At 42.8% G+C, this 72089-nt stretch overlaps 1 protein-coding gene across 1 annotated transcript; it reads left to right on the top strand.

Moving 5' to 3' along the window:
- Nucleotides 1–51622: 51622 nt before the first annotated feature.
- SLC10A2 (solute carrier family 10 member 2) lies at nucleotides 51623–71807 on the top strand. The gene is made up of 6 exons (XM_061133022.1): nucleotides 51623–52163; nucleotides 60175–60293; nucleotides 64952–65040; nucleotides 66414–66589; nucleotides 68923–69080; nucleotides 71569–71807. The coding sequence occupies exons 1-6, from the start codon at nucleotides 51787–51789 to the stop codon at nucleotides 71721–71723; spliced, it is 1074 nt and encodes a 357-aa protein (XP_060989005.1). The 5' UTR covers nucleotides 51623–51786; the 3' UTR covers nucleotides 71724–71807.
- Nucleotides 71808–72089: the final 282 nt, after the last annotated feature.

Raw genomic sequence — 72089 nt, 5'->3', positions numbered from 1 at the left:
TCTGACTATATTGGCAAAGTATTATGATGAGTAAACAAAAGAATCATAGAATTTGAATTAAAAAAAAAGTGGGACGAGAGTAGTGTCTATGCTTAGATTTGAGAAAGGCTCGTATCATTTGGTTTTAAAAAGGAGAGGGGAGAGCTAAGTTGTCTATTCAATTGCTCATATGGAGGAAATTAAGCAGCTAATTATTCAACAATTCATATCTCTCATTGCAGAACGTGATCATTGATTTTGTTTCTTTTGAAAAACAAATAAATGAATTTGTTGTCATTATATATAGCATTCAGTTATACAGCAGAATAAAATTTAAAAGGAAAAATATGCAGAGGATCTGCTTAAGAACAGTCAAGCTAAACTATAGCCCCAAAACAGATTTTCAAATATATATAACTTAAATAATTGACTCAATTTTTATTCTCTGTGCCTGAGCAGACATAGGCAAGAAAATCGTTCTACTCACTTCAGTTAAGTAAAATCAAAGGTACAATTGGTGGGTTTGCATTTCATCAAGCCCATTACCCTGTCGCTTCCTTATTTGAGAGTTTAACACTGAGATTCTTCATTTTCACAAGTTCACCATTCTTTGGGAATCTAAAGGGAATAACTTCAAAATTTGCTTACCTAGTCCCAGTAAAGGCAAGATTGCTTTGGGGAAAATGTTTCTTAGAATAGAAACTCCATTATTTCCATCTATTGTCAAGATCACCTTTCACTACAGAGACAAATTCCCAATCTAATTAATCATTACTCCAACTTTCCTAAAAATTAGAAGAATTCTGCTATTTCTCGTGTATTTGCAAAACTTGAGCACATATCCAGCTGATTCAATGAAATTGTTTCTGCTGTCTTCTATTCTCTGTAATGAACTGTTTACCTTAGCCTCAGGGTTGAGTCAATCAAAATATTGTGAATCACTCACTGTCTAAATAATTTGATTAATCACTTTAAATTTTAAAATTCAATTCAAAGTAAAATGCTTTCCTTATTTTTCTTCCACCACGTGCAGTCTTCTAATTTACCTTATCTGTTGTAAATCAAGAAATCTGTGGTGCATCTTAATCCATAATATTTTGTTCAGGTCTTCATGTCAAAAGATGCTCTGAAACCATTACCATGTCTTAAGCTTTCTTTGTCCAAACTGAGTGTAAAATCTTTATGATCTCTTACATAAGTCACTCTTTTTATTCCCTAACAGATTTCTTATTCATCTTGAGCACTCTGTTGGTTTCAATCTTTTTGTAAATTCTGAGATACTTTCTGTAATACATGAAGTCATCTAGTATTTCTACACTAGTGTACACTATATCACGTGTACCAAATTCCGTGGGGTCCAGTAGGAGATTAGGAGGTGAAAAGCTTGAATAACTACCCAAATGGCACAGAAGATCACTTCTTGGTCCTCTTTCTGCTCTTGCTCTAACCATTGCCACATCACAAACATTTGATTTCTGTCCAATGATAATAAATGATTTGATAATGCACTGGAATTTGACCATTCTCCTGCCACAGTTGTATACAATTTCAACATCCTTTAGCAGCGTTAGATATTGGTCCCTATGTCTGTATTTTTGCTTTCAATACACAATTTTTCTGATTTATCAAAACCACTGTGCAATAACTAATGCCGCACACTAAAATCTCAGTGGTTTGCTTCCACTTAAGGACTCATGTGATGAATCTAGCTTGAGAAAGAATTTCTGTTCATCTTCAACCCTAGTCCTTTTAGGTAATAATTTCATTCTTGAGACATATTGTGCTCAGAACCCATGTGACAGCTATGGACCTTGAGGAAGTGAAATTGGAGGCCCATCAAGAGGCAATTTCACGTCCTTGAGACAGCAGGTTTCATCACCTCACCTGCCTCTTGGTTTTGCCAACTTTGATTATAATTCTTCAAGATGGAAAGAGGAAAAATTTAGACAACCGGGGAAGCCAAAATATAATTAAAACAGACTAGAGAGTGGATGAAGCACGGGGACTCTGAAAAAGTATCAGTGGCATCAAATGGGCTTTCTTAGGGCTCTGATACTTTCAAAACACATCTGTGAACTTGGACTCTGCTCAATACGCTCCTCCCCTGAGCAGTACTAGTACATCCAACTATAATTCAGAATGGATGATGAATTCAGCTTGAGGATAATGAAACGGAAAAAAGAGTAACGGTGGCTGAAGCAAGAAATACCGGGTTTATTTCTCCTGTAGACAAGGTGGGATGGCCCCACCGTGACTAGGATCTCAGCCATTCCTACCAGATGGCAGTGACCTTGCTGACCAAGATGGCGGCATCTGCCCTAGCGTCATGTCCAGAAGGAAGGAGCCAGAAGGGAAGAGGAAAGGGCAAGAGTGCACGTTCCCTCCCTCTAAGGATGCTTCCTGGAAGGTGCTCACACTACATCTGCTCAGGTTTTGCTCACATCACTTTAAACTGAGCCACTCAGTCTTAAAGTGTCTGACTCTTTGTGACCCTGTGGACTATACAGCTCACCAGGCTCCTCTCTCCAGGAAATTCTCCAGGCAAGAATACTGGAGTGGGTCGCCATTTCCTTCTCCAGGGGATCTTCCCAACCCAGGGATCAAACCTGGATCGCCAGCATTGCAGGCAGACTCTACCATCTGAGCCATCAGGTATACACCATGTTAGGTAGAATTGAACGATGTGGCCGTACCAGCAGTGAAAGAAATTGAGGAATTTCATTTTTGTGCTGGGAAATTATGTACCAGAGAACTAATTGTTAAATAGTGATTGGAATACTTTGATGACACATGAAATCTGACCACCTCTTCTACCGAGACCAGCTTTCCCTCAGTAGGATGTGATGGATGATTTGGCCCTAAGGAATGGTTATAACAAAACCATGATTGTAGATGAGATACCGTTGAGCATGATATCTAAATTTATTGTAGGTATCTTAAGTACGCCTTCAGGTAAATCAGACAAAATGACCTATGCATAACATTTCACAAAGGAGAATAAAATGTGTATCAAAGTTCACGAAAACTGATTACTTCTATTTAAGCAATGTTTTGATAAACACATAAAAATGTTCCTCTCTTCCCTAACTGCACTTTAGCATCACTTGGGGATTTGGTCTTGTTGCAGTTGCTGTTGTTTCCTTCCTTATTGTCTGGTGATTTCTATGCCGAGCACACACCTGAGACCAATTAATCCAGGATCTGGAGGGTACAGAGTAAGGAAGTGGGACCAGGTCTCTGGATGTTTTAAAAGCACCTTCTCAAGCATAGAAGTCCATCTATAGGAACTGCTAATGGAGCCTTAGAATGTAAGCATTAAACAGTGCGGCATTTATGCTTTTAACTGCACTCAAGAGAAAAGCGCAATTAAGAAAATCTGTGATGTGATTGATCTCTCTGTATATCGGACTTTATTTTACACTAAATAAAGTAAGTCACTGAGGTCAATTAAAAACGTCTCTGATGACTTTCCTTTAAAACCCAACATTTCTTTTTCTTCCAGGTTAATGATATAAAGCAATCCTAATGATATAATATGCAATAACAAAATAGTTTGGGGCTTCCCTGGTGGTTCAACGGTAAAGAACCCACCAGCCAATGCAGGAGATGCAAGAGAAATGGGTTCAATCCCTGGGTTGGGAAGATCCCTGCAGAAGGAAATGGCAACCCATTCCAGTATTCTTGCCTGGGAAGTCCCATGGACAGAAGAGCCTGGCAGACTACAATCCACGGGGTCATGAAAGAGTCGGACACAACAAGTAAACAAAAATGAAATACTTTTTACATGCAGGAAAAGGGAAGACTTAAGTGCTCAACATGATAGAAAATATAAGATTTAATTGAGATCCTTTAATGTCTTCACACAAACTTTCAGTTCTACCTATTGGTACCAGGGGCCTGGGCATCCCAGAGAGAACCCACTGCCCTTTTAGCCAGGAGGCTTTTGGTAGTTCTAGCATTCCAAAGGAAAGGGGACAGGCTTAGGAAAATAAAACCTTTCCCTTGAAAATTAATGTAAAGCCAATCTCTATAACCAGTATGAAAAAAACAAACAAACTTATATTCTAAGCCCAGATCTGCCCTGACTACCATCAAGACTTCTGTTAATAATCACTCACTCTCCTCAAAGTGAGGTATCCTCCTTCGTCATCTACGTGGGCATTTGACCAGCAGTATCCAGATCCCCTCTGGCTCCAGAATCCTAAGTGTTCTCCCCAGCAGCCTTCCTAGCTGGACAGAAAAGTACTAAATCAGGTTTCCTGTCCAAATCACTGCATCTGTCCTCCCCTGACCACAGGTCATGTGAGAATAACCACAATGGCTAGAGGGAAAATCCTCAATTTGAGCCTCTCCCAGGTTCCCCTGACGATTTAAGTACATTAAGCCCAGGGAATGTGGTTACAGTGCACTCAGCAGTTACACACATAATACAGAAAACACCTGGCGTGACTTCTTCTCTCCGAAATCTCTAGGGAGGACCACAGCTTAAAGCTCTGAGACTTTCCAAGAGGTGTTTAGCCGTCACGGGATGCAAAACTTTCCAATGGTCCAGAGAACAAAACCGACTTCGGAATGGGTAGAAGTGCTGAGGCTCTAAGAGAATAAATCTCATAAACATCCAGATACCAAGGATGAACGTGGAAACAAGGCCTAGAAAGCTGGAGACATGTGGATATGAGAAACCTGAACTGTGTCTCAGTTTCCAGAATGAAGAGCCATGGACTTCGTTTGCACACTGCAACACACAGACTTGAGGATGGGGTGAAGATACATGAGGGGTTTTGTACACAGCTGCATGCCACTCGTTAAGGACTCTGACCAAGAAATGACAAGGTTAATGGGGAAAACACTGAGAGTCCAGAGCAGCGTCCATCAGAAATTAGAACACCAGACTACTCAAAGGCAGGGCCGGATGAAAGGAGGATCGGTTATGAGACTTAAGAGAATTAAGATAGATATCTTTGTGGATAGTACATCAAATATTCTTCCAGTTGCATGCCACAGAGTCCCAGGTTCGTTTAGGGCAGTGATACATCCTGCTAGAAGTTCTCAGTCTCACCGCCTCCCTTGTATGATGAGCAAGGGGTGCATGGTCAGGGAACAGGGTCATGAGATAGCTCTGGCCCAAGTGATGCCGACATTAAACCCTGGAGATGCCAATCTCTCCCAAATCAGAACATACAAAAGCCCCTGAAGGAGGAAGGCTATTGACTCTTCTTCTTCCCCCAGCCTGGAGCATGACTACATCACTGGAGCTACAGCCTCCATTTTGCAACTATGCGACAAAAAGACACAAACTGGAAGGCAAGGGTGGGAGGATGAATAATGGAGGGAGGCTGGGATATGGGACATCACAGAACCTCCGGACCACCCTGGACTTTGAGCTATAAGAGGAAGTAAAGCACTACTTGACTAAGGTGAATTACAGGCAGACTATAACATTCAATAATCCAAACAGCTCATTAATTACAGTTTAATAAGACTTCATGGCTTCACAATAGTAAAGAATCGGAAAGCAAGAAAAACCTGTACAATAGAGCACATCCTGCTTTTCCAACATCTGCTCGTAGGAACCAATCAAGTGTCTCTTGTTGACAGTGTAATCTCTCTTGAGATTTTAAAAAAAACTAAAGTCTTCCAAGAGCCAGATGAACTCAGAGCTTTAAGACACACGTGAAGGAATTCTCAGCCTACCCTTATTGAAAAGCAGGGTGTTTCTGCCATTTCTAGAAACAAAGCGGGAAAGATAGAAAGGGACCAAAATAGAATCATGCCAGGGCCCTGACATTTGTGCTGATATGAAAACTACCAACTGCTGCTTATAAATGACGAGAGGCCCGCGGGAGACGAGCACCTCTGTCTGTGTGGCTGATTAGTCTGAAAGGCAGCAGGAAGGCTCAGCGGCTACAGATAACGCTTGAAGAATTTCAGATTCGCTGAAGAGAGACAAAGAGGAAAATGCTATTTTTCTGGTTTGTGAGGAGGGATTGAGACCCGAACACTTGGCTGCTGGGAGAAATAAACTCCCTCGGGGCTGCGCTGTACGCGCTGCTCGGAGCAAGTGGCATCTGCCTGCTGCACGGACTGGCCAGACACGTCAGCGTGTGCATAAGCCTGGGGATGCCCTGAAATCTAGTCCGTCTACTAACTGGATGTGGGCTGAAGTGCAAAACAGAAAAGACCCGCTCAGCCCCGGAGTGATCATTTTTTGGGAAAACCTGAATTTTCAGAGCCACTTTCTTGTAGAAACACAGCCTGCAATGCTTCCAAACACACCTCCACCAAGGAGCGTGTCCACACAATCCTTCTTTCCTTCCTGGGAGATGGCCCCTCAGAGACGCCTGTTGTCATGAACCCTGGTCAAGAGCCATCCCACCCAGTGGGACCCAGAGCTGACCCCCGCCTCACCACTGTGGCTTAGGATGGAGCAGCCGTACAATGTACAGACTTGCCATTTCTTTATAAAGAATCTTTTCAAAACCATGTTGATATTTAATAAAATTAGGAATTTTGATTGCTTGTGAAGCTGAATTTGTCTCTTTGCTTTCGCTGTGTGACTGTCAGTCCAGGTGGCTGTCAGACACTCTGCTCAGACACCACCGTGGCTTTTGTACCGTGAGTGCAAATGTCAACACAGGCAGGCTTGTTGCCAGTGATAAAATTTGACCTTTCAAGTGAAAAACAGAAATCTCAAAAACGTGCACTGTCAATAGGAGCTTGCCAACACTTAAAGATTTTTCTGATGAACTTAGTTGTAATATTAGCAAATAGGATTTCTTGTGTTAGTCACTCAGTTGTGTCTGACTCTTTGCAGTCCCCATGGACTGCAGCCTGCCAGGCTTCTCTGTCCATGGAATTCTCTAGGCAAGAATTCTGGAGTGGACTGCCATCTCCTTTTCCAAGGATTTCTTGATATTGTACTAGAAAATGTGACAGTTGGAAGGTCTTCATAACTCTGCAAGTCATTTTTTTCGAATGATCAAAGAATGGTATTATAAAGTAACATGAGGCTAAAAGATCTATTCAAAGTGCACGACCACAGGATTTTATGGTTGCTGCTGTTCAGTCACTAAGTCTTTGTGACTCCTTGGACTGCAACACGCCAGGCTTCTCGGTCCTTCTGCTATCTCCCAGAATTGGCTCAAACTCATGTCCATTGAGTCAGTGATGCCATCCAACCAACTCATCCTCTGTTGTCCGCTTCTCCAGAACCTTGTGTTTTTATATTCCACACTACAGTTAACCTGTAAAAAACACCAGTCTTTTAAATGTTAAATTTTAGTGTGATATCAAAGAAATACATCCACAATTATCTATATAAAGGCTATTAAAACATTTCTTTATTTTTCAACTACATGTCTATGTGAGACTGGATATTCTTGATATATTTCAACCAATCTGCATGTTGCAACAGATTGAACACAGGCTCAGATATAAGACTCAGCTGTCTTCTATCAAATCAGACATTAAAGAGATCTGTAAAACTGTGAAATAATGTCATTTTTCTCACAAAAATTTTGCTTTAGGAAATATGGTTATTTTTTGTCAGAATGTTAATCATATTAATGAGTTTATGATGGACAGTTTTAATGAATCAATAAATGAATATGTTCAAATTTTGTCAGTTTTAATCCCCAAAGCAGTCAATATCAGTAGATATAACCCACAAAAACAAAAGGCTTTGGGATCCTCAAGAAATGTTAAGAGTGGAGGGCATGGCAACCCACTCCAGTACTCTTGCCTAGAGAATCCCATGGACAGAGGAGCCACAGGTGAGCACAGAGGCAGACACGTCTGAAGGGACTTAGCACACACGTACAAAGGACCCAGGTGAAAAACTTTGACAACCACTGACTTAAGTCAAAAAAATGACAAGTACTTGAAAAAGTAGTATTTGGAAAGATGGGCCTTTTGTGCGTTCCAGAATTCTTCCAGATATGCATAGTGCTAGGCAAAAAAAGATAGCCCCAAAGATGTCCAAATCTTACTTTCCAGAACCTGGGAATATGTTAGCTTATGAGGTAAAATGAATCAAGATGCTACTGGCTGACTTTGACAAAGGGAGATTATCCAGGTGAAAGAGAGAGGTGGAAGGGCAGTGTCAGGGCGAGGCAGGGTAAGAAAAACTCCACTGACCAAGGCTGGGTTTGAGGATTGGAAAGGGCCAGAAGCTAAGGAAGGCTGCAGCCCCTAGAAGCTTCAAAACCAGAGAGAACAGATCTCTCCCCGGAACCCCAGCAAGGAACACAGCCCTGCCAACACCTGGATTTTAACCCAGCAGCACCCATGACCAACTTCCGGCGTCCAGAACAGTCAGAGAATTAATATGTGTTGTTTTAAGCCACTTCCAGAGTCAAGTTTTACCTGAGTCCTGTAATCCTGAAAAACGGCCAACTTTAAAAAGTCACCCTGCCATTCTGAGTTTGGAGAAATGAGCCACCACAAAGACCCCTACGGCTGACACACAACTCATGGATGCCCTGTTTACCTAACGCAAGGCCCCGCCACCAAAATCCCCTCTCTTTGCCTCCTTGGCCACACAGCCAAACAGGACAAAAGGCATGCCACAAGAATATTGCTTAAGTTTCTCTCCCTCCTGACCCCTGAATTTTGACCCACCCACTGCCAGAACCTGCCTAAAACTAGGGTGACCTCAAGGAGGAACACCCTTAGATCCACTATCCTATCTTGCCACCCTCCTCACTCATCCCGCTTTCCATATCTGGTTCTTTCTAGCCCTGCACACTCCTCCTTCTTTATATGAGAAGGCTTTGTTCTGCCTGATCTCAGAGACTTCCCTGCATTGCAACAGTCGCTTAATCCCCCTTGAAATAACCTTTTCAAATCAAGGGCCTCCTTACAAAGTTGAGGTTTTTTATTTGACCCCATTAAGTATCTGGAGTTTTCCAGGTGGCTCAGTGGTAAAGAATCTGCCTGCCAATGCAGGAGACACAGGTTGTTTTTTTTTTTTTTTTTTTCATTTATTTTTATTAGTTGGAGGTTAATTACTTTATAATATTGTAGTGGTTTTTGTCATACATTGACATGAATCAGCCATGGATTTACACATATTCCCCATCCCGATCCCCCCTCCCACCTCCCTCTCTACCCGATCCCTCTGGGTCTTCCCAGTGCACCAGGCCTGAGCACTTGTCTCAAAACTGGAAATAGAACTGCCATATGACCCAGCAATACCACTTCTGGGCATACACACTGAGGAAGCCAGATCTGAAAGAGACACATGCACCCCAATGTTCATCACAGCACTGTTTATAATAGCCAGGACATGGAAGCAACCTAGATGCCCATCAGCAGACGAATGGATAAGGAAGCTGTGGTACATATACACCATGGAATATTACTCAGTCATTAAAAAGAATTCATTTGAATCAGTTCTAATGAGATGGATGAAACTGGAGCCCATTATACAGAGTGAAGTAAGCCAGAAAGATAAAGACCAATACAGTATACTAACGCATATATATGGAATTTAGAAAGATGGTAACGATAATCCTATATGCAAAACAGAAAAAGAGACACAGATGTACAGAACAGAATTTTGGACTCTGTGGGAGAAGGCGAGGGTGGGATGTTTTGAGAGACACAGGTTTGATCCCTGAGTTAGGAAGAGCCCTTAAGGTAGGAAATGACAATCCATTTCAGTACTCTTGCCTGGGAAAGCCCACAGACAGAGGAGCTGGCTACAGTCCATGGGGTCACAAAAGAGTCGGACACGACTTAGCAACTAAACAACAAAAACTAAATATCTAGTCAGCAGCAATCAGGAATTAATATGGTAGATTAACTGGAAAGTGATGAAGTTTAACCCCTTTCTGTTCCTGTTCTAAATAAATATTTTTAAGCCACAGGGACAATAAAAAAAAAAAAAATCTGTCTCACCCAACTAATAGCGTGTTACTACCCAAAGTCATCCTGGGAGAATGGACAAGGCAGTATCAGCGGATAAGAGCATCATTTGCCCGTCATCTGTAACTTCTATCACAACGCTAGTGCGGCAGTGCTCAGAGCAAAAGTGGACTATTTGGGATTGAAGGGGGTCACCAAAGTGAGGATCTCTGATGGCTCATATCAATGATTCCTCCATCCTTACTTGCAGGTGGCATAGCAGGAAGTCTGAAAGAACCATCTTAAAGCCCTCAGTGGCCCAGAACCCAGATCATCACTGCAGGAGACCCCTAGAGAGCCCAAACAAGAGTGCGCTGGACCTGTTAGAATCCTCTTTTCTAATACAAGTCTGTATGTGGGAACTCTTACTTCATTTAAAAGTCAAAAAGTAAAACTTGTGGAATGAATACAAATCGCACCATTCCCCAGGGTGAAAAAGTGGAAAAAGAATCTTCTCTCAATCATAATATTTGAAACCCTTGAGGAGTGCCCCCCGCCCCAAACCTTATGACATGCAGTATTCTCAAGGATGTTGTTCCAACAGAAAATGACTTTGTTCTCCTGTTTGCAATATTCTGAGCATTAGGAGGTGTGATAGCTGACATCTGGGAGTCGCAAAATGAAACCCTTTAGTTCGTAAGAAAGAAATCCTTATCTCCTTAAAGTCAACCCGATGAAACAGATGTTTGAATGATCTTAAATGCTATTGTAATATCTTAATTTCTCTTTTTTTTAACTTGAAGATTTAAAAATGAAGATGCAAAGGGCTCACCGAGTGAAAACTCAGCAGCCTAGCTTGTGAAGGAGTCAGAAGCACATGGACACTTACACACACACACACACACATACATATACACACATGCACACACATGCTTCCATCATGGCAGATCACCCCAGCACAGCCTGCTGGTCAACCCTCCGTATCTAAATCCAAAGGTTGTAAACTTCATCTGCCCAGAACACTCGTGGCCATCTGACAAATCATTGCTGGGTCAGACAACCACCACGCTTCCACCTCAGCCATCCCCAGCTTTTCCACATGGTAGATAGATTCTGAGACTTCTGGCTTATCATTCTATAAAATGCAGAGCAAGCAATTTAATATATCTTGTAAAATAAAAGGGAGTGACTTGGGAGCTCTCCCCACAGCTGCACTCCTAGCCACATTTTATTACTATTCTGTCCCTTTCTCTTGGAGCCCAGCAACCTGGTTTGCATTTCCCCTGCAGCTTGAAATCTACAGGAGGCCTTTCCCAGCTGAGCGACCCACAGCAGGGGCGATGGACCTTCTCCAAGGAGCACCCAGGAGGGCCCAGGTGCTGTTTCCAACCAGCCACCTGACACAACTGAGAACCGTCCGCATGCGGGGTTGGGGGTTGTGGGGGAGAGTTAGAAAAAGCAAAAGAGAAGTAAAAGAAAGCAGGTTGAGCCTAAAATGAATTCGACAATGTACGCGGACAATCTCCATCTCTGGCTCACCTTTGATTTCTAAATACACGAAGCCTTCTGAACCTGAGGTCCCTGAGTGGCTCTGGGGGAGAGATGGTTTCCTGTTACTGGATGCAAAATTGTTGGGGGTTGGTGAGGAGGTGAAAACCATTTAAATCAGATTTTCAATAAAAGGTGACAACCCACCTTCAGTTGAGCCACTCAGTCGTGTCCGAATCTGCGACCCCGTGTCCGAATCTGCGACCCCATGGACTGCAGCACGCCAGGCTTCCCTGTCCATCACCAACTCCCAGAGTTTGCTCAGACTCATCTCCATCAAGTTGGTGATGCCATCCAAACATCTCATCCTCTGTCATTCCCTTCTCCTCCTGCCTTTACCTCTTGCCTTGAGAACCCCATGAAAACCCATGTTAGTAAGGTTTAAAATTCAACTGAGTCAGCAATATCCTCTTTAAACTCTCTGGCACAGCTATTAAAAATCCTATCTCTCATCTCTGTGTTTTAACTTCATATATAACCAGAAAAAAGTTTCTGGTTATTTTTTATTTTTTTCCTGTGTTCAAGAAAGAAAAGTGGAAGAAATGGAGAAGCAAAGAAGGAGGGAAAAAACAAAAACTGGAATATAAGACAAATTAACCAGCTAGATCAAGATGAAAAGTAAAGGACAGAGAAAAAAAGAATCAAATAAGAAATCACTGCTCTCCAGGAATTCGAGAGTGGGCAGTATCACTTATTCCGATGCTCCCTTTTAACAAGTGAAAACATTAAGTAATTTATTAAAGACCAAACAGCTAAACTCTGGCCTGAGCAAGGCACCATGCATTTTAAAACAAGCAGCAAGATCACTGACCAGGCTGAAAGCGAAAAGAAAGTGCAGTCGCTCAGTCGTGTCCAACTCTCTGCGACCGCATGGAATGTAGCCTGCCAGGCTCCTCCGTCCATGGGATTTTCCAGGCAAGAATACTGAAATGGGTTGCCATTCCCTTCTCCAGGGGATCTTTCTGACTCAGGGGTTGAAGTTGGGTCTCCTGCTTTGTAGGCAGACGCTTTACCGTCTGTGCCACCAGGGAAATCCAAGGTGAAGACTTGGATGAGAGGGTCATAAATTGTTACACAAAAACATCACCTGCTGGGTCTCCAACAGACTCCTTCTAGAACGTACTTCACTCTGGGTTCTCTTTCAAAGATGTTATGAGGGCACAAAAGTGTATAGTGACAACTGGACTGACATCAAACAAATTCAAGTGAAGATTTCTTTTTCAATTTTTACTTGGTGATATTTGGTTTTACCATTCTTCTTTCTACCTCTCACTGTGCCCAAGGAATTGAGAGAACTGGATTCAAGAAACATGCTTGCATTTCCTTAAAGTTGATTCTGTTGTTTCACACCCCTCTCTGGCACCTGCGTGCATGTTACTGTTTAAAAATACATTGTTCGATGGACATGTGGACACAGGGAAGGAAGGGGAGGGTGAGACAAATTGGGAGAATAGAACTGACATATATACACTCACGTATCGAAAATAAATAGCTAGTGGGAAACTGCTGTATAGCACAGGGAAGTCCGCTCCACGCTCTGTGATGACCCAGAGGGGTGGGTTGGGGAGGGGTAGGAGGCCTAGGAGAGAGGGGATATATGTATACCTACAGCTGATTCACTTGGCTCTTCAGCAGAAAATAACACAACATTGTAAAGCAAACATCTCCTCCTGTCATTCCCTTCTCCTCCTGCCTTTACCTCTTGCCGTGCGAACGCCATGAAAACCCCATGAAAGCTGGAGTAATTATACTCCAATTAAAATATACATCGAACTGAAAAGCATTAAAAATAAAATTTTTAATTAAAAAAAATTTTAAATAAAACTATGTGTTCAAGAACACTCAATGACCTGAGCAGAATAGGAGGGGTGTCAGGGCCATGGTTCGAGGCTCCTCAGGTCCTTCACCCCACATACTCAATGTCTCCACGCTAGTCTTTGCCAAGGTCACTGGGAACATTGGCCAACCAAGTGTCCTAACACCCTGCCCCTCTCTCCTCCCTGCCTTTAGTCCCTCTCTCCTCCTCTGCCCATCTGGTGAGCACCTGCTTGTGGCCTCTTTCTCCCTGACCCCACCATTGGAAGAATGGCCCCCTCTTTCCCACGACCCCACAGTAAGGCTGTTGAAGGTAAGAGCCACATCTTAACTCATCTCAGAAGGCCCGGCAGTTGGCAGAAGGTCTGGCCTGTAGAAGGAAGTCTCTGACTGTGCAATTGTTGAACTAAAGTTTAATGGATCTAGAATTTATTCATCTGACAAGCATATTTTTATCTTCTACTGTGTACTCTGTCTGAGCTCTGAGGAAGAGATATAAGGCTGAACAAGAAAAGATACATGCAGCCCAATGTTCATTGCAACATCGCTTACAATAGCCAAGACATGGATGCAACTTAAACGTCCATCAATAGATAACTGGACAGAGATGTTGTATATACAAAGAATGGAATATTACTCAGCCATAAAAAGGAACAAAATACAGCCATTTGGAGCAACGCGGATGAACCTAGAGTTTATCATACTAACTGAAGTCAGTCAGAAAAGAAAGACAAACATCACATAATATCACTAATACGTGGAATCTAATTTTTAAAAATGATACAAATGAACTTATTTCCAAAACAGAAATAGACTCACAGACTCTGAAAACAAACTTATTATGTTACCAAAGGGGAAACACAGCTGGAGGAATAAATTAGAAGGTTGAGATTAATGAACAATACTACTGTACATAAGATAGATAGCCAACAGGGACCTATTGTATAGCACAGAGAACCCTACTCAATATTCTGTAACAACCTATATGGGTAAAGAATCAGAAAAGAATGAATAGATGTATATGTATAGCTGAGTCACTTTTCTGTATACCTGAAACTAATACAACATTGTAAATCCACTATACTCTAACAAAATTTTTTTAAAGAAGCTGAATAAGCCACCGTTTCTGTTACAAAGACCTTTTAGTCTAATGAAAATGAATGCGAATCTGGCAATACTATGGGAGAAAAAAACTATCTTAAGTTTATTCCCTCTGATAATAGTTCTGAGACATCATGTTCACGGATGAATATTCCACCATTAATTTCTGAGGAATTCACTTCAGTGTATATCACATCCATGCCTAATGAAGGTTTAATAGTTTGATATTTTTAAAGTTAAATTCAAGTTAACAAAGGCCTGGAGGTTTTAGGGTTGGGTTGGGGAAGTATAAGAGAAAAAGGAAGAAAATTAAACATGAGAACAAGAAAAATAAAAAAGATAATCAAATGTTACAGTAGGAGATTTCATTCAATTTCTTTGTCTCAAAGTAAAGGCTTAGGGAGAATTTCCCTTTACTCTTTAGAAAATCTGCAGCCAGCCCAGGAGACCAGGCACGTACTCCGTTCCTACCTCAAGACTTCATTTATAGCATTCTCCTATTTTTAAAAATGGATTTCTGTGAAATGTTTCATAACTTGGATTGGTTTCTCTCGGGCCTGTCTCTGCACAGTAACTGCATAAAAAAAGACATTAATAACTTCTCTGTTAATGGGTTTTTCAGAGTCTCCGAAGACTCACCTTGTACATCATCACTTCCTCCCACTTAGACCCCCAGCTAAATCTCCATTGCCCTTGTAAGACATCTTCAGGACATGTTGCTTAAGTTAAAGATGGTCCTTAGGAGAAATAACTTCTCATACCACGCACAACACAGGTTCACGCTCTGGCAGAGCTGAAGGGCCATCGTTTCGCGTGTCATTTTGCATTTGTCCCGTGAAATGTTCCACTCCGAGAGGGCTGACCCTGTCTTGTAAATGAAGAATGCCAGTGACAGAGGCAGGCTGTATCCCAGACCTGAGAGGTGACTTTGAACCGGCTCCTTCACCTTCTTGTCCTTTGCCTGGCACTTGTGACAACTCCCAAGGAACAGTTTCATCACGAGGGCTGTGGAGTTTCCAGGACATCTTTGCAGTTTTGAAACCAATAGAAAAGGTAAAGAGGAGTCTCCATAAAACTGCAGTTACCTAAGTATATATTTGTGTGGGTGTGTATATACATCAGTTCAGTTCATTTCAGTCACCAAGTCGTGTCCGACTCTTTGTGACCATGTGGACTGTAGCCCAACAGGCTCCTCTGTCCATGGGATTTCCCAGGCAAGAATACTGGGAGTGGGTTACGATTTCCTCCTCCAGGAGATCTCCCAAAACCAGGGATTAAACCTGTGTCTCCTGTATTGACAGGCAGATTCTTTACCACTGAGCAACCAGGGAAGCCCATATGATGTCTTAGCCTGTATGGAGGAAAATTTGAAATCCATTTCAAGAGTTTTACTATCTTTATAACCAATGTAGCTATATACTGTATACATAAAAATGCCATGTATCTACTTATATACTCATGTATATAGTATGTACATATACATGTACACTCATATATCATATATACATATATATAGTACATACATATACTCATATATGCATATGTTATATATATATATATATGTACTCATATATAACTAGATACATGGCATTTTTATATATACAGTATATCACTACATAGGTTATAAAGATAGTAGAAGTCTTGAAATGGATCTCAAATTTTCCTCCGTACAGGCCATGACATCACAGGCTGTAACCCATCCAAGGGCGGGAACCATGCTGGCTCATGTCTGTCATCCCATCCAATCTTAAAATGTTAGTTTTTACTGGTCCAGTGGAAATGATGGAGCCTGCCTCCACTCTCAACGTCAGTCATTAGAACTAGTAACTGCTGCCAGCCTGCTCTAGTTTGCAAATAAAACCTGAATTCAGATGTGACGAGCAAAGAATCCATGGCCGTCCTTACTAAAGCAGGAATGTTTTACCTTCTGTGAGTTGTAGACAGCTTTAAGAATCAAAGAAAGAAAGGTACTTCAGTATATACCCACAAAAGCTTGCACGTGGTTTTTGGAAGATCTTAGGTCCTAGCTAGCTAAAGCGCTAATTCTGCTCTTGAAATATTTTTCGAAGCACCTTGTCTCATGTCCTCACATCCTTCCCTTTTACCTACAGCTTGGCAGTTCTTTGCTTCATTGCTGAACGCAGAACACTTGTTTCCAACGGGCACCACTGAAACGAACAGATAATTACAGGGGCTTCCCTGGTGGCTCAGATAGTAAAGAATCTGCCTGCAAGGCAGGAGACCCAGATTCGATCCCTGGGTCAGGAAGACCCCCTAGAGAAAGGAATGGCAACCCACTCCAGTATTCTTGCTGCAGAATTCCATGGACAGAGGAACCTGACAGGCTACAGTTCATGGGGTCGCAAAGAGTCAGACACAAGTGAGCAACTAACACACACACACACACACACACACACACAGGTATGTGTCACCGTGCTACCCTTAAACAAATGACAGTCTGATTTCCAAAGCAGCACCAGTTTTAGACAGATGACAAAGCGTCTGCAGCTCTGAGACCAGTTTTAAAACAAATGGCTGTCTCACGCTACTCACCACTCTGTCTCGGGACTGTCAGAGGCTTGCCTGCTCGTCATTCGCATCTGAGGAAGCTTGGCCAACTGGCACTCAGAGGAGATGACATATATCAACAGCATCAGTCTCTGCAGGCCTGCAAGTGCTACGCCAAATGTGCAGACACGAAGCATGACACGACAGATATCCTGGGGCGGCAGCTGCAAATAAATAGCAGACAATGAAAAGATGCTTCCAAACCTGGGACTTGTGGTTATGACTCCGTGATTTGATGGCTCAAATCACAGACCTTGGACTCCAGCTGACTTCCTTGTGCCACAGACCCTCCACTAGCTACTGAACCACTCTGATCGCTAGTGTCTCTCATAGAAAATGGTGGGGGTGGAGTGGGGGTGCGGAGATCTCCATTTTCCAGGGTCAAGAGAAAGAAGAGAGGGAGAACTCTCTAGTGTCTCCTCTTACGGGGCACTAATCCTATCAGGTCAGCACCCCATCCTTAGGACTTCATTTAATCTTAATTATCCCCCCAAAGGTCCTATGTCCACATACTGTCACATTATGGCTTAGGGGTTCCAACGTGTGAATTTGAGAGGGCAGGTGGTAAAAGACTTTCTGTGTTCTGAGTAACTTGAAATAATGAGAGTAAAACTATGATGTTATCTCTGATTTACAAACTTTATAACCATTCAACTGAGAAAAATAAAACTTCCGAATTGAGAAAAAAAAATTCCATATAAAATCTATTTCTTCTTCTCTGAGTGTAGAAGGAGCTGCGTTAAGCATGGAAATTCTTCAACTCTGTTCTGACCCACCATGTGAGGATATTTGTACAAGTAGAAGTTTGGGTGGCAAAGACAAAAGTACAACACATCATACACTCGGCAACCACAGCAGTGAGCCAGGCAGAAAGAGGACACTGACCTGCACTTCCTGCTCCCTCTGCACCAGGCATCGTCAGGACAGGGGCATGGGAACCACAGAGAATTTTGTAAGGTTCACATCACACACAGAGAGAGGAAAAAGGCAAATGGAGGCAAGGAGGCAAATTTTCATGCCCCAAATGGAGGAAAACCTGCCACGTCCTCTACTAAAGCATCATGGCTTTCTAACTCAATAACTCTGGTTTTGCCAGTAGTCATGTATGGATGTGAGAGCTGGACCATAAAGAAGGCTGAGCACTAAAAATTAATGCTTTTGAACTGTGGCATTGGAGAAGACTCTCGAGGGTCCTTTGGACAGAAAGGACTTCAAACCAGTCAATCCTAAAGGAAATCAACCCTGAACATTCATTGGAAGGACTGATGTTAAGTTGAAGCTCCAATATTTTAACCACCTGATGCGAAGAGCTGACTCATTGGAAAAGACCCTCATGTGGGGAAAGATTGAGGGCAGGAGGCGAAGGGGACAACAGAGGATGAGATGTTGGGATGGCATCATCGACTCAACAGATATGAGTTTGAGCAAACTCTGGGAGATAGTGAAAGACAGGGGTGTCTGGTGTGCTGCAGTCCATGGGGTCTCAAAGAGTCAGACACAACTTAGCAACTGAACAACAACTTTGGGGAAACTAAAATATGACCCCAAAAAATCCCTCTGCATTTCCACCTGTGCTTATTCATCCAGTCTGAACAGTATTCCTTTCTTTCCTTGTGGGCAAAATAGTCCCTCAAGACCAAGAGCACTTAGGGATTTCCCTGGTGGTCCAGGGGTTGAGACTTCTTCCATGCAGGGGGTGCAGAGTTGATCACTGGTTGGGGAATTAAGATCCCACTTGCCTCCCAATTATAAAACAAAATAAACATAAAAGAGAAGCAACATTGTAACAAATTCTATAAAGACTTGTAAGAAATGGTCCACATCAAGGAAAAAAAACTTAAAGACTAAGGGTACTTACCACTTACTTCCTCTCGAATTTCTCTTAAGTATTAATCCCTCTTATACTCTTGATCATCCTCTGTCCCAATATACTCCCCCCATCACACACACACACGCTTTCTACTGTGTGACCTTTTAGCAAGCTCTTCATCTCTCCGTGCCTCAACATCCTCACTTACAAAATGGGCACAGCGTTGAAATTCATCTCGTAGATTTGCGATCTCTACTGAAACCATGGTCTTCTGTGCTTCAGTTTGAAGAATTTGTGTTGTTGTCTTCAAGCTCTTTGACCTTTATATCTGCAGTGTCTCATCATCTGGTAAGCCCATCTAGTTAATTTTTTATTTCAGATATTATATTTTTCAGCTTTGAAACTATCCTTGGTTCTTCTTATATCTCTAATTGCCATCTTCATTATGTTTATGTTTACTTTTTAAAATCTTTGAGTGTATTTGCAACAGCACTTTTAGACTCCTTGTCTATTAATTTATCTATTGTCATTCAAGGGCCTATTGCTAGTTGACTTATTTCTACCTTATGGGCCACATTTTTATCCCCTCTTTTGTTTTTTTAAGGTCTTTTTGATATGACCCATTTTTAAAGTTTTTATTGAGTTTGCTACAATATTGCTTCTGTTTTAGTTTTGGTTCTTTGGCCCCGAGACATGTGGGATTTTAGCTCCTCTACCAAGGATCGGATTCCCACTTTCTGTATTGAGAGGACAAGGCTTAACCACTGGACCACCAAGGAAGTCCCTCCCCTTTTTTTTCATGTCCAATGCTTTTTCATCAGATGGTGGATTTTGTGACTATTATGCTGTATTTTGCTATCTTCCTTAAGGAGTGTTGAATTTGTTTGAACAGGTATTTAAGGTAGATATCAGCTTGATTGATCCTTTGGATACTTGTTTTTAGGGTTTACTACAGCAAGTCTAGAGTAGGCTTTATTGGGGGACTTGATTTCCAAGGCATGAACTTTTGGAGTCTCTGCTAAGACACGGCCTCTGGGCTCTCAACTGAATGCCCTAGGTATCCCACAAGGTCTCTCCATCTGCCTTGTCAGAAACTAGATGTCTCCTGGTGTCGGCTGGGACAGACGAGCCTGGAGTGCCGCAGTCCATGGGGTCGCAGAGAGTCAGACACGACTTAGCAATTGAACAGCAACAATGCCAGCTCTGGGACTTATTCCTTCCAGCCCCAAGCTTATCGTCCTTCCCCAGCCTCACTCCAGCCTCTACCCTGCAAACTCCAGTTCCCGCCAGTTCCCTCCTCCACCGTCTTAGCTCGGTGCAAACGCTCTGCTTTCCTCTCCTTGCACCAAGGACCAAAAGGTGCTTTCAGGTGGGAACCTGGGACAACTCTAGGACTGTCAGTGTCCCTCGTTCACACCTCACATGACTGTGCTGTCTACTGTCCAATATCTGAAAAGAGTATTTTCTCTGTATTGATCAGCTTTTTAGTTGATTACAGGAGGAGATAAGACCCGTATCAGTTATCCTTTCATGGTTGGAAGTCCCTACAAACTTCAACACACATTTATTATTCGACTCCTCATTGAACTATAGTCATCTTAAAAACTGATCGTCAGCAACCCCACCCAACAACATTGAGGTCAAGGACTTTGTCTTTCATGTTTGTAGAACCTGAATCTAGCAAAATTCTCATCACTCATGTTTGTAGGACCTGAATCTAGCAAAATTCTCATCACTCATGTTTGTAGGACCTGAATCTAGCAAAATTCTCATCACTCATGTTTGTAGGACCTGAATCTAGCAAAATTCTAATCACTCATGTTTGTAGGACTTGAATCTAGCAAAATGTCCGGTATGTAACGGATGCTGACATGAGACGTTTGTTGACCTGATATGTGTGATTTCCCCTCCTTCCTGACTCCAGCCTCCAGTTTTCCAGATGTGACTGGCAGGCAGACTTAATTTTCTTTTTTATCACCTTGTTTCCTCATTATTGCCTTTGCTTCCTTCAGACGGAAAGCTGTGCAGTTTAAAGCCAATCTGGTAAATCTACCCCGATTTCTGTTTATTTCTTTACTTGATTTTTAATTTGGGGATTTTGAACTAAACTTTATCCCAACTCCAACCAATTTAGTTAGAGAGCAGGAGAGATGTGAACTTTCCCCTTGGGTGGTATGTACAAATCAGATAACATGCAAAAGAACTTAAACAGCCCCTAGCACATGGATGGCAGCGAATAAGTATGTTTTTGTTTCTATATTCTCAACTAATGAGCCAGTGAAGAGACAGAAATAATGATAAGAATCTACTGTGTTTGCATTCCCAACTACAAGTTAACAGAAACACTCGTTGGTTAATTTGCTTTTACATGCAAAATTCTCCATCTGACTTTGACCTACATGCAAGTGTTTTTGTTCACTCGTTTTTTAGTTTCAAGGGTTTTTTTTTTATTTCTTTGTTTTTGACTGCACTGGGTCTTCATTGCCACATGCGGGCTTTCTCTAGTTGCAGCCAGAGGGGGGGTTACTCTTTAGTTTTAGGGTTTTGGTGGGCAGGCTTCCCCCTGTGTGGGCTTCTCTTGTTGCAGAGCACAGGCCCTAGGGCATGCAGGCTTCAGGAGTTGGGGTGCAAGGGCTTAGTTGCCCCAAGGCATGTGGGATCTTCCCAGACCAGGGACTGAACCTTTGTCCTCTGCACTGGCAGGCAGATGCTGAACCCCTGAGCCATGAGGCGCATCCTAAGTTCATGTTTCATGTTGTTATTTGTCTCTTCTTCATAAGCACAAGCCCCTAGTAGGCAGTCATATTAGCTCAGAGCTAATGTTTACCTAGCACTTACCCTGTGTCAGACTCTGTCTGACAATACACAAGTATTGTGAATCTATTAACTCAAACTCCTACTACTTTATCTCTATTGTAAAAATGAGAAAACTGAGGCCCATAAGGGTTATACCACACGCCCAGGGTCGCACACTGGGTTCCAACTCCAGAGTCTGAACTGCTCACCATCAGTTCAGTTCAGTTCAGTTGCTCAGTCGTGTCCAACTCTTTGCAACCCCATGGACTGCAGCACGCCAGGCCTCCATCACCAACTCTCAGAGTTTACCCAAACTGATGTCCATTGAGTCGGTAATGCCATCCAACCATTTCATCCTCTGTCGTCCCCTTCTCCTCCTGCCTTCAATTTTTCCCAGCATCAGGGTCTTTTCACATGAGTTGGCTCTTCGCATCAGGTGGCCAAAGTATTGGAGTTTCAGCTTCAACATCAGTCTTTCCAATGAATATTCAGGATTGATTTCCTTTAGGATGGACTGGTTGGATCTCCTTGCAGTGCAAGGGATTCTCAAGAGTCTTCTCCAACACCACAGTTCAAAAGCATCAATTCTTCGGCACTCAGCTTTCTTCACAGTCCAACTCTCACATCCATACATGACCACTGGAAAAACCATAGCTTTGACTAGACGGACCTTTGTTGACAAAGTAATGTCTGTGTTTTTTAATATGCGGTCTAGGCTAGTCATAACTCTCCTTCCAAGGAGTAAGCGTCTTTTAATTTCATGGCTGCTCACTATAAGATGCTATTGTTGCAAGGATGAGCTTAAGTTCCTTTACAGTGTACTAGTCTTCATACACAAATAAAATGTGCCTTGAAATGGACACCAGGGAAGTTTATGCATCATCCCAGATGTACTCAGCCCCCTCTGCCCGCTGGGTCTCAGCCACTTGCTCTGCTTCCTCTCCCGGCCAGAATGGCTCCACTGAAGACACACCTTTCTGCAGTCCTTGCTTCTCATCTCCTGACACTATCAATTTTCTTCACCTCTCTAGAGGGTAAGAGTCAGGCTTCATGATGGCTGTATTCCATCCATCACTGCAAGAACTACAACAGCCCCAGGACCCAGATTCAACATGATGAGACCCATGCAAGGGCTTCTGACTGGTTGCCCAGGGTGACAAAACATCGTACCAAGGAGTGTAGTACGATGCTTCACGGCAAGCACTGTGACCTCAGACAGACAGGAAGAAGCCGGCAGGTCAATGCCTCTCCCTTCCTCCCCACCTGACTCCTCTAAGACAGAGTGCTTCTATACCACCTCTCTAAAGTCATCTCCTGCAACTGAGTAACCAGCTGCATTGCCCTAAGAAACTACAGCCAGCTTTGTTGGGCTCCGCTTTGAATTTTCCCCTGTCACCCTTGCCTCACTTTCCTTTCCCCCGCCCTTGTTTCCATCAGATAGCATTCTGCAAATAAAACAAAAGTGCACAGTTTTGACTCTAGGCTCTGAATTCTTGAGCAAAAACAACTTGTTTTCTTCTGATAACACAGATTAATTTGTACTGACACATATATCTTCTCTCTTTGCATATTAATTAGTTATTGTTTGTGTAACGAATTATCCAATGCTTACTGGCTTAAAGGAATAAGCTTTTTTGTTTTTTTTAATCTCATGTTTCTGTGGGGAGGGAATTCAGAAGTGGCTTAGGTGGGTGGTCTGGTTCATGATCTCTCAGGAGGTTGCAGGCTGGAGATGAGCCAACACTGTAGAGGGTCCCTTTTTCTCCACCCTCTCCAGCATTTATTATTTGTAGATTTTTTGGATGGTGACCATTCTGTGATAATACCTCATTGCAGTTTTTATATACATTCCTCTAATAATTAGCAGTGTCAATGCTCTACCTTTTGAAGGGAAGAATCAAGGAATTTGTGGGCAGGTATTAAAGTCATCAGGCCTGGTTTCTCTGGTCACTGAAAATACTTATTTACAAGACAAATCACTAGGGAGAGAGTCTATAAATGAAATGGAGTGAAGTTAATAATACTATAAGAGAATTAAACTAATGACCATCAACAAGTAGCTGTTTTGCTGTATTGCACTATCAAAAACAATCTACACACGTTTTTAGATTTAGATCTGATGCCAAGGAAAGCATCCTGAAGTCATTTCAGTCCATCCTTTTTTTGCTCTTTGTTTCCTTAGATCTATATCTGCATAGTATAATCAATAACCAACATTTGATCAATACTGACTACACCTACCATCAATATTGACCAGATATACTAATGAATGTTTTTAAAAAATGTTCTCATTTGTCAGTAATCACAAGATTATTAGAAGAATGAAATAACTTAGTAGGTGAAAAATCATCATAGTGTAGTGCCTGGCACAGTAGATGTTCAATAAATGATCCCCTCTAAATCAAAATGAAAAAAGAATCTAAACTAACCACTAATGAATCGATATATTTTGGCTTATTGCTTCTTATGTCACTGCAGCTATAATCTTGTAGGCACCAGATATAATCACATAACCTGATTTTTTCCCCTCTGTTCCTAAATGGTGAAATTTACTTGTCTCTTTTGCTTGATATTTTATTGGTACAAAACATATAAAAATAATAACATATCAAGTTGAGCATTCTGCTTAACTGCCTTCTTTTTATACTTTGTCTATCTCTTTGCCTTTGACCTTGGGGAAACATGGACAGAATCTCCTCTACACCAGTTCTGATGAGGTAAGTACCCTGCATATCCAGTGAGATAGTGGCTTATGTCATAAATTTCCTACTTCAAAATACATCTCTTTAACTGTCTTTAGCAGTTGAAAGAATTAACCTTTTAACTAATAATAAACTTTAATTGCTGATCACAACTAGACCTTTAGATCTATCGTTACCTGAAAAGAACGCTTTGCATATAAGCAAGGTAGGACTTGTGTGTAGCCACTCACTAAAGATGTTTATGCCTCTTGGTAAGTTCCACTGTCAACCAACTATTAATTATTTGAGCTAATAGGTAACAACATAATTGAAATTAATGATCTGATAACTCTATTCTATTTTCCAAAAACCTTTCATTTTTGTCTTTGTCACAATGTCTTCCACACTTAAATAACTTAAGTTTGGTCTCCTTCTATTTCTACTACCCATGTGTATAGATGAAATGATAATAAGCAGACAAAAGTCAAATAGATCATGTAGAGAATAAAAGAGATAAGTATAGTAAAAAAGAAAAAAAAAAAAGAATATCCCCCAAATTTAAAACATCAACTGCACTTCTTATCACAAGACTAAAGCAGGGGGAAGACTTTACATTCTGGTAGCTACAAATGATCGGCTTTCCAGGTAGCTCAGATGGTAAAGAAACTGCCTGCAGTGCTGTAGACCCAGGTTCATTCTCTGGATTGGGAAAATCCCCTGGAGAAGGGAATGGCAACCTACTCCAGTATTCTTGTCTGGAGAATTCCACGCACAAAATGTTTGGTAGGCTACAGGCCATGGAGTCACAAAGAGTCAAACATGGCTGCATGACTAACACACACACAGTTATAAATCATACACCATCAGATCAAAAAATAGTATTTTTCACTAGGCCTATAAATAGTTTTCATCCCATGAACCAACTTCAGTTTAAAGTATATGATGCTAGGCATTGTACTAAAAAGGATTGCAGAACCAAGGTCATGGATGGAAGGAGAGTGGTAGAATATCTTACTCTATCTAGGTTTTTGAGACTAGCCTCAGTTATAGTTTGGCTTCCCTAAGAGCTCAGTTGGTAAAGAATCTACCTGCAATGCAGGAAACACCGGTTCAATTCCTGGGTCGGGAAGATCCGCTGGAGAATGGATAGACTACCCATTCCAGTATTCTTGGGCTTCCCTTGTGGCTCAGCTGGTAAAGAATCTGCCTGCAATGTGAAGTTCTAGGTTCGATCCCTGGGTTGGGAAGATCCCCTGGAGAAGGGAAAGGCTACCCACTCCAGTATTCTGGCCTAGAGAATTTCATGGGATGTATAGTCCATGGGATCACAAAGAGACACAACGTTTGTAATTAATTGCTTGAACTATTTCACAACCATTATGTGTGTGTGCTAAGTCACTTCAGCCATGTCCGACTCTTGCGACCCTATGGGCTATAGCCTGCCAGTCTCCTCTGTCCATGGGATTCTCCAGGCAAGAATACTGGAGTGGGTTCCTATGTCCTCCCACAGGGGATCTTCCTGACCCAGGGATCGAACCAGCGTCTCTTACATCTCCTGCGTTGGCAGGTGGGTTCTTTATCACTAGGGCTGCCTGGGAAGCCCTTCATATCCATCATGCTCATTTAATTCATATAAAGTTTACATTTGGGCCAACCGCACCTTCCATTTCTGGGATATAGGTTCCCACTAACCATCCGTGTCCTGCTGCCCATCTCCACTAATCCAGGTGTCCCTGTGGCTTCCCAGGAAATGGCACTCACTGCTAAAGGAGAACAACTGTCATGAGAGAAGCTGTGTGGAAAGCATCTATCCCTGCTTAGGGAACTAGAACCCACAAGCTGCAGCTAAGCGCTCAAATGCTGCATCTTAAGATCCCGCGTGCCGCAACAAAGATGGAAGACCCCACATGCCGCAACTGAAATGGCGCAGCCAAATACATAAACGGATGTTTTAAAAATAAATTAATTAAAGGTCCGTGCCAGACAAATATGCATTCAGCAAACACATTTGCCGAGTGCCTAGCGTATGAAAGAGCACTTTATGTGTATTGTTATTACTATCATCATCATCACCATCTCTACCAGACCACACTTTGGCACAGACCTCTGCCTTGACACTTCGCCCGACCCTCTGGGGATTAGCTCAGAGTCTCAATCTGGCTTATTAGAGAGGGACCCCAACACGTCTCTCAAAGAAGTGGGAAAACTGTCCACAGTTACTTCTCTCTGAGCCACAAGGATCACTTCGTATTCCAGAAGAGCGGTCTCCCCTCTGTGGCCCAGCTCCCCGGCTGTGTTTGTTCACAGGGCCCCTGAGCGTTCATTTCGTTAACGAGTGTGTTGCCCTCACCACGCTGACTCAGATGGATGTGGAAGGGCCTCGGGCCGACGTGCCTGAGATCTCAAATGTCCTTCCAAACAAGCGCCCAGGACCCGAAGCCCGTTTACTGTTGAGACAGCTGCATCTGTCCCTGTTACTGTGCCACAGGCCAAGTCCAGCAGTTCAGAACCAGGGAAGGAAAAACATCTCTTTACATCGCTCTGTCCTGTGTGTGATCTCAGTCAAAGTGCCAAGACCGACCAAGTAATGAAGCCAGGCAGATGTACACCAAAGACCTCCTTCACCAAGTTTAATATATCTGTGCAGATAGTTTGTGAAAAACTAACTCTTCGTGTTGTGAGTTCCCAATCTCAGTAACCATCTGTTTATGTTATCAGTAAATCCTTGACAATATCCATGTGTGATTTTTACCTGCTTTTCTAGGATGTGAATATCAGACCACTGCCTTTATTACTTATTCAGGTTCCTTGGCTATTTACCTGCATGATCACCATTTGTTCTGTTTTCCTTTGTAAGCTAAATTCCAATGTCACCACTCCCAGACTGAGTGGACTTGAGCAAGCCGCTTCCCCTCCTTCTACTTCAAGTTCTTTATCTATGAAGTCAGAATATAATAGCCCTAAACCCACAGGATTGCTGAAAGAATAGAACATCTTGATACATTGAGAAGCACAAAGAACTGAGGTGGACAGAGATCAGGGACATTTTCAGTTTGAATATCCATTCAGGAAGAGATCAAAACTTCAGGTGACAATATCTGAAACTTCAATAATACAAAGTGAATATTAAAGAAGTATTAGCCATCATTATTTATTACCCAAGGGCCCTGCACCCAATAGGGCCATGTTCCAGGCATCTCAGTCCTAAACAGTCTTTTTCTTTTTAATTTATTTATTTTAATTGAAGGATGATTATGGTGCAATATTGTGATGACCTCCACCCTACACGAACATGAATCAGCCATAGGTATACATGTGTCCCCTCCCTCCTGAGTCCCACCACCACCTCCCTCCCCAATCCACCCCTCCACCTCCCTCCCCACTCCACCCCTCCAGGCCATCACAGCGTACCGGCTTTGGGTTCCCCGAGTCATACATTAAACCCCCACTGCCTGTCTATTTTATATATGGTAATGTGTACGTTTGGGCTTCCCCAGTGGCTCAGTAGTAAAGAATCTGCCTGCAATTCAGGAGCCTCAGAAGCCTCAGGTTCAATCTTTGGGTCAGGAGCATCCCCTGGAGGAGAGCAAGGCAATCCACTCCAGGATTCTTGCCTGGAGAGCCCCACGGACAAAGGAGTCTGGTGGGTTACAGCCCTCCGGATCTCAAAGAACTGGACACAACTGAAGCACCTTGGCCTGCACGCACACAACGTGTATGTTTCAGTGCTGTTCGCTCAAATCATCCCACCCTCTCCTTCTCCTGCTATGTCCAAAATGTCCGATCTTTATATCTGTGTCTCCTTGGCTGCCCTGCATGAAGGATCGTCAGTACCATCTTTCTAGATTCCATATATATGCGTTAACATACGATATTTGACATTCTAATTTCAGTAAATCATTTTCCATCCATCATTCGTTCTTGCCATCATTCATTGACTCCTGACTCTTTAGACTTTCCTCCCTTCTGGTACTTGGACCTCGTGACAGTTCATCTTCTGTGTTTCCACTTGTCCTACTCCCAGCAGGGACGTTTCTGTGCTTGTTCTCTAGCTACCCATCCTTTCTAACTGTCTTCAGTTGTGGAGACCTGTCCTCCAGTGCTCCCTCAGGACACCCTCGCCAAAGAGAACCAACCAATGAGAAATAAGAACTTGGGTGATGGAGGGACTGGCTCAAGGGCATGCTGGGAGGATGGAAGGGCCTCCTGAGCAGGACCAGAAAAATCAGCAGAGATGCACCTTTGGAGCTGGCTGGAACTCAGTCTTTCCTCCAGCACTTTGTGGTTGAAAGAGTGATCCACAGCATTTTTAAATGTTGCTTTTTTTATATAGAAGCGGGAAAGAAAACTAGCCATCAAGTAGAGGCAACCTTGGCACATTCCCTACTCCTGTTCTGATTCCTGGCTTCCTAGGAAGGATGAAGTGTTTGGAAGAGAAGTGTGAACGTGTTAGTCACCCAGTCCTGTCCAACTGTTTGTGACCTCATGGACTGTAACCCACCTGGCTCCTCTGTCCACGGAATTCTCCAGGCAAGAATACTGGAATGGGTAGCCATTCCCTTCTCCAGGGGATCTTCCCGACCCAGGGATCAAACCCCGGTCTCTGACATTGCAGGCAGATTGTTAACTGTCTGAGCCACACAGGGGAGCCCCGGCAGAGAAGTGAGACACACCTAAACATGAAGCATCGATGAGCTGACTGCCTCAGACCAGCCAGTCCCCCCTTGGAAGTCAGCAGTAGGCCCCCTGACTTAAGTTCTCAGCTCCCCACCCCTAGGACCACCAACTTCCTTCCGGCTTCTTCAAAGCCCTCCCAAGTCAGCCCCCACCCACCTTCCCAGCTCCATCTACTTTGACTGCCTCCATACAGGATACCCTGCAGCAAGGCTGGGGTATTTGATGTTCCCTGTGATCTCTCTCAATGATACATAATAATGTTTCCACCAGAAAGCTCTTCCCTCCTTTCTCCCCCCATTTCCCTCATTTTCCATATCAAATTTTACTTCGCTGCTAACCACAACCACCATGTCTTCCCACTCTCTGCACAAGATATAATCTCTCTCCATCAAACCGCATTTAAAACTGTGGGTATACCTCTCCTTGGGCCCTTATTTCATCTGCTCTATGCTATAATCATTCACATATTGAATCTTTTTTCTCTTGCCACCATCAAGCCATATTCACCTTCAAAGTAAAGACTGACTGTGTCATTGTATTCCCTGCCATGCCTAAAACAGCTTGGCATGGAGAAAGCCTTGAGTAAATATTTTCCAAGTCGAATCGAAGATTGTATTTTGGATAAATATCCTTTGATTTACTTTATATTTGTTTATATTTATTTTATTTTATTCTGCAAACATTGCTGACTCTATCAACTTAATATTTATTTTCCCCTTTTGTTCCTCTTACTGGCAATGAAGAATACTCTCTGTAGAGTGTATATATATGAAATTCAAAAGAGAAAAAAGAGTGAAAAAAATTAGAGAAGGGAAGAAAATGGTGAACCAAGACTTGTGACATTCTCAGATAATTTGCATAATACACTAGCTATGGCTCCACTAAAATAAAATAATATTTATAAGCAAGGTTATTATTCTTTGAGATCATGCTTCTTAATTATCCTATAGTTTATCTCTAAATCACCTTTCATCCCTGTGAAGTTTAGTGTTCTGTCCCTTTTTCCCTGGTAAACAATTCACTTCACAAATGCTGAATAATGCAATTAGGTTTAATAAGAGAAGGTTATGAATGTTGATCGAAGATAATTCATCTCTCTTTATCCTTCCTGAGCGTGCTTCTCGGTTTCTATGGTTTCTTCCTTCTGGATCTGTGCCTCTTCGATGCCTTAAGGTCTGAAAGTTGAAAAGTAGAAAAGATGAGAAGAATTTCCGCTAATGAGGACAATTGGGTACTGTGACTTTGTAGTCAATAGTCTCAGCACAAAGCAAAAGAATGCTAATTTCAGAGCTGGCTTAAATGTTTCATCTTGTTTTTCAACAGGAGCACCTGGAAGAATATGTTGGTTTTGTTTCAATCGATTTTTTATAAGGCCCATCCTAGCCCAGCATATTATGATGGAAAAACAGAGAATATGCTGAAAAAACAGTATATTATTATGGTATTGAACAGAAATAGTGTGATTGATTTCTTTAAAAAAGGGTCAATGTTTTTGTTTCCAGATTATTTAAAAGACATTGACTCACTGAACCAGTAGAAAGAGAGGAAGGAAGGAAGGAAGTGGAAAGAAAAGAAAGGGGAAGAAGAGAAAAGATGCTGATATGGGGGAAATACACAAGCTCTCTTTTATAATAAGTACATTGAAAGAGCAAAGACTTTCAACTAAATTATACAGCACTTGTCAAAGTTCAGGGTTGAATCTATCTAAAGGAAACAATATGGTCAGTTTTTTATAGTAAAGAGCTCCAATAAAGCCATCTGAAATGTCTAAATGTTTGTTTATTGTGACTCACGTCTTTCATGAACACACAGTCATGTACTATCTGTTGTATAGTCAGCGACACACAAGGTATTAATGTCTTTCCAAGTTCAATGACCAAAAGGCTGCGTGTTGAATCCTCCACCTTCAATAGCACTTGTGCTGATGTAAAGAGAATAAGGTGGGTGGAGGGTATTCAGAAACTGGAATATACATTTTTGTAAAGAAAAATCAGTGTGGAAAAAGAGGGTATTTTCCAAGCACCGCCCTGCATCATAATTCTCCACTCAGACAGTCCTACTCAAAGACTCAAATTCTCTTAAAAGCAAAAATTCTCTGTAGCTTTTGCTTGCCATTTCCTTAACTTAATATTCCATCTATTCTGTATTCCTCTTTTTAGTATTGCCAGATTTTGCAAATGTATACACAGGATGTCCAGTTAGGCTTGAATTTCAGACAAACAACACATTTTTTTTAGTATAAGTACATTCCATGCAAACTGGGAAATCTTTTTTTGTAAAAAAAGAGTCATTGAATCATTTTTTTGAGTATAAGCATGTTTCAAATACTTCGTGGGACACATCTACACTGAAAAATTATTTGTTGTTTATCTGAAGCTCAAACTGAACTGCACCTCCTGCATTTGATCTGTCCACTTGGCTCTTATGTCAAATCTTCCATTATCCAAGTCCAGATCAAATCTCGTACCTTTAGGGAAATGTCTTCATATCTATCTTATTTCTAAGGGATTCGTGCATTTATTCATCACCCCATGCCAATCAACAAATATGTATTGAACACCTATTTTCCTCCAGGAACGGTGTTAGGATCTGTAGCTAAAAGGCAGAGAGTGGCTAGAAGACAGGCAATAATGACACAAGAGAACAAATGCCATAGAAGATGCCCAGGGCACCACGGGAATTCCCCACACGAGTCTCTCAGTGGAACAGCTGACTGCCCATCTCTTTTTTAAAATCTCTTATCTAACTGTATCTTGTCCAAGGCCAAACACTATTTACATTCCTGGTTACTACCAGACAACAGCAGATCTGCTTGGTCTGAGAAACTATAGTCATGAAAGCTTTTTAAGTAACTGTTTAACTTAAGGTTAATTATCATGTAATTAAAATATAAAAATATCCTTACACATTTGTTAAAAAAGAAATTTAGAGAAAACCAAACATGGTAAAGAGCGATATACTTGGGATGGAGTATTGTAACTTTATTACAAACCTGAGTAGGCTGAATATTCTAAAGTCTTAGTAACTTCCAAAAGGTGACCTTACAAGGCTATGTAATGAATGTCAAAAATAGCCATTTTTTCCATTTGCCTAGAATGAAGATACTTAAAACATAAGAGATTAATTTGGATTCACTCCAAAGCTCCATTCTCTAAGGAGGGGACAGCATGTTCCCACTTTTTGATGCCTGAGGCTTCTAGCAAATGCATCATGATTTAAATTTCACCTACCTGGGAAAATAGGAACCAGAAAAGAAACATTTTTCCCATGGAAAGAGATGGCCAAACTGACAATACTCAGAGAGGGTTTCAGCTTCAGGAAATCACCCTTGTCTATGAAAAACAGAGGATGTTGTGGTCTGGTCTCAGTGTTCATGTTCCACTTAGTTTAAGGCAGTAAAACAGAGAGGAGCGTTAGCTCTGTATAATCTTTGCTAATAAATTAAGGGCTTCCCTGGTGGCTCAGACGATAAAGGATCCACCTGCAATGCAGGTGACGTGGGTTGGATCCCTGGGTCAAGAAGATCCTCTGCAGAAGGGAATGGCTCCATTCCAATATCCTTGCCTGGGAAATCCCATGGACGAGGAGCTTGGCGGGCTAGAGTTCATGGGATCATAGAGTCCAACATGACTGAGCGACCAACACTTTCTTTCACTTTAAGGTATTAAAATAAGCAAAGCTGGTATGGCTGAGTCCCTTTGCTGTTCTCGTGAAACTATCACAACACTGTTAATCAGCTATATTCATAAAAATAATATTATATTTCATTAATGTAAAAAAGTTAGAAGTAAATAAATAAAATAAGCAAAAAATCATTCGGAAGAGCTGTTTGTCTCCAGATGGCATACTGATACCAAAGCTAAGACTTACATTAATTATGAAATACAGCCTATGATCTCTCATTTCACAGTCAGAAATGGAAAGCTATCATAGCAAATTTTAACACTCATACAAATAACATTTCAAAAATATCAAAAATACACAAAATCTTCTTATTTTGGGTAAATTTTCCAACATACACATTGGTATGAACTTCATATATAATTGATAACACATAGTATGACCTTTAGAAAAATGTAAAATGTCAACAGAAACATCCAGAGTGAACATGTCACAAAAGCCTGTGTTTATCACAATAAAAGATAAATAGGTTTGGGGGAATAATAGAATCTCAAAGACTGAAAGAACTTTAAAGGTTATCAAGTTTACTCACCAGAGATTTAAAATGCTCTCCAGGATCTTTTCTCAAATCGAGGCAGTTCTGGCTTAAGTATGAGTGACTATGGTGTCACCCAGGAGTTTGCGGCCTGTGTACAGTCAAAACCATCCCAGAGATCGACTTACTGAGAAAGAGAAAGAAAACGGGACTAAGATTGGGAAAAGACTTTGAAAGCATCGGTTTTCTACCAGTTCCACAAGTATTTCTGCCTCTCTTTCAACTTCCACTCTGTCTTCCAACTCTTGTTGGAAGTAAAAAGTACATCGTGGAAAAAAACATCTTGAAACCAAGATGCTTTTGTGACTTTTTACTGCTCCCAGCCCTTCACTTGGGGGTGATGAGAAAGTCATTCTTATTTTTTCCCTGTTAATTACCGTACACACCCATGCATAGCATATTCCCTACAATGGTTGTGAAAACTGATTTTTAAAAAATGAGGAGAGTGAGCGTCAGAATGAGTGTGAGGTCAGTGGAAACAGTGCGGAGTCCTGAAGGAGAACAAGCAAGTGTCTCCACCTTGGTCTGGAGATGGGGATAGGCCATATGATCAGAGAAGTTTCTTTTTTTAAAACTGTGGGAAAACACACATAACGTTTACCATCATAACCACTGTCCATCAATAATAGTACATCATCATGGTTCTCCTGTGTAGTCTTGCCACCTCTTCTCAATACCTGCTGCTTCAGTTAGGTCCATATCGTTTCTGTACTTTATTGAGCCCATCTTTGCATGACACGTTCCCTTGGTATCTCTGATTTTCTTGAAGAGATCTCTAGTCTTTCCCAGTTCTGAACTGAACTGAACTGAACATCATGGTTCATGCATTACTCTCTTGTGAGTTGTTTTAAGGTGTCAGTGTTTGGAAAGTTGATGACTCCAACCTCTCTGAGCCAGCAAACCAAAAGATAAGACTGTCACAGGAGGACCTCCCCAAAATTCTTCCACTAAAGGCACATTCCATGAGCAGCTGAGCTGTGTCACAGCTGTGTCATCTTTGGTGTCTAAATTTCATGCCAGGGTAAGGATATCTATCTATCTATCTATCTAGCAACTGTGAGGAACGAATCTCAGTGGGCAGATCTACCTCAGGTTGTGAAGATCAAATCTGTTTTAACCTGAGATAAAGGCTAGAAACTGGGACAATACACTCATAAAAGCTCAAGTTTGGAAATGGACATGGTCATGAAAACCAGGACATCCAATAAAAATGAAGAAGTAAGTTGGACAGTCCCAAGCTATCACAGGCGGGCTGAAAAGAAGCAACAGCAAGAATCAGGACCAATGTGCCTTTGACGACCTTCAGTCCTCTCCAATTGGTGAAAGTACCCCTCTGCCATCTTCATCTCATTATCTTTGATGTGAACCTCTCCTCCACCCCCTTTTAGGTGAAATTCTCAGAAATAAATATAAAATCAGTCATTTACACCTTAACGTGAAATATGTTCTACTCAGTGGGCCCTGAGGATTGATGACTCGGATATTAAGCCTCACCTTCTATGATTAGGCACCACGGCAAATTGAGTCCCTGGAAAAAACCATATCGTGGTTGTTGTTCAGTCGCTGAGTGGTGTCCAACTCTTTGTAACCCCATGGACTGTAGCCCAGCAGGCTCCTCTGTCCATGGGATTTCCCAGGCAAGAATACTGGAGAGGGTTGTCATTTCCATCTCCAGGGGATCTTCACGACCCAGGGATCGAACCCACATCTCCTGCTTGACAGGTTGATTCCTTACCACTGAGCCACCAGGAAATAACCATAGTGGTATTTAAATGGTCAGCTGACAGAGGAACCAAATAAAGTAATCAGTAGGTGTCCCAGGCCCTGGTAGGCTAGATAGGTCCAGAATCAGAAGCCCAGGCAAGTCAGAAGCTCAGATTAGAAACAGTTCCGACCCTTCTGGCTGGATTTTGTAAGACATAAGTCACTGACAGCAGCTTTCATTTTGTTTGCTGGGTGTTTGTGTGTTTGTTTTCTTTTCTGTTTGCGATTTTGGTGTGTCTGACATTCTGATGGTTGCTGGTGGGGATGGAACGAGGAGGAGAGTGGACTGTTCATTCTCTAAGATAAATAGACAGGGATGATCAGGATTCTGAATCCTAGTTTTCAGCAGTTGTTAGAATATCTAACAACTCCAAAAAGGCCTGGGTCAGTCATACACACAAAACACAAGGATGCACAAAATTATATTGTATGACTTTAATACTCTGTTTCACAACCCTTAATCAAAAGTAACCCAGTATGCCACCTCTGCCCTATTACTACGTGCACCTATATTAATGGTTGTTCTTTCTTACTTCAAAAACCCACATAAAGAAGCTGGTATACATACACAATGGAATATTACTCAGCTATTAAAAAGGAACACATTTGAGTCAGTTCCAATGAGGTGGGTGAACCCAGTGCCTATTATACAGAGTGAAGCAAGTCAAAAAGGGAAAGACAAATATCATATATTAACATAAATATGGAACCTAGAAAGAAGGAACCAATGACGGTACGCACAGGGCAGCAAAGGAGACACAGACATAAAGAACAGATTTTTGGACTCAAGTGGGAGAAGGAGAGGGTAGGATGATTTGAGAGAATAGCACTGAAACATATACATTACCATATGCAAAATAGATACCCAGCGGGAGTTTGATGTATGGTGTAGGGAACCCAGAGTCAGTGCTCTGTGATGACTTGGAGGGTTAGGGGTGGGGAGAGAGGTCAGGGGGCGGGGGGGAGGGCGGGGGTTGGGGGGGGTGGATTCCAGAGGGAGGGGGCACATGTATGCCTACAGCTGATTCATGTTGATGCATGGCAAAAACTATCACAATATTGTAAAACAATTATCCTCCAGTTAAAATAAATTAATTGTTTTTTAAAAACCCACAGAAGGACAAACGCAAGGTGAAAGCATGCCAAAAGAAGGAATGAATGCAGTCCTAAGGCCACCTTTGAGAAAACAATGCAAAAAGCAAGAACCATAAACAAAAATCAGCCCAGGCCATCTATTCCACCTCTCTATCTCGATGGCCATCACCCTGGTTCCCACTTAAGCGTACAATTTCTCTACCACTTCCTGAGTTATAGAAACCCCAAAAGTGGCCAACTGCTAGGAATAAAGATGAAACTCTTATGGTAGAAACAAACAAAAAATCATACCTCAGAAATTATTTTGCCACACATGCAACAAAAATTCAAAATGCCCTCCTCAATAATTATCAAATGTTAAGATAATCCTCAGTGAAACAGATGGAATAAATTACTGTGAAATATTTACACATTTATTGGGGCTGCAGCAACTTCCCAGACAGTCTGAAATCCCAGAGTAATATTCCTCATGATGCAGCAGAGATTCTGGGGGAGTCATTACCACATCTGAGAAGCTCTGCTATTTCTATTTGGTCCTCAGGAACAGAGAAGGGCATTCTGATGGATGACTTCCAAATCAATGAGATCTTCTGTTTGTGGAAACAAGATATGCCGCAGGAAAATCAAGCTCATATGTGAGTAAATTGTGGTGCCTCACATCGCTTTATGGGAATTGACATCCATCGATTTTTTGAAAGTACACGCTTTACCAGAACTCAAGAATGTTTTTTAAACAAGGTTTTCTCATACAGTATCATCAGCTTCCATCACTCTAAAATGAGATTCAATTAACATGTCCCAAATGCCAGAGGGGTTGGCAATAGTGACAACATTTAGTACAGTTGATGCATAAAAATTAAAATGTTTGCTCTCCATTGCATTGAATTGCATATGATATGCCTCTTAACTTCTCTAGTTTTCCATGTTAGGAACCTTGAGAATTATGGTTTCTTATGGTCAGTCATACATATCAACATATTTTAAAGACAGGTTTCCTGGTAGATCACATAGTATGAAGACAGAACAATCAACTCATAACAAAAGTGAGAAGGTTCCAAATCCAACCCTTCTTTCTTGTCGATTGTCTTGTTGAAATTAAGTTTCCTGGAAGAGATCATCTTTGAGGAGGAGAGAAGTGTATTTGAAAAGATGAAATGAAATATTCCTCAAGCTATGTAATAGCAACCTCCAGTTCTGTCAACTAAGAAGTATAAGATAAAATAAGATCTAAACGTTGTACGATCATGCCTATAATATTTAGTGGCTTCATGAGCATGAGCAAAATACCATGATATGAGTGAAAACAGAAAGTAAATAGCAATAAACTACAGTGTGAAGGGTGAGGTCAGTATAGCTAACTGCCACATTATTGGACATGAATTTGAGCAAACTCTGGAAGAAAGTGGAGGATGGAGGAGCCTGGCAGGCTACAGTCCATGTGGTCGCAAAGAGTCAGCACGACTTAGTGACTGAAAAACAGCATGTTATTTTCAGAATAAAGCTTAACATGTGAATTACTAATTTCAAATAACCTAATTCATTGACAGAGATAAATTCACATACAGATATTAATCAACTGTTATCACTGTATAATCGCTCAGTCATGTCCAACTCTTTTGTGACCCCATGGACTGTAGCCCACCAGGCTCCTCTGTCCATGGGATTTCTCAGGCAAGAAGACTGGAGTGAGCTACCATTTCCTTCTCCCGGTAATCTTTCTGACCCACGGATTGAACCTGTGTCTCCTGCATCGGTAGGAGGATCCTTTACCACTGAGCCATGAGGGAGGCCCCAAAAAAGATAACTAGGAGAATCTATATATTTGGCAAATATTAATATATACTTCCAAATAAACCTTGGATCAGAGAAGAAACTAAAATGAAAATTAGAAAAAAATTACCCCCTAAAACATGCCTCCCTAAAGGCCATAGTATGGTTTCGCTTCTTATTTGCATATTAAATAAATGAAATCACAGACTACAGTTTTTGGTATTGCCAGAATGTTTCGTGGTGAGGGTCATTCTCCTACAGATATCAATTATAAATTTTGGCAAATATATTAAAAAGAACTATTTGAAAGTTATGAATCATCACCAAAGACAGGAAGAAACCAAAAGATATTTGATTTTTGATACAAAAATGAACCACCTGGATGAGATCTATGATGACAAACCTTTTTTCTGAAGGCAGCCGTCAGTCCATGCAGTGCTGTGTGGGAGAATTAGAGCAGAAAGCCACGCAAGCTTGAGATGTCTGAGAAAAGAATTTGGAATTGCCAGAGGATCTAAAAACTAAGGGAAAATCCCAAGGAATACATAGGCATATCTCCCCAAGTCTGCATATCAGTTCAGTTCGGTTCAGTCGCTCAGTCGTGTCCGACTCTTTGAGACCCCATGAATCGCAGCACGCCAGGCCTCCCTGTCCATCACCAACTCCCGGAGTTTACTCAAACTCATGTCCATCGAGTAGGTGATGCCATCCAGCCATCTCATCCTCTGTCGTCCCCATCTCCTCCTGCCCCCAATCCCTCCCAGCATCAGGGTCTTTTCCAATGAGTCAACTCTTTGCATGAGGTGACCAAAGTATTGGAGTCTGCGTATATTCTTCCCTAAATCCTTGGCTGACTTCAGAAGAGCTGAGGTGCAGGGAAGATTTCAAGGAGCAAACCATAAAGCCAGAGCTGAGAGTCTGAAAGAACTGGGCGTAGGTTTCAAATTTTTGTCCGCCATTGAAGAAACAACTTTTGATTTGCGTTCCAACCAATTAGAGGCATTTTGTAAACACTTTGGGCTTCCCATCAAAATCAAAGAAGGGCCATGTCTCAAAAATAAAATATATGTGTCAAGACTAAGCTATCTAGCCATCAGACTAGACTAAGTACAAAATCAACAGTCTCACTCATAAAATGAAAAGCCGATACAAGTTCAGTGTAGTAAGCCAGTAATTTAACTGTCCACCAGATCAATAAGCAACACTCCTCAGAGGAAGATTCTATAATTAAGTTCTCTGCAACAAATAATGCACAATACCCAGCACACACTTGAGAGGATAAAACCTAGGCATGCAAAGAAACAGGAAAATGTGACCCATACTGCAATGGAAAAAATGTCTAGAGAAGACTTCAAAATGTGACGTTCTGTCTCGAAAAAATAGTGAAGTCCAGCACTCTTCATCAATAAAAAAAAAAAAGAAAAAGAAACAAGAAATCTGGAAACAAGTAGATTGGATAGATAACCCAAAGCTAAGAATGTCAACATGTAGTATCCATGTATTACCCCTTCAATGGATGAATAGATAAAGAAGTTATCTGTTCATATATATGAAATCCATGAAACATAGTTATAAAGCAAGATGTAAATACTATAATGAGTGAAATGGGAAAAAGAACATTATGACTCATCATGGTTCCCAACTGATGTACATCCTAACATCCTCACAGTGGCTTGCAGGGCTCTGCTTGCAGGGCCCTTTCATCCTGTAAATGTCTGTCCTCTTCTGTTCCTCTTCTCTTTCCTCTCTCCAATCCAGCCCTGCTGGCCTCCTCTCTGGTCCGATAACTGCCAGGCAGGGCTGAGGGATTTCATCTAGGATCTTGCCTTCAAAATGAATTGTGAGTATAACCTTCTTTCAACACCATACCTGGCACGCCTTCTCCTTACCATTTGTTTTTCTACTTAATTTATTAAATTATCATCATGTTTACTTTCATTATTTATCTTCCATCTCCCTCTGACCACACTACAAGCTTCACAAAGACAAGAATCTGCCCATTTTATTCCCCGGGTGTATACCAAACACCTAGAACAGTTGCTGGCTCGTAGTAGGTACTGAAATATATATTAATTACTACAGTCGGAAGTTGGAAGGCAGAGAAGCAATGTGAAAATGCTAATTTTTGCCACCTTTTATGCTAGGGAGTCAAAATTGCATAAAATTCATGATGCAATTTTAAATGCAGTCAGCAACATCTTACGCTTTCCATAATGTGTGTGTGTGTGTGTGTGTGTGTGTGTGTGTGTGTGTGTGTGTGTGTGAACTCACTTCAGTCATATCTGACTCTGCGACCCTATGGACTATTGCCCACCAGGCTCCTCTGTCCATGGGGATTCTCCAGGTGAAAATACCAGAGTGGGTTGCCATGCCCTCCTCCAGGGCACCTTCCCCACCCAGGGGTCGAACCTAGGTCTCCTGTGGTTCCTGCATTCAGGCATATTCTTTATCACTGAGCCGCTGGGGAAGCCCATGCTTTCCTTAAGACTGTCTCAGTAGTTATCTGAAATCCTTCATTTTCTATTTTTCTGATAAACTCATTTGAAATATTGTGAATTCATCTTACTTTTACAAGGACGTGCGTACATGAGCTCATTTTTATAAGTTTATCTCTCTCTATGCCAACAGAAAGACATCATCCTTCCCTCAGTGTATCTGCATAGGGACATATCTGACCTGACGCTCACTTAATATTAACAAAGGGTATTTCTGGAGGCTAGTATTTGAACATTTTTCTTACTTTCTTCTTTGAACTTGTTTGCATTGATTGCATTAATTTATAATAAATATTTATCAGTGGTAAAAATTATCAAGTTGAATTTAAAAGATAAATTACTGCCTAATGAAGTAGCTCTACCCAAATGTCCCCAAAGCAGCTCATATTCAACATGTGCTCAAAACAGAAATTGACTGCCCTCATCCTATTTACCCCAAGCTTGTTTTCTTGTAATTCATTGAGGATGAGGCCTGCTTATCAAATTGCAACTTGAAATTTAAATCTCTCTTTGACTCTTTCTGACTTAACAAGGCACCTAGTTACCAAGCGTTCTTTGTTTATAACTTTAATTAGTGTCTCAGAGCCATCTCGGCTCCTCAATCCCATTACTGTGATCAAAAACCCTGTGAAGGACGTAGTCCAAATTCCTTCATTCATCACTCAAATATCTGATCTTTTGTCCTTAACCTCAGTCACTGCCTCTCCCCAGCCTAGACACCCTTCTTGAACTCTTAAAAGCCTGGACGATTTGCCTACATTTAGGCTTTCCTATATTTTGTTAATTTTGCTTTCTCCTCTCTTTGTATTTAGTCAAGTATCCAAAAAATCTAACATGTCTCAAAGTACAAAGGAAAACAAGGAAAGATTTCTGTCTGTCTGGTTTTTTTGTCATTTTCCCCCTCGATATAGAAGTTTGACAGGAGCTAGAGTACATGAGGAGAAGGCAATGGCACCCCACTCCAGTATTCTTGGCTGGCAAATCCCATGGATGGAGGAGCCTGGTGGGCTGCAGTCCATGGGGTCGCTAAGAGTCGGACACGACTGAGCGACTTCACTTTCACTTTTCACTTTCCTGCATTGGAGAAGGAAATGGCAACCCACTCCAGTGTTCTTGCCTGGAGATTCCCAGGGAAGGGGGAGCCTGGTAGGCTGCCGTCTATGGGGCCGCACAGAGTCGGACGCGACTGAAGCGACTTAGCAGCAGCAGCAGAGTACATGAAGATGGTAAAGAGATGGGGTAGGTATACTGCTCAAAAGGGAAACCAAGGGAGAAAATCTGAGAAATAAGATGCAATCAAAGCGCATGTTCCAGTGTGCTCAGTCGCTCAGTCATGTCCAACTCATCTGTGACCCCATGGACTGCAGCCCGCCAGACTCCTCTGTCCATGGGAATTCCCAAGCAAGAATACTGGAGTGGGTTGCCATTTCCTTCTCCAGGGGATCTTCCCGACCCAGAGACTGAACCCAGGTTTCCTGCCTGGCAGGCAGATTTTTTTACCACTGAGTCACCCGGGAACCCCTTCTAGGGTTGCATCATCTGTTTAATTAGCTGAGCCTGCCACTTGGAGAGGTCTGTTGCCAGGATGTCACTGTTCCAGTTTTGGAAGGTATGTGTTTTATCAGAAAGGTTGGTACCTTGAACTTTGTTTCTCAAAGTACCATTGTACATGAAGCTCCTGACATGATTGACATATAATTGGTGTGTAACAACTAGGCGCTTGACCCCCTCTGAGGTCCAGCCAGCCACAAAGCCACATCCAGGGCATCACTGATGGGTAAAGGGTCTGGCTGTAGACCCCTGTCCTGTACACAGGACCAGTTTCTTGAAGACCAGGAAAGACAATGGGAATCCAGGCATTTGCAGGGAGCTATTGGAAGTCAAAGTGAAACCATGCTCAAGGACACACGAGGCTGGGACTGGTAATAAACCTGGGATCAAGAAGGGGGGTGGGGAGAGTTGCTGAGCAAGAACAGTAAATACCACTCACATAGCAACACTGATAGGCGAGGCAGGGGGGAAAGGTGAGGATGGATGATTTATACGATCAAGACAGAGGAATCTTGCATATGGGCATCAATCATGGAAACCCCCATGATAGGGGTTTTCACAGCCTGATACAGAGCACGAACCAAAGGTCCAGTTGAAAGTTTGCAAGAAGAGAATGTTCTTAGGCACTTGGTTAGCAAGGACTTCTTTCCTGACTCAGTTCTGATGCAAAATATAGACTAATGAGTAAGAGAAAGCCATGCTCCAGAAGGAATTCGTTTGTGTCCATCCAAAAATTTATATATTGAAGTCCTAATCCCCAGTACCTCAGGATGTGGCTTTATTTGGACACACAGTTTTTACAGATGATCAATCTAAGACGAGGTCATTAGGGTGGATCCTAGTTTAATAAAAAAAAATTAGGTCTCATTTCAAGGTTTTTTAATTAGTTTGTATTGGAGGGTAGTTGATCTACAATGTTGTGTTAATTTCAGGAGCACAGCAGTGAATCTGTTATACGTATTTTCACTCTTTTTTTACATTCTGTTCCAATATAGGTCATTACAGAGTGCTGAGTTGAGTTACCTGAACTATACAGTAGGTCCTTATTAGTTACCTGTTTTATATATAGTAGTGCGTATATGTCAACCCCAATCCTCCAATTTTCCCCCTGCTTAACCTCTGGTAACCGTAAGTGTGTTTTTACATCTGTGACTCTATATCTGCTTTGTAAATAGCTTCATTTGTACCATGCTTTTATACTCCACATATAAACACTATGATGCAATATTTATCTTTCTCTGTCTGACTTATTTACTTAGTATGATAAACTCCAGTCCCATCCATGGGACTGCAAATAGCATTATTTCAATCTTTTTATGACTGAGTAATATTCCATTGTATATATGTACCCTATCTTCTTTATCCATTCTTGTGCCAATGGACTTTAGGTGGCTTCCATGTCTTGGCTACTATAAATAGTGCCGCAATGAACACTGGGGTGTGTGTATCTTTTCAAATCATGATTTTTCTCCAAATATAGGCCCAAGAGTGGGATTGCTGGATCATATGGTAGCTCTATTTTAGTTTTTTAAGGAATAGTCTAATATAATTGTGTGCTCCTACAAAGAAGAAATTTGGACATAGACATAGACTTGCACAAGAGATAACACCTTGTGAAGATAAAGAAAGATATTGAGGTGATGCTGCTACAAGCCAAGGACCACCAAAGACTGCCATCCAGCCCCCAGAAGTCAGGATAAGCCACGGAACAATCTCCCTCAGGAGGAACCAGTCCTGCCAAACAGCTTGATCTTGGACTTCTACCCTCTAGAACCCTGAGTACCAGTTTGTGGTACTTTGCTATGGCAGCAGGAACAAACTAAGATGGGTGGAAACTGACAATAAAAAAAGTGAACAAGTAGATATGCAGTGGATTCCCACTAGCAGTTAAGGGCTTTAAAGAACAAGCAGGGGACTTCCCTGGCAGTCCAGTGGTTGAGAATCCACCTTCCAATACAGGGAAGTTAAATCCCTGTTCATGGAACAGTGAGCTAACTTCCCACATGCCACGGGGCAGCTAGGTCCATGTGCGGTAGCTCCCAAGCCTACACACTCCCGAGCTCACACTCCACAACTAGAGAGACGCAGCAAAGACCCAGGGCAGCCAGAAATAAATAAGTAGATAAATAAATAGAGTTCTAATACCTTTAAAAAAAGGACAAGCAAAGTATTGGGCTTAAAAGTGGACAGAGTATTTTTTAAACAAAGTCATCAGAAGAGGCTTCTCTAAAGAATGCCATGTGCAGAAGACTTAAATGAAGTGAGGGGATGAACAGTCCTGAAAGCAAATGGAAATTGTTCTGGGCAAAGCAACAGCCAGCCCAAAATCCCGAGGGAGACATGAAGCGCTCATGTCTCCAGGAACATCAAGAAGACCAGAGTGGCTGGAGCAAGACCATGGCAGAGGTCCCAACTGAAAAGACGGGGCCAGGCTATGCAGAACCCTTTAGAACACAACAGTCTGGATTTTATTCTGTGTCTAACGGGAACCTCTATGGAGAAGTTGAGCAGAGATTGGCATAATCCGGTGAGTTTAGTTTTAACTGTTTTGTTTTGTTTTTTCATTTATTTTTATTAGTTGGAGGTTAATTACTTTACAATATTGTAGTGGTTTTTGCCATACATTGACATGAATCAGCCATGGATTTACATGTGTTCCCCATCCCAGTCCCCGCTCCCCCCTCCCTCCCCATCCCATCCCTCTGGGTCTTCCCAGTGCACCAGCCCTGAGCACTTGTCTCACGCATCCAGCCTGGGCTGTTTGATCCTAAAGATTGCTTTGTGGAGAGCAGACGATGGCGGGGAAAGGACGGATAGCTGGAGGTAGCCTGTAGCTCAGGTGATATTGCGCTGCCGGCCGGAGAGGGGCGGTAGCGAGGCGAGAAGATGCCGCCGGATGTGTGGCCGTCCTCGGCCAAGGGACGACGCCTCGGGAAGGGTCTTGAGAAGCCTTCAGGGCGAGGGAAGCGTTGGTATGAACACGTAGGTGATATGGCTGAGATGCTGGCTCTAGGAATAAGGCTTCAGATGTGAGGTGGGAGGAGCTGAGTTTCCGAGACACTTCCTGCTAGGTGAGCCAGGTCAGGGTCAATAGCAGAGGGGTTATTGAGCTAAAGCACAGTGCACCTTGAGTCCGATGGGAGTAGGTTTTCTGGCCTAGGGCTATCAAAGTCACGGGTATTTCCTTGGCCACCAAGCCTGCAGGATCTTGCCAGGGGAAGTAGTCTGTGTGCGCACATGCGCGGGGGCCGGGGGGCGGAGGTCTATGCACAGAATAAGCATAAGGATGTACGCAGCCTCGCTTTTTACTGCCCGGGGGAAATTGGAGAGGCAGTGTGAAATGAGTCCCTTGGCGTCTGTCTGATCCAACAGACCTGATGCCCACATCGACCTGAGGCTCTGAGGGAAACCTGTTTTTTATAAAGGAGCTGGTATACCAGGTCTTCCACATCTGCCTACGTGAAATGGTTCAATTCCTCTGAGCCTCGGTCACTCCTATAAATTAGAGATGATAGTACCTTCCTCACAAGGAGATAGACTGTTTTTCTATGTTAACAAGGTCACAATCTTACTCTTCCGAACCTGACAGATGATAAATAATCTAAGACCCTGGTGACCCTCTCTGAGAAGTCAACTGTAATCTATTGAGGGTGTAAAAATTTATAGAGAATAAATGATTGAGGAGCTGAGGTTATGAGACCACTCTTTGAGATTATGCATCTGTATCTCAGCCAGCTCTTGATGATACGAGTACACGCTTGAAGATCCAAAGAGAATCTGTCTCACGTTACAACTCAAATTCAATTTTTTCTAAAGATAGTGCCCATTTTCAAATTTAGTACCACTTTGAAATCAATGAGTTGCGACTGATTTGTAATTAGCTGTGTTTGTATACAAATTATCTTGAACCACAAAACTAAAGAGCATACCCAAGAAATAGTGACGATCAGGAAATGGCAACCCACTCCAGCATCCTTGCCTGGAAAGTTCCATGAATGAAGGAGCTTGGCAAATTACAGTCTGTGGGGTCGCAAAGAGTTGGACACGACTGAGTGACTTCACTCACTCAGTCGTCCTAATAAGAGACGGCATGACCCAGAAAACAAACTCATGTTTACCAAGGGGAAAGGGTGTGGGGAGGGATAAATTAGGAGTTTGGGATTAGCAGATACACACCACCATGTATAAACTAGATAACCAACAAGGCCTTACTCTATAGCATAGAGAACTATACTCAATATCTTGTAAAAGCCTATAGGGGAAAAAAGAACATGCAAATGAATATATGATTCACAGTGAGTGATTCACTGTATTGTTTATCTGAAACTAACACGACATTGTAAATCAACTCTACTTCAATAAAATTAAATTTAAAATATATTATGAGTCACTGAGGAAGCAAAGAGGACATAAGCACTGCCTTCTGTAAAAAGGGTTTGCTTGGAGATTTATCTAGAATTGATTAACCCAAGAGTACTTTATTAAAGACTCACAGAGATTAATATTTTTAGACATTTAGAGAATGCTTAACTGATCGCTACAAAATTACTAAGCCGTAGTTAGTTAGCAACCATAGGAGGGTAAACCAAACCAACCCTTGTCAAAAGGTGAAAGTGAAATATCCATCTCCCTACCTCCCTACATCCTGATGCTCCCCAAACCCCCTATGTCTACCCCCTGCTTTATTCTCCCACGAAATCATCTCAGGTCTGGTCTTATCTTCCGTCACTTGCCTTCTCTGGGCCAGGACACGTATCTTCCCCCAAGTCTGTTCCTGCCACCACATAAGTGTTATTATTTTTTTAATCAACTTCTATTGGAGGACAGTTGCTTTAGAACGCCATGTTAGCTTATACCGTACAGCAAGATGACTCAGCTGTCCGTGTGCGTATATCCCCTCTTTCCGGGTTTCCTTCCCGTCTAGGTCACCGCAGAGCACTGACGGCAGTTCTCCATGCAGTAGGTTCTCATTAGCCTTCTGTTTTATCCACAGTATCAACAGTGTGAATGTGTCAGTCCCAGTCTCCCAGTCATTCCATCCCTCCCCTGATTTCCCCCTCGGTATTCATATGTTTGCTCTCTACCTCTGTCTGTGTCCCTATTTCTGCTTCGTGAATAAGGTCACCTAGAAGTGTCGCCACTTCTAACTTTCTGTTAAAGAACAGCGAACTTCTCACGCCTGCAGTCTCCCGTCGCCCACAGACAAGGGTAGTCCTGTCTCGACTTCTGACCCCATAGATCAGTGTTGCTTGTTTTTCTGTGTGCTCTTTTGTGTCTGGCCTCTTTTCCTCAACATTAACCTTGCTGTGGCGGATCATTCATCCTAATTAAGGCACAAAATTACATTGTGTGGATAGACCATGATTAATGTACCCACTCCACCCCCTGGTGGACCTTTGGATAGGTTCCAGGTTGGATCTATTATGAATGGTGCTACCAAGGACTTTCTAGTTCAAATCTTTCAAGGAACTCAATTGATGGATTTGTTAGGTCTTTACCCAGGACTTGAATGACTGGGTCATAGGCCACGTATATGTTTAGTTTGAATCATTCTTGTAAGTGGTTACACCATCCTCCAGACTTTTAATATGGCTTCATATTCATTCACAAAAGCCTTAACAGTTGGCCCAGTATCTTCAACCAAAGGACACCTAGACTTCAGATCTTCTGAGGCCAAGTCCAGTGCTTTTCACATTCAGTAAGTTCTAAACCCTTCATACTAAATACTTTCTTCTTACCAATACTCTCTTTTTTCCTTTACTGCCTCTCAGATGCATGGACAGCTAGCTGTTCCTGGGGCTATTCTCCCCAGGGTATTTTTGTCTCAAAGAGGGTCATTGGAGAGTCCAAAGAATAATTCTAATCATGGGATTTTCAGGCTCCATAAAAGCTCAATCCATAGGAAAGGATGGAAGAAAGGAGAGAGGAAAGTTGTCTCAGAAAGAACTGTGCAGACTCTCTCAAGTCCCCAAGACTGTTGCTCTGAACAGAGCCGTTCCTGATGGAGCACAATAGGACATAGAAAGCTCATTTCTCATCATATGAACTTCAGAGCAAACACCTCGCATGTGTGTACGTGTGTGTGTGTGTGCGTGTGCTAAGTCACTTCAGTCGTCTCAGTGACCCTATGGACTGTAGCCCGCCAAGCTCCTCTGTCCATGGGATTCTCCAGGCAAGAATACTAGAGTAGGTTTCCATGCCCTCCTCCAGGGAATCTTCCCAACCCAGGGATTGAACCCACGTCTCTTACGTCTCCTGCATTGGCCGGCAGGTTCTTTACCACTAGTGTGACCTGGGAAGCCCAAAAACACCTTGAAAAGATATTAAACTCTCATTTCTCCAAAACCATGCATCTACACCGGAACCAGACGGAAGCCTGAGCCATTGAATTGCCCCACGACCCTCCATTTCTCCACTCAGGAGGCCAGGAACAGAAACCGGCTGCTGGCTTCTTGAAAGATGCCTCGTTTCTGAGCCCCGGGCATGAAGAAGCAGAGCAGAAAAGACTGAGAAAGATGACAGTGGAAATCAAGCCCCAGCCTCCCGATGGCTCACTCAGGTGTGCATCTGTTCCCTGATTCTGTGTGGTGATTAAAGCAAATGATTTTTTTTTTTCATATTTAGACCTTTCCTCTTCATCCTGGTCTGCTGCCTGAATTTGAATGCAGCTGAGTTAAGGGTATTAATTAATTGTGAATCACTCCCATACTTGAATAGAAGGCCTCCAGAGCCTAATGTGCAAATTTATGTAAAAACAATGTGAAAATTAGAAATGCATTGGCACATTTTTTTTAAACCAGAACTGTAGCACTCCAGTCTAGTCAAACAGACTGCTCATTTGCAAGTTGTCTATATGCAAAGCATTCAGCCCCTGGGAGCCTCAAACCTCCTTAGCAAGTCGTCTGAAATTTGAGAAGAGCTTTTGTTCCCCATCCGGGTTTTCTCTCCCTTCACTGGTCTCTCCTGTGGACCAAGGGCTGGGAGGCTTACACCTGGCAACTCCAGGCATGGCCAGAACACGTAGCCCATCCTGGGAAAAGTCCTAGTGCTTCCACACAAGCCACAGGACCTTGATTCCCCTTTCCAGACCAGACTCAGAGGAGTAGGAGATGCTGTGTGCCCGCAGGTCCTGGGCTAGCTCTCAGACTCTGCCTGGCAATGCTGGAGGTCAGAGCAGGGCAGCTGCTTGGAAAGCCGTTCATCAACCTTAGGTAGGAATGTGTCAAGTTCACGATTCTACATCTCTGCACTGGGCGGTCCCTTCCCTCCCCTGGCTTGGCTTGGCGGGGTGGGAGGGTGGGGAAGAGCTCCCAGGGCAGTGCCAAGGTGTGCAGCAGGGGCACATTCCTGTCATCTGCACTTGGCTGGCTGGCAGTGAGCCAGAAGGGGTCAGAGGTCAGAGTGAGCCAGAAGGGGTCAGAGGTCAGAAGATGCTCAGATGCTCGGAGCCAGCCAGCAGGGCAGGGCGTGTCATTCCACTCCCAGGATCAGGAGGGGGGACCCCAGATGGGAATGAGCTAGCTCTAATATTTTAGCTAGTCTAGTCAAGGCTATGGTTTTTCCAGTGGTCATGTATGGATGTGAGAGTTGGACTATAAAGAAAGCTGAGCGCAGAAGAATTGGTGCTTTTGAACTGTGGTGTTGGAGAAGACTCTTGAGAGTCCCTTGGACTGCAAGGAGATCCAAACAGTCCATCATAAAGGAGATCAGTCCTGGGTGTTCATTGGAAGGACTGATGTTGAAGCTGAAACTCCAATATTTTGGCCACCTGATGTGAAGAGCTGACTCATTTGAAAAGACCCTGATGTTGGGAAAGATTGAAGGCAGGAGGAGAAGGGGATGACAGAGGATGAGATGGTTGGATGGCATCACCAACTCAGTGGACATGAGTCTGGGTGTTCTCCGGGAGTTGGTGATGGACAGGGAGGCCTGGCGTGCTGCGGTTCATGGGGTCACAAAGAGTCGGACATGACTGAGTGACTGAACTGAACTGAATCTTTTAGCTTCAGGAGGGGGAAGGGGGATGGCAGAGACAGAGGGCCTCCCAGGAACTGGCAGGCAGAGCCCATAAGCCCACCCACGCGGGGAAGGCAGGAATGGACCCACCCATGTGGGGTAGGCAGTCATCGACCCAGACACCCAGGGAATGCAACCCTGGAGCAGGCTCCTGGGACCAGCAGGGACCCTGAGTCCCTGTCACCCTTTGAGGACATGGCTCAGGGTTTTCCCAACAGCTCAGCCCCAAATGGAAGGGTCATGGTCAGGGACCCCAGCAGCTGGGACTTCTGACTCAGTTGACTCCATAGCTGGCTTAGTGGCCGGCACCCCCATCGCCCACCACCCCCATAGCTCCCGTTCACTCAAGTTATGACAAAGTTTGATTTCCCACATCGAGTTGCTCTGTAAATGCTGTTTGCAGTAAGTTCTTCAGTACGAAAGTGACCAGTAAATGTGATCTTCACCAGCTTGGGTGCAGTTGGCGACACCCTAATGTGGGTATTGAGACCAGCATGATGCCTGGATCAGCAACCTCACCCTGAACTGGGAGCTTGTCAGAAATGCAGACGCCTGGGGCCCGCCCCAGACTTCCAGACTCAGACTCTGCATTTTAACAAGACCCTCTGGGATTCCTGAGTCCACGAAGTTCAGAGAAACCCTTTTTTAAGGTATTTCTCTTAGTCTCCACCAGGCTAAACTGAGTTTCAGCATTTCCAGTTAATATATGCTGGACTCAGACAGTAAAGAAGCTGCCTGCAAAGCAGGAGACCTGGGTTCAGTCCCTGGGTTGGGAAGATCCCCTGGTGAAGGGAATAGCAACCCACTCCAGTATTCTTGCCTGGAGAATCCCACGAACAGAGGAGCCTGGCGGGCTACAGTCCATGGGGTCACAAAGAGTTGGACACAACTGAGCAACTAACACTTTCACCTTACACTTCCAACCTTGAATAAAGCACCACATTTCCTAGACCCTCAGTCCTCATCTGTAAAATGGGGGTGCTAATCCTACTTAAGGTGTTAAACTGAATAATAAAGTTTGTGTTATAAATTGCAAATCACAATCAAGACATTCAGTTTTATTCTTGGGATGCACCCTGACCCAACAATTGGGTTGTAAAGCTTTGAGAACAGGAAGAATTTCTGCTCTTCCTTCTTTTTTAACCTTCCATGTACCTTAAGGACAGCATTCTGCTTTAGGACCTCAGATCCCTATCCCCCCCAAAAAAATTTAATTCCGGTTCCTGACACCCATCACTTTGACCTACTCCTCTGAGGTTCATCCCTCCAGATAATTGTATTATCTCTCTGGCCATGAAGCCCTTTGTTACCATGGTGATGCATACATAACTATGTGTAGATAACTGATGGGGCTGTCCTGGCCAGCCTTCCCACCAAACAACACAGAAAACATCCTACCCTTCTCTGTGTTACTTTCCCATAGGTGTGCAACAAGGCCCTACAAGTTTCTCAAACTTAAATATTCCTTCCATGAGCTCTATAGACCAATACACACAGACAGATCAATGTGGAAGGAAAACTATTCGTCAAGGAGCTTGGTGGTCTGGGTTCTAGCTCAAAGTCTGATACTGATCAGTAATATGATTTGTCACAAGGCACTGGACTTCTCAGGACCCAGTTCTCCCATATTGCACAGAGATGAGACATGCCCCCACAACATTCTGTAATAGTCCGAGCTGATTTTAAGTGTCACTTAACTGAGATTATTTAACAAAGCTTCCCGGCATTAAACATTAACATGGCTCTTTTTATAATGCACAGTTCGTTATCATGCTAATAAATGATTAATTAGAATTCTCTGTCTGGGCCAATAATTTGGCAGGGCTTTTATGATTCATAATTTGTGCTGTGTTGTAAGGTTACCTCTCGAAACTGACATTCTAGCATTTATTGTTTTTATTGCCTCTCTGAGGTGGCTTTGGAAGGAGACACCAGGTGACACATGTTTGAAAAGGGTTTAAAAGTTGGATGTGGTTGGAGTAGACGGTGTTGTCTTGTAGGAGCAGTGGACTGGAACTGCTGTGGACTTCAGTGAGCGTTTGAGCAGAACAGCCAGCAATGGATAACTCAATGGTCTGTTTGGCCAATGCAACAGTTTGCAATGGCACATCCTGTCTGGTACCAGAAAGCAGCTTCAACGCCGTTCTAAGTGCGGTCCTGAGTGCCGTCCTGACCATCCTGTTGGCTCTGGTGATGTTCTCCATGGGATGCAACGTGGAACTCAAGAAATTCCTAGGGCACATAAAGCGGCCATGGGGCATCTGCATTGGCTTCCTCTGTCAGTTCGGGATCATGCCCCTCACAGGATTCATCCTCTCCGTGGCCTTTGACATCATCCCCATCCAAGCTGTAGTGGTCCTCATCATGGGATGCTGTCCGGGAGGGACTTCCTCCAACATCTTGGCCTATTGGGTGGATGGCGACATGGACCTGAGGTAAGATCCGTAAACCTCCCAATACCGCATTAATGGCACTGAATTAACCTTCTCAGTAGCCTGTGGCATCGTGAATGCCCATCTGCTCTGCCATGGATCTGGGGTCCAGCTGAGAAAACAGACGAGATGCCTTTCCTCGCCTTCCTGCACGGCTGCCATGCTGTGTGAATCTAAGGGTTCTATTCTGTGTTTGGTTTTTTGAATCTAACTCAGTTAACGAGGAGCTGGATAATTGCTGTTTCTCTTTGGGAAAAGAGTCAAAGTTTTTCCAAAAAATAAATTCTTTCCAGCCCAGAAGCTACACCTGAGAAAGTTTTCCTTGGTATCAGGGAAAAAAAAAAAAAAAAAAAAAACCTTTCTTTGAGGTGATGAGGAGTCCTGAATGCAAACATGAAATCAAATTGTCCACTAAACATTAGATGCTAGGATGAGACCACAACCAAATACAGCCAGTTTTTTTGGACAAGCTTTCTCTTGGTATAAAACCTAAAATAAAAATTTTTAAAATGTACATTTGCTTCACTTATTAATTTAATTGAATTTAAATTTTAAAAAAGACTACAGTTTTTTTTTTAATTATGCTTACCTTCCTATAAAATAAACAGAGGACGGTTTCTCTGCTTCCCACAGAGTAATCTTAATTGCAGTGTTTGTCCATTTTATCCTATGCTAATCTGAACTAGCACTGGGGGAAAAAATTAAAAAAACTAATCAGAATAAGGTGAAGCATTAATGGGAGGGGACCAAGAATCTTAATGCTACAAGTTGAGTAGACAAATACGATTTTCCTTCCCTCACCATTCCTCATTTCCGGTGAAAGGTGTGCATTTCTGCAAACCAGCTGGGTATCAGTGTAATGTGTGCTTATTAAATACTGAACAGTAGGCAGCTGTGTTCACCACCTCAGCAACAACACTCAGAAGAGAGACGCTCACAGTGTGGAAATGTAACCACCGCAAACTGTCAAGCTGGATTCCGGATTGACTCAGCACCTAGTGGACACGTGGGAGCCCACCACCTCACTCTGCTGGTGCCGATTTCTCCAGAAGCTTTAGAAAAACCACACCAACCGTGTATCTTCACCTTACATCTCCCTCACATAAGGAAGTACCATCTCTTCCCTGTAACAGATTTTTTTTTTTCCCCCTAATGAAAGTCCTGTGAGGAGCAAAGGATGGCAAGTGTTGTTCAGGTTTAGTTAATCTGTGAACCGCCATATAGCAATCAGGCCTCCTTACATTTCAGCTTAGTTTGACCCGGATGGAGGCACAGAGGTGGGAATCTACAAGCGAGATGAGGCGGGTGAAGTGAATTGAAGACAGGACTTTGCCACCAAACAGCTTTTATGTAATATTACGTAATGCAATTTTTCAGCGAAATGAAAGAGCCTGTATCACCATGTAAGGTCACACGTGCAATCATCTGTAAGACAGAAAAGTGTGTCTAGTGCTGAGTTGATCAGCTTTGGGGGTAGATTCCCTTCTGGGGGCTGAAACAGTAAAAAACCTTATCTAAAGGTTCTAACTCACACTTTCCTGTGGCTTAAAGGAAATTTTATTTCTCTGGAAACAGGAGATGATTATATAACCTTGCTTCCCTTGCATAACAATTCCTGTAAGAAATAAAAATATTAAGAAATAAGAGAGCCAGAAGTAGAATTTGAAATCACAGTGGAAAATCCCCAGCTGAATCAGTGTAGATGAATCCTTCAGCGAGTCAGGAGAAGTCTGCTTACAGGCCTGTGGTATTGAAAATTGTTCATTTTCATCCTGACTAGTGTGCACTCCACTGATTCCCTTGTCTTGTGAACAACACCAATAACCGCCCAGTGCTATCATCTTACCTCTCTAGCAATTTCACCTCTCTGGAACTCAAACAAGACCCAGTGAAAGACGTGGCACACCCGAAGTAAATCCTCCTTGATCTCATAGACGTTCTTTACACAGGACCTACTTACTTGCCCAATTCTCAAGCTTTGCTGGGCTTTCACCCAGCACAGAGGATGAGAAACAAGAAGTTGGGGGTGGGGGGGGCAAGGTATTAGAGGGGCAGAATTGTGTCTCATGGCAGCAAGTGGCCCCAAAATCCTGACCTCAATTTAAAGATTAAAATGCCTCCAAGGTGAAGAAGACAACTCACAAAACACAGCAGCTCTTCTTTTTTGTGACCTCATGGACTGTGGCCCCCAGGCTCCTTTGTCCATGGAATTCTCCAAGCAAGACTACTGGGGTGGGTAGCCATTCCCTTCTCCAGAGGATCCCAACCCAGGGATCAAACCCAGGTCTCCTGCATTGCAGGCAGATTCTTTACTCTCTGAGCCACCGGGGAAGCCCTCAGATCTTTTAGGGACAGACAGCTGTATGAAGCCATCACCCAGAAGACACCACTGCATTTTAGTGGAACAAGTGATAGGGTATCAGGAATAATAATCCTTGAAAGGAGGTTAAATTATACCACAGTGAAGGCGATGAATTGCATTATGCATTGCATCTGTTAGAGGAAAAACTGTTGAAATATTTTTTTCTTTAGAAAATATATTTTAGAAAAATATATTTCTAAATATATTTTCTAACTTCAGAAAAATAGATTTTCTTTAGAGCAAATTAAGAAAGTGACATTTCAGCTATTGGGAAACGGTTTGCCAACATTTTTTATTCTTTCCTTGTGAGCAGTGTATAACTAAAGTCTCAGGATCATATGTGTGGATACAATTCTATCTAACCTTTATATTTCCAGTTCTGTCCTCTGGGGACTTTAGCTTCTCCATTTCCACTTAAATTCTAGCAATGGCAGCCGAGATGTGACTGATTATACGAACAGGTACCTACACTAGTTGAGCTGATGGCACAGAACAGGAGCAAATCAATATCATTTGGCTTTCACTTTCCTGGGTGTGGTTTCAGGGGGAAATCAAATTCTCTCTCTCTCACCCCATCGTCTCTTCCAAAACCTGAGAAAGTGAAAGTGAAAGGGAAGTCACTCAGTCGTGTCCGACTCTTTGCAACCCCATGGACTGTAGCCTACCATGCTTCTCCGTCCATGGAATTTTCCCAGCAAGAATACTGGAGTGGGCTGCCATTGCCTTCTCCAGAGGATCTTCCTGACCCAGGGATCGAACCCAGGTCTCCTGCATTGTAGGCAGACACTTTACTGTCTGAGCTACCAGGGAAGTCATCAATTTGCAGTCTCTGGTGACTTAATACACACATACACACACACACACACACACACATACACACACACACGACAAAATAGAGACCTTGCTAATGGAATCCTTGCTCACTGACATATAGCAAGTAGTATTTCAGCCCCTTCATTCCAGCCTAGAAGGTTGTCGTGGGAATCTGATCAGGAAACAGGTGTTTTCACCTGTTCTAGCACTGTCCTGGGTGCATTAGGCACAAAATGTTTCGGGGAGAAACAGAAGTGTTTTCAGGTGAATTTGTCAGAGGCCCAGGCTCACGGTTCTGGGAATGAACACAGAGACCCCCACCCCCTAAGTCTGCTCTACACTCAAAGTCTCCCTGTTTTTGAATCTCTCCTTTCTTTAACAATGGCTGAGCACACACCGCACGGGCTTCCCTGGTGCCTCAGTCCTTAAAGAATCCACCTGCAATGCAGGAAACCACCTGCAATGCAGGAGATGAAGGTTCGATCCCTGGGCCAGGAAGATCCCCTGGAGAGGGCATGGCTACCCACTCCAGTATTCCTGCCTGGAGAATCCCATGGATGGAGGAGCCTGGCGGGCTACAGTCCATGGGGTCCCAAGAGCCAGACAAGACTTAGCGAGTAAACCACCACCACACGACCCAAGGATTTTTCCTTCCCGTTTTCTTTTTTCTCACTTCTTTGGGGAATTGCTGCCTGTGCACCCTTTCTCCCGTTCCCCCTAATTCCTTTATTGCTATGCACAGTCTACACTTGTTTCTATTATTTTCTAGGAAAGTAGGAAATTTTCGAGAAAAGTAGGAAAAGTTTCTAGATTTTCCTACCACCTCCTTCATTCTTTATCCAGATGTCATTATATTTTTCATCTTCCAGCTTTGTGTTCACTGTTTATTTTAGTTGTTCTAGATTGACTCTCGGGCTTATCACAAAGTCAAAGAAATTCCTCCCATTTCAACCACATATATATCCAGCTCTCATTTAAGAATTAATTCAACATTATATGAATTTCCCTTTATTTTTCCCCTCAAAGGAACTGAGCCTTGCCTCTCTCTGCAGCAATTCCTTTTATTTACTGGCAAACACTTAGTAGATGCTATTAGGAGCCACTCACGGTATAAGTTCAGTTCAGTTCTGTTCAGTCGCTAAGTTGTGTCTGACTCTGCGACCCCATGGACTGCAGCACGCCAGGCCTCCCTGTCCATCACCAACTCCTGGAGTTTGCTCAAACTCATGTCCATCAAGTTGGTGATGCCATCCAACCAGTGTATTTTAATCCTCTACTAACCTACTAATCCCCTGAGGTTAGTATTAATACTACTACTTTCTACATTTGATAAATGATAAAATTAAGGCTCCAAACCTTGACAGAGGTAACAGTCAGCGTATGTGAGAGTCCAAATCAGAATCCAGATCTACCCATTTATCCCTATCTAGACTCTAAATGTCCGTTCAATGCTGATTCTATGTCATCACTTCCACTGTCCAGCCTCACCTATATTCTCTTCTTTTGCTGTTTCAAACTTGGTGTTTCATTTCTGATTACAGTCTTTTGCATTTTTCATCACTGACTTCACCGAATTCCTCAACATTCACTGGATTCTCATTTATTGCTTTCTTTTAATTCCAAAAAGAAAACAAGAAGGGAACAAATTCTCCCTGGCAGTGAATAGGGCTAACACAAGAATTTAAAACAAGAGATTTCTTTTTTTCTTATCTTACGTTTTCTCTTATTCCAACATAAATGCAAATGCACGGTAGAGTGTTTCCATCGTTGGCCTCTTTGCGTGTTCATTATTGCCGTTGTTAGGTCGCTCAGTTGTGTCCGACTCTTTGCGACCCCATGGACTGCAGCACGCCCGGCTTCCCTGTCCTTCACCATCTCCCAGAGCTCACTCAAACTCATGTCCATTGAGTTGGTGATGCCATCCAACCATCTCGTCCTCTGTCATCGTCTTCTCCTCCTTGCTCTTTGCAGAACTTCTGGGTTTTTTTTGTTTTTTTTTTTTTTAATTTTTTTATTAGTTGGAGGCTAATTACTTCACAACATTTCAGTGGGTTTTGTCATACATTGATATGGTTTTTTATATAAAATGATTTTTTCCTTTTGTTAATTTATCCTCCTACATTGCTCCTTAAAATTGTTTATCTGAGTTGGTTTTCATCTCATTTCGAGTAGTTCAAGCCATCTATTCTCATGCCCCCTGCAGTGTTTAATGCTCCAGGTAGCCACTAAATCTAAACCGTCCCCTTTTCCAGCTCCTGTCTTGGCCCTTCTCATGGCCTATGTGAAACTGCTCTTGCCAAACTTAAAACCATGATACAACTTCACAAATTGTCTTAGCAGTGAGTCAGAATTGAAGCTTTCACAAAGAAATTTGAAAGAACAATAAGGAGAGAAACAGACTTCCTCCCAAAAGCCATTCTCATGGTTGAAAACAAAAAGTACTCACCTTTCTCTTTGCTGTGATCTAGGTAATGAACACTGCCCCCTTCTCCATCCCACTCTCGTCATCGCCACTCTGAAAAGCATATTGAGTGTACTGGAATAAAAGTAATTTTATTATGGGGAGAACTTTAAATCTATCCTAACTTATTTTTTATAATAAAAGATAAAAAAGAGAATGACAAAGGAAGAGAGAAGGTGATAAATTATCTATGAACTCCAGGATTTTACTTATAAGTAGGATCAAGAACTGTTTATGACAAATTAACTTATCATTCTGGCATAGAACTCTGCCTTTAGCATCCTCTTGTGTATCTAAGTCAAGGCAACCTGTCACCATAATAGACTGAACCTTTTGGAAGTACTTTATATACATCCTCAGCATTGGTTACTGTTACACTATTTTAGCTGTACTAAGACAGATATTTTTTTTCTAAATCCTTTAAACATATTTTAAATGAGTTCATTCTGTTGTTTAAAAAAAAGAGATTATCAGGCAAGTTAAGCCCCCTCATAAACATTGCCCTATTCTTTATTTTGCAAAAACTGGGGGGTTTTTTTTGGAGGTGGGGAGCTGATGGTGTGAACAATTTAATATTTTCCTTGAAGTCCACGTATAATCCCTTTAAGAAATTACTACTCGGATAGTCTCAGTGCTACAACTATTAGAGGGTCTTTCAGAAAAGTCTGTGCCGAAACACAACACACACACACACACACACACACATGCACACATACCCAGTGGCCAGACAGTGTTAGGGCTAACTGGCTTTTAACGAGCTCCTTGAATCATTCTAAGCACTGGACACACCAGATCCCTCAGCCTGTGAGGTGGTAACGATTATGATCTTCATTTCACAGAGAAGGAAACTGGCCAAGAGAAGTCAAGTAAGCTAAGAGTCACGGAGTTGGCCACCCCTACTTCCGAGCCAGCCAGAGTCGGGCCCAGCCGTCCAAGGGCCCCATTTCCTGGGAAGAGACTGTGCACCACCACCACCATGCCCCGAGTACCTCGCAGAGACTGGAAGACCCCCTTAACCCGAAAGCCCTCCTCCATCCACCGCAGTGGTGCTGCAGAAGCGTCATTGCACACCCTCCACCTCCAGAGCCGAAGTCCTCCTACTCAGCCAGGCCCACTCATTCACATGCCGATGCTCTTGGGAGGAGACTCCCAGACCTTGGTTCTCTTTTAAGTTTTTATATATATAATTTTACTTACTTATTTATTCTGCATTTTTGGCTGCCCTGGGTCTTCGTGGTCTTGTGCAGGCTTTTCTAGTTGCAGCGAGCGGGGGTTACTCTTCATTACAGTGCTCCGGCTTCTCCTTGCGGGACCTCTGTCTTTGCAGAGCTCAGGCCGTAGGTGCTTGGGCCTCAGTCATTGTGCTCCACGGACTCAGTAGCTGGGGCTCCCAGGCTCTAGAGCTCAGGTCAGCAGTTGTGGCATCTGGGCTCAGTTGCTCCATGGCCTACGGGAATGGTCCGGTCTTCCCGGACCAGGGAATGAACCCATGTCCCCCACGTCGGCAGATAAATCCTTATCCACTGCACCACCAGGGAAGTCCCAGACCCTGGTTCTGCTGAACTCCATTTGCTAAATTTCTTAGCAGAAGTAGAAACGAGGTCCACCCTGCCTGCTCTCCTGGTTTCTTTGGTTTTTGAAGTCGGTTTCCTCTACTTTTCTCAAGCTTTGGGGGAGTCGAGGAATAATTTGTCTGCTTTAAGGAAAGACACTGAGACTTCTTCCCTTGGGCATGCGTTCTCCTTCAGGGGCTTTGGAGACCCATCTCATCTTGACCTGGACAGGCATGCCAAAGCCCGTGACGTCTTGGCAGGTGTAAATATGTTTGCTGTTCTCTGATTGGAGGCTCTCAGGGCGGCATGTCCAAGCACCGTGTACCTCGTTTAACAATGAGTTTAAGTTGTCATGAAATATCTTCTCTGATGCTTGAGAAGCAATGGAAAGTGAGTGTTAGTTGCTCAGTTGTGTCTGACTCTTTGTGAACCCCATGGACTGCAACCCGCCAGGTTCCTCTCCATGGGATTCTCCAGGCAAGAATACTGGAGTGGGTTGCCATTTCCTTCTCCAGGGGATCTTCCCGACCCAGGAATCGAACCTGAGTCTCCCACATTGCAGGCAGATTCTTTAATGTCTGAACCACTAGGGGAGGCCCGGGAAGCAATGGGGAGGGAGACAAAGTAGAAAGGGATTCAGTAGAGATCTCACCATCTTGTCCCTGGTGTGGCCTGCACAGGACATGTATATTTCCATCCATCAGGCCGGATGGTGAAGCTTGGAGAGAGTCTTTGGCAGGACTTTCTGATCATGGGTTGAGAAAGGAAACCACCTCTTCCCTGGAAAGCCCAGGGGACCGTGTCAACTTGCCCGTTTCCTTCCAGCATCAGCATGACCACCTGCTCCACGCTGCTCGCCCTGGGGATGATGCCGCTGTGCCTGTTAATCTACACCAAAATGTGGGTCGACTCAGGGATGATCGTGATTCCCTACGATAACATAGGTAAGTCACTCATCAGACCAGACCCTGAGCCTGGCCAGCCTCCCCTCTGCTTGCCCCTGGCTAGCTTCTCAGGCCAGGCTCAGCCTCAGCTAGACGTCACCTCTCACACCCTCTATAGTCTGTGCAGGCTTGCTCCTTGGAAGAAAAGTTAGGACAAACCTAGGCAGCATATTAAAAAGCAGAGGCATCACTTTGCCGAAAAAGGTCCATATAGTCAAAGCTATGGTTTTCCCAGTAATCATGTATGGATGTGAGAGTCGGACCCAAAAAGAAAGCCGAGTGCCAGAGAAATGCTTTTGAACTGTGGTGTTGGAGAAGACTCTTGAGAGTCCCCTGGATTGCAAGGAGATCCAACCAGTCCATCCTAAAGGAGATCAGTCCTGAGTGTTCATTGGAAGGACTGATGCTGAAGCTGAAACTCCAATACTCTGGCCACCTGATGCAAAGAACAGACTCGTTTGAAAAGACCTTGATGCTGGGAAAGATCGAAGGCAGGAGAAGTGGTCACAGAGGATGAGATGGTTGGATGGCATCACCGACTCAATGGACATGAGTTTGAGCAACCTCCTGGAGATACTGAAGGACAGGGAAGCCTGGTGTGCTGCAGTCCACAGGTCTGCAAAGAACCAGACACAGCTTAGTGCCTGAACAACAACAAAGGACTCTAGGACAAGTCTCGCCTGCGTTTGAATGAGGATTGGCAGAATCTGAATTCCAAGCCTTGAGCCCATGGGAGGGTCAATTTTGTCCTCCACTGAAATCAGCAGGGAGAGGGGCTGACGGGAGGGACCCCTGGGCACAGCCATCTGGACCTGAGGAGACTGGAGCCACAGGAGGTTCTGTCCTTCCCATAACCCAGAGCACAACTAATCCAGGGGGAGCGAGTTTGCTCCCAAACGCTCAAGTTAAAGAAATCCGAAAAAACATTCCACTAATGATTTCACAACAGGGCATCCAGTAAGCAACAGCCATAAGAAGCCTTTAGGTGAAACACACTGTTTATAACTGTCCCCTGGCGACCATGTCTTGATTCAGAAGGTGATCTACCGACCCAGCTTGGATTCAGGTCCCAGGAGTCAAATATGCGAGCTGTAACTCTTGTGTCCACTCATCTCAGCTCCCAGATGGTCACCTCCACACCCAAAGGGCCTTTCTCTGTTTGTAGGGGAACAAATAATGGTGGGAGATTAGGTCCCTGGTGGAACGTGGGGTCAAGGACAGGACAGGATAGTTCCTGGTTTACATAAAGCAGGTATCTGCCAGAACCAGGATCATCGTGGCTGAGATGTGGGTGAGCTAGTACCTCAGGACCCATCGCTGGTATGCTAATGGTCTTTTCTCTGCTGACCTGGGAGACACGTGTCTCCCTAATGGGCTGCCACAAAGAGGCGTGGGGGTCCCATGGAAGGGCGCACGTGAGCAAAGACTGGACGGTGCCTCAGAGAGATAGTTGGTTGTAAAAAGGGTTCCTGTTGGCATGGGAAGCTGTCCCGGATGGCTTCCATTTCTAAGAAAGACTGGTTCTGTGATTTAAAAAAAAAAAAAAAGCGTGATTCAGGTCTACACAACTGAATCAGAACAAACTTTGGCACGTCCCCTGGGGACAATCTGTATTGTAGTATCTTCAGATGGTCTCTACTTTCTCTTTATTCCTACCATGGCCATTAGACAACCCCTCCTCCACCCCCAAAAAAGTGGTTCTTTTTGGCACACCTGTTCAGCGTGGGGTTTCCCCTCCTGTGGTCCTTCTACTGACCCCAGGGAACTCCTTCCTGCCAGATGTCATCTCCTGTAAGCAGGCCTTAGGTGACTCTGCACAACCACCTGCCCGGGCCTCACGCTCCTCAACCCCCAGTGTGCTGCCTGGGAGGCACACCTTCCTAAAGAGTGCAATTTGTTGAGTGGTGTACACTGCTCGCAGAACCTGTCCGCTGAATGAGAATTTTTAATTCTAAATCACTTCTTGTTTAAGAAAAAGTTAAGTCTGAAAGTATCCTCCTCTTAATATTCATTCCCTTCTGGAAAATGCCCCCATGGCAATATGGGAAAATTCTAACTACAGTGTGAATGATTGATAGCAAGGAAAAGAAAGTAAGAATCATCAGTACCTCAAAGGAGAAAGATGTCATCATACAAGACATGAAGGGAAAAAAAGAAAACAGAAGTGGAGAGAAACAGAGAGGAAAAGATTAAAAAAATTTTCCATGAGAGCCTGCCAAACAAAGATATTAACTCCGCTTATTCACCATTTTGCCCAGGCATGTTTTCCAACCTAACCTTCTTGTTATCCTTTAATGTGGAAAACACACAACCTGATTAATTAGCAAGATGGTATCACTACTTTTTCAACGAGGCAATTTAGGCCCAGGGCATATGTTTAATTTGTCCAAGATGACCGGGGAGCTGGGAGTAGCCCTCGGATCTGCTCTCAGCCTGCTCCGTGGGCAGGGCCTTTGTGCCCAGCTCCCACAGGCCCTGCCGACGTTCTGATGACTCAGCAAACACGCCCTGCGTCCCTTCAGAGGATGAGAGCTCAACAGAGCCCAAGACGGCTTGCACAGCCAGTAACACCTCAAACACTGCAGCAAGTTGCTGTTTCTCCTCCTCCTTCAAAGCATTTGAAGAAGTCTAGGACCAGGAACCGTGTATCCACTTCACCATCGGATTCTCACATCAGCACCGTTGGACAGAATGCTACCCATCCCACAGACGGGGAAACCAAGACTCAGAGGCATAAAGAACTCACAGTTCTCACAGCTTGTGAATAAGGTCCTGCTCTGAGTCTATCTGACTCCAGGTTCCGCCACGTGACTCTGTTCCCCATTCTCTTTCCTTCTCTTTTTTTCTTTCTCCCTTCTTCCCTCCTCTACCTGCCACATAAACTTGATTAAAGATCCAGTTATGGTTCTAATGGCACAAATGTAAGCAGATGCTTTCACATCTAAATAGATAGGTATTTGCCACGGAGAGCTCAGGCACACGGGGAAAAAGGTACACAAGATCCAGCCTGCTGGGGAGCAAACGATGACAACAACCCACCTCTCCAGGCGGGAGTCCTACACTCTGAGAGGAAGGGCAAAGGGTGTCTTTTCCAGCCAACTTCGCGTCAACTTTCAAACTTTATGCAGTCTCGTATGGATCAAGAGAGGAAATGCAACTCTGCCATCGACGTCAGCAGCTGGTCCTGCTTGTGTGTGTATCCTGCGGCCTCCAGCTGCCCCCAGAAGATAAAGACCCGGCAAGCAGGGGCCGAACACGGAGCCGGGCTGCCTTTGCACAGACCTGACACCTGACAAATGCATCACCAAAGCCCAATCACACTCACATTCCAATCACAGCATCAGCCCCCAGATGGAAGACACTACAGGATGGCTGATACGCATCAGTGTGGTTTTCCTTTAAGGCGGACAAACACCCCTTTAGGGAACAGTCTGGAGACCCAGAGGAAGAATGATCCTCCCAAGAGCAGGATGCAAGGACACCCAAAGGGGATTTTTCCAGGAGCTTTTACCAGTATGTCCATCGATGACCCTTTTTCATTTCCTTTATTCCACCATTTTCTCCTTATTCTTTCATCCATATTTTTCTTTTTCTTTTCCTACTCTTGGGACACTTAATCCCATTGTGTAACTTCTGGGAGAAAGTCATTGCAGACCCTTACACTGCCAGGAGGGCCAGAAGGCTGCAAAGACATTACGTTTTCATCACTATTATATTCGTTTTAAATTGACATTTACAGCCCTGGAATCTAGAATCCATTTCCCAGTCCTAGTTCAATCCACTTCAGTACCAAGCAACACCCACTCTCAGAATTTCATTATTCGACTCCACTTTCTCCTAGTGCTTCAAAGGGATGTTTGAAAAAGAAACAGCCTGCGAAAAAAGTTACAAGTTGTTTGGTGGTATAATATATAAAAGCAGCCATTGGACAAATGAGTGTTAAATAATAAGGAGAAACAAACCACATGTTGCAAGAACAGCAGTAAATTTAACAAGGAGGAATTGAAGTATGACTCTTTTATCTGGCTGGGTAAGCACGTTCCTGCAAAGAATTATAATTACTTGAAAGGTCGCCAAATATACTATCTCATGGAAAATTTAAAGCATGCTTTTTCAGCCTATTGTCTCACCTCTCTGCTGCAGGTTTGAATCACCCTAGTCAATCTTAACTCAAAGTTATTAGCCACAGAATGCCTGCAGAATCCTGAACTTTTTTCTTATATTTCTACTACTATGAAGTAACAGATGCTAAATATCATCTTTGTAAACCTCAAGAATACACACATACACACACACACACTTTGAAAAGATATTTTTCACTAGGATATAAAGACTCCAAAGCCAAATAAGCCAAGATTCTGACAAGTTGAAACTAAAAGATATCAATTGACAGTATAAGGAAGTCTAAAAAAAATTAATCTAGGATTTAGGGAAAGGATTTATATCGTCAATATAATCGATTTTTCCACCAGAAATGAATTATTTACTGAAGTAGGTGAAGAAGTAGAGTTTGGGGGAGGCTGTTTGTTTTTCGATTATTTCGTGTATTCAAGGAAGGAGTCTGCTCTCTCTCCTAAACCTTTTGGAGACCACTTACTCTTGTTTTCACCTTGCCTGTGCTGCGTTCCGTCGATCACATTGCTCTCTGTCACCTTCAGGTATATCTCTGGTGGCTCTTGTTGTTCCCGTCTCCCTTGGAATGTATGTTAACCACAAGTGGCCCCGGAAAGCCAAGATCATCCTTAAGGTAAGAGTCCCATGTCACTCATGGCAAGGGCAGCACACTCAAGTGCCCCAAAGTGTGCGCCGCAGAGACCACCGACCGAGCAGGTTTTCTCACTGGATCAGAAAGCCCCTTCTAAGGGACCTTCGTTAGTAGACACGCAGCCCACTCTTCTGGAATGCCCTTCCCTGTCCTTATGGCAAGTTTCTATCCACACTTTGGGATTCCCAGTTCACCCCATTCAAATGTCACCTCTTGGCTTTTTTCTACTCCGTACATCCACAGCACTTTATTTTACCTCTGCTATGTGGATTTGTATTATAAAATATATCTAGACAGCTGTCCTGGAAAATAGGTCATGTCTTTCTCATCCCTGTGTCCGTATGGCCAATCCAGTGCCTGGCAATTGATAGATTTTATATTTATATAAATATATGTGTGTGTGTGTGTGTGTGTATGGGTAAGTGCATATATATAAATATAAAAATATGTTAAATATATAATGTGTGTATATTACACACATATATAGATAGAAAATGATACATATATATATATATATACACACACACAAATGATGATATATATAATAAGTAACCATTCATTCCTTTTTACCTACTATATTCTAACCAGAAGAGATGGAGATAGATGATACAGATACATAGACATGGACTTTATGTATGGCTGAGTCCCTTCACTGTTCATCACAACATTGTTACCTGGCTATACCCCAATACAAAATAAAAAGCTCAAAAGGAAAAAAAAAAAGATGTATAGATATGGACAGATTCCACTTCCCATGGGTAAAACAAGCCATTTAATGTTCTTCTTTTCCTCTCACACACAAAAAAGTTATCATCTCCATTTCTTTTTTCTAATGTGAAATGGAGAAAGCAGTAATGCTGGTTTGGTTCGCCCATGCCTTTTTAACTTTCATGGAGTTTCGTCTCCATTTTCTCATTACCAAGACAATCACAAAAGGTGACTAGGGCAGGATTTCATCTTCAGTCCTAGATGAAAAAGCTATGACTCGGAGAGGTTTCATGACTGACCTAAGGAAGGCAGGCAGGGGGAGGTGACTTTGGAAGCCAGGTCTTCTGATTCTTCATGGAGTGGGTTCTCCTTCCCTGTGACAGGGATGATTTGCAAGGAGAACATCTTCTTCTGGCTAATTGAGATTAACAGCACTCCGTGTCCTGTTAACCTTCCTATAACTGGAAGCATGGGGCAAGCACCAGCGTTTCCCACCGGTCTGCCATGACCATCGGGCAAGGGGTACACAGAGGGGTCACTGTTCTCATTTTCCCAGAAGGACAGAGCGCCTTAGGCTTCTTCTCCCGAAAGAGTACTTGCGTTTGCTTTGACTCACGATTGTTGCTCCTGTTGTGTCTTTCTTCCAGATTGGATCCATCACAGGCGCCGTGCTCATAGTGCTCATAGCCGTGGTTGGAGGCGTGCTCTACCAGAGCGCCTGGATCATAGAGCCCAAACTCTGGGTCATAGGAACCATATTTCCCATAGCTGGCTACTCCTTAGGGTTTTTGCTGGCTAGAATAGCCGGTCAGTCCTGGCACAGGTATGGTGTTTTTAGTAAATCAGACTAGGAATTTCCTTCTGTAACAGCCATTGTATTCTGCTCTGTGTGGGTGTGTGCACACACGCTCAGTCGTGTCTACGTCTTTGCAACCCCGTGGACTGCAGCCTATCAGGCTCCTCTCTCCATGAAATTTCTCAGGCAAGAATACTGGAGTGGGTTGCCGTTTCCTACTCCAAGAGATCTTCCCGATCCAGGGATCAAACCTGCATCCCCTGCATCAGCAGGCAGATTCTTTACCACTGAGCCACCTGGGAAGCCCAACTCGTTTGCTAGGGCTGCTCAAAGTACCAAAAACTGAGAGGCTTCAACAGCAGAAATTTGTCTCCCAGTTCTAGAGGATAGATGTTCAGAATCTGGGTGTCAGCAGGATCTGTCCTTTATGAGGAATAAAGGGGAGTCTGTTCAGGTCCCTCCCCTTGGCTGATAGATGCATCTTCCTGTTTCTCCTCACATTGCTTTCTTTCTATGGATGTCTCCACATTCAAAACCCCTCTTTTTATAAAAACACTGGTCATATTGAACTAGGGTACATCCAAATCATCTGTCTTCACTGTTAGTAATTCTATCTTTAGTGACCTTATTTCCAAACAGTGTCACAATCTGAGGTCTTGAGGGTTAGGACCTTTAGCATATGCATCTGGGAACACTCAATTCAACCTAGAACAGCTGCAAATACAAGGCAAATTCAAAATTTCTCACCTGTCATAACATTCGCCCTGTTTCTGAATACATCATTCTGAGTAGATGCATTCATTCCTAAATTACGCCTATTCCCCAGAAAGACAACACTGACTGCCTCTTGTTGTTCAAATCCTCCTGGACCCTCCCCATACGGTGCATGTTGTACTCTTCTGCGATCACATACTCTTATTCTCCAAACAAAATCACTTCCACAAAAGCATCCACATTACAAGGGCTCCTCTAGCCAGAAGCGGGATGAACTCATGATCCACACAGGTTTCAGCACATGTCAGCCTGCTACAAGGAAGGATATTTCATCTCCAGCCAGCACATTGGAATATAATTTTATTTTATAATTTTTATGTATATAAAATTTATTCAGTATTATGTTGAATAAGTATATATTACTTATAAATGAATATTATCCAATATATTAAATATAACATAAATAAATTATATACATACGTTCACTATAGAATTAGATGACAAGATATCTTCTACTGCTCAGAGGGCAAAATAAGCTAACTGGTGTTCCTTGTTCCTCTGGACCAGAAATATTATAAACCTCAATTTTTTTCATGTAAAGAGGAGAAAACAGTAGCAGCAGATTTTGTTTACACAAGACTTCTTAACATTTATAGAGGTTTGTTTTTTTTAATTTAATTTTATTTTTATTTGGAGGATAATTACTTTACAATTAGTGATGGTTTGTGCCATCCATCACCATGAATCAGCCACAGGCTGATGGCCCCTCCCACTTATACATCCTCCCCACCTCCCTCCCTATCCTACCACTCTAGGTTGTCATAGAGGTTTTAGAGAGGGTCATATCCATTTTCTGATTATTATAGCAATCATTAGGGTGACTAGAGTAAGATTTCGTCTATGTATATGTAGAGAAAAAGATAAAATATCTATATTATCTAATACTATATTAATAAGTTACATGTTTGTCTAATATAAATAAAACTATGTGAATAAATGCATTAAAACAGATATACATACATATATATGTACTTGTTCTCATATCTCCATTTTTTTTCTGGAGTAATTTTTTTTTAGAATATAGTGTTGTGTTACTTTCCAGTGTATAGCAAAGTGATTATTATATACACATGCATATTGTTTTTCAAATTCTTTTCCATTGTAGATTGTTAGAAGATATTGAAGGTTTCCCAGGTGGTTCAGTGAGTAAAGAATCCACCTGCAATGCAGGTGACGCAGGAGATATAGGTTCAATCCCTGGGTCTAGAAGATCCCCTGGATGAGGGCAAGGCAACCCACTCCAGTATTCTTGCCTGGAAAATCCCATGAACAGACGAGCCTGATGGGCTACAGCCCATGGGTCGCAGAGACGGACACGACTGAAACGACTAAAGCACACATGCACACACACGATATTGAATATAGTCCCCTGTATAGTAGGTCCCCTTGTTGGCTACCTCCTTATATATAGTCGTGTGTATCTGTTAACCCCAAACTCCTAGTTTACCCTCCCCGCCCTCCGCCATCTTCTTGGTAATTGTAAATCTTCTATGCTCATATCTGCTTCTAATGTTACACAACAACAACGCAGAACACCACCCAGAACAAACCGGTGAAAACACTGGTTCTCTGGACCTCTCCTTCAGGTGCCGAACCGTTGCTCTGGAAACAGGGATGCAGAACACCCAGCTGTGCTCCACCATCGTGCAGCTCTCCTTCACCCCCGAGGAGCTCAACCTCATATTCACCTTCCCACTCATCTATAGCATCTTCCAGATCATTGCGGGAGCATTGTTCTTAGCAGGTAAGGAACACTCACAGTCACATTTCATGGGGATGCGCTTCTTGGAGGAATCCTCAAGTTGCCAGCATGGCATTTTTAAATTCCCTATTTCTGGCAGTGAGATAAGTGGGTGGGAAAAGTCACACATAATATTATCATGACTTGATATTAAGCATATCAAGATGATGTACTGAGAAAAATGATTCCCTGGAGTAGGAAATGGCAACCCATTCCAGTGTTCTGGCCTGAGAAATTCCATGGACTGGCGGGTTACAGTCCACAGTGTGGCAAAAGTCAAATACAATGAGTGACTGAGCATACACACACACACTCACACACATACACATACACACATAGAATATTTATCAGAAAATTGGTATAACAAGAGACATTTATCAGGCTAAGTTATATTGGAAGACATATATGTGTACATATATTATTTATATAAATATATTTATTTATATATATTTTAGTAGCCATACAATTGAAACAGTTGAAGCACACTCATTCTTTATTTCAAGTACGAGGAATAGAAATTCTGATTTTTTATTTTATTCTAACGTAGCATATAGCTTTGATCCATTAACCCCTGCCACTTGCCATCCTTCACCCGCTTGAAACTTTTCTCAACATTTGTTTTCTAATGACTGGTGATATTTGACCTTTATTTTCAAAATCTGGTTTTGTTTATTTTTAATAAAGACACTTCACCTTTAAGCTTCATGGCATTTTAACAGGAACAGCATAGTGAAGGCAGATGAAAAATTAACATGACTCTTAAGTGATACAATGACCAGAGGTACAGTTTTGCTTTTTCACTTAGCTCCAATAGGTATTCAACTGGCCCCTGGGAGTTAATCGTTCTCCTCGCTGTGGTCTTGAATGTCATTCTCGAAGACAGTTTTCCTTACTAGGATAGGACCCTCTGGATCCATTAGAAACGTTCCACTGGGTTACCACCGGTTCAGGACAGAGGGTTCCATGGCCTAATTACCTTGTTTTCCTCTTTGTTGGAGATGCACCCAATTTGGTGCACTGTGGGATTTTTCCAAATAACTACTAGTGGCATCTACCCGACAAACCAGAGAAAGTAGACTGGTGATAGAACAATCACATAGATTTACTAATTAAATAACTAATTCAAAAGGGGTTAATAGATAAGCTGAAGGAATAATGGAAAAGTGGGTAATAGCATTGGTCTTATATTTTGCTACAGTTTTAGCAGCAAGAATATAAACAAGGAGGCGCTTCTCCTAAGGACATGCAGTGCTGAGAAACATATTTTGATGAAAGGATTATAAGTCTAAATGTTTTTTGGACCAACGAAAGGAAAGAAGGACAGGAAGAAGGAAGGAGGTTAAATAGTTTGGTTAAATAAAATTGGTGCTAAGGTGAGGATTCCTGGCTCAAAAGAGTTTATGATAAAAGTAGAATATTTTAATTAAACACAAGCTCAATTCAATAGAGTCAATAGCTCAGTGGCTTCAAAACTAATATATTAGAAGTGTGGGAACCAACCATGGAGATATTGATCTCGACATATTAAGACCTTGGAAGCAGGCTGTTGTCTTTCTCAGCTGTGTGTCATCACAGAGTTGGCATTTACTGATCTCTTGGTCCTCTCCCAAGGTTGCACTACACACTTGAGCATTTTATCTCACAATTGCCCTATGAGATAGATAGCACTATTATATCAATTTTAAGTGTGAGGTACTAGAATCTGAGGGTGCCAATAAATAATACCTTCTCTTCCCCTGTTGACTTTGGAACCAAATAAGAAGTAGAAGGGGAAAAAATCAGATACTTAGATAACAAAATAGCATGTTTATTGTATTCAATTGATAAGGCTTAATTAGAAAATACAGCTGGCAACAATGACCAGATGGGCTTGTTAATACCACCCCTTTTCATTGCTTCCCATGGGTGCATTTAGCACATAGATACATCAACCATGGGCTAGTCTGTCCAGGTGCAAGCTGATCTCAAAAATATGCTGAGAAATGGCTGCTATGAGAGACTAGCAGCTTCATGGAAGAGAGGAAGGCTGATCACCCATCAGCCAAGGCCCCACCATCATGGGAAGAAGTGAGTGAAGGCTGGGGGAGACAGTTATTCCAGCTCAAATCCTCCAACACAGACCAGCAGACCAGGGTCTTGACAATGCACCTTAGCTTATTTGTTGAGGACCTGTGCATAGCTGGGAGATGGTAGGGACAGAATACATACTTGCTGTGGTTGTTATTGGCAAGCACCAGCAACCTAACTGATGCCTGCCAAAATCAGGGGAGCACATAGCCCCTAACTGTGGGCTAGGTCCCTCTGAAGTGCAATTGCCCCTCTTACCATGAGTGATCCATGGAACTCAGAGTGGGGGTCGAACTCACTAGTTACCTCCCGCCCACAGAAAATGCCAACTGCTTTTTGAGTCACCAATTATAATGCCTGTCCAATGTAAGTTGGCAGCTGATTATTATGAAATTTGCTTCATCTTCTATGTATTGTTTTCTAGTGTACGTGGTATACAAGAAATATTATAGAAAAAACAATGTGGAATTTCCGGAGGGCAGAGACAATGGACCAGTGCCTGATTCATCGTTCCAACAGGTTAATGAAGGATTTCAACCAGACGAAAAGCAAACACCAGTGAACCAAAAAGAATCCTAAAGAATATGCTTCAGCTCTAACAATACTTAATTATTTGTTTGGGTAGGATATTTGGCAGAAAAAAAGTTACAGTGAAAATTTAAATTTGAATTGAATTCGTGTATTGGTTTTGGTACCAAGCAACTGGTGGTCCAAATATTTAATATAACAAATATTTGTACACATGTATATATATGTATATGTATATATATATATACACACACATATGTATACACTGGTTTTGAATATGGCCCTGAAATATCCTTGAACAGCAGACTAAACCCAACATAGGACACACCAAGAATTTAATAACCAAACTAGAATCCAGCCCATAACTCAATAGGGATTTTGTACATCTGTCACTCGGCCTTGGGAGTCCAATGATGC

This window comes from Dama dama, chromosome 30 (genome assembly GCF_033118175.1).
Source record: "Dama dama isolate Ldn47 chromosome 30, ASM3311817v1, whole genome shotgun sequence".
Classification (NCBI taxonomy): Eukaryota; Metazoa; Chordata; class Mammalia; order Artiodactyla; family Cervidae; genus Dama; species Dama dama.
The sequence above is the reverse complement of the archived record's forward strand: the minus strand, read 5'-3'. Positions and strand labels throughout refer to the sequence as shown.

Excerpts from the sequence above, each read along its gene's own strand:
- SLC10A2 (XM_061133022.1), top strand. The coding sequence starts at position 51,787 with ATGGATAACTCAATGGTCTGTTTGGCCAATGCAACAGTTTGCAATGGC. Across the intron at positions 52,164-60,174 it reads GATGGCGACATGGACCTGAG|CATCAGCATGACCACCTGCT; the intron begins GTAAGATCCGTA and ends GTTTCCTTCCAG. Across the intron at positions 60,294-64,951 it reads GATTCCCTACGATAACATAG|GTATATCTCTGGTGGCTCTT; the intron begins GTAAGTCACTCA and ends TGTCACCTTCAG.